This window comes from Peromyscus californicus, unplaced genomic scaffold (assembly GCF_007827085.1).
Source record: "Peromyscus californicus insignis strain IS unplaced genomic scaffold, ASM782708v3 Scaffold_23__1_contigs__length_62951481, whole genome shotgun sequence".
NCBI lineage: Eukaryota > Metazoa > Chordata > Mammalia > Rodentia > Cricetidae > Peromyscus > Peromyscus californicus.
In genome coordinates, this window is record NW_026294534.1 from 1,819,210 (window position 1) to 1,891,298 (window position 72,089).

Genomic DNA, 72,089 nt, shown 5'->3' on the forward strand with positions numbered 1-72,089 from the left:
AGGATTTATTGCCAGATTCACAGATAGATGCTGGGGGAAGGAGACTAAGTCTTTTTTGAAGATGTAGCAAAGGTTAAGGTCCAGTGCTCCAGTAATCGGCCCCATACCAGGCATCACTCACTGTACTTCCTGGGTTATAAAGAAAAGTCTTGAATTTGGGAGAGGGACATGTTGAAGGGATGTGGAGGGGGATTAGAATCATATTTAATAATATATGTATATGAAATTCTCAGCAATTTCGAAAAATTGACTTATTGGCTTTTCTTCATTCATTTTCAGGTACAGGAAATAGGACATCTTACTCATTACGGCCAACTTGATGTAGCGTTTCACCCTGATAGCTGCATCTGCATATTTCAGAATAATGATAAATGATTAACTTTATTTGAATTTTATAATGTATATTTCTCTTTGTGTGTGCATGTATGTATGTTTGCACATGAACATATCTGAGTGGTTATGCATGCACATATGGAGACCAGGAGTCAGTATCAGGTGTCTTTTTCTATTATTTTCCAACTTATTTTTTGAAAAAGGTCCTAATCTCCATGGGTATTTGTGTGTACATATTCTGTGTGCAACCAAGGTTACAGGTGTTTGTGAGTCACCTGATATGTATTCTGGACACTGAACTCTGATCCTCTGTAAGAGCATCATGTGCTCTTAACCACTGACCTATCTCTCCAGCCCCAGGTCTGCTCATTTTTAATCAATAGAAATTTCATAACTATAACTCATATTTTGCAAAGACTAACAGTTTTCAAGTTGATGTAGGCTGATGGTAACTATAATCTTAAAATTCTTTTGATGTTAATATTCAAATATTAACATATTTAATAATTAATGCTATAGTTTGGGTGGACAATAAATAAAATAATTTATTTCCATATATTTTCAGATAATATGGCACCATGTAATTATTATATTTCCCAAGTTTATTATAAATACAATATTTTGAAGCCTTTCCAACTCGGAAGATAAAGATTCTTTGATAACTTAGAGTTGTGACTTCATTATATCTCTGCATTATTGTGTATTGTTATTAAATATTAAATTATCAATTAAAGAAAAGTGCTAAATACAAGATAAATCAAGATATAAACCAGGAAAATTTTCAGAAGAATTCATTTGCCAATTAATAATGTACACATGCATCTAAAATGAATAGAAATTAGCTCATTAGCTGTTCCCCAAACACTTGCAGTAGCATAAGCTAAGCAATTCCCCAGCTTCTCAGTTTCAGGTCTTTGATTTTCCAGAGACATTTATTAAATCTGAAACTAAATGAGGCTTCTAAAGTAACACCAGAGAGGCAAATGGTTTAAATGGCCTACCATGTTAAAATATTTGATAGGATGGGCTCGGTTGCCCCATGCACTTCCATTACAAAGCTGCATATGGTTATCAAGAAGGATGAGCTTGTCAAGTCAGGTGTCATGTGTCTGCCCTGTGTGCTGCTCAGATGTTATTTAGAAAAGCACTTCCATTATTTTTCTTTTCCTCTTTTTGTAATGTGGATGGATGGGAATGTATCACAAACATAAACAATGTTTAAAATTATGTAAAGACAGGAAATGTAGTCTTCAAGTATTTCTTTTTCTGACTGACCATATTTCATGGTTTTTTTTTTTCATGAAAATCAATGATAGGAATCACTTGTTCCTTCTATGTTGAAGTATGTAGATTTAAACATGGCCTCCAACACAAACTGGTGACTTTTCACCGTGGACTTTTGTAGCCACGCTTGTCCTGCTGCCTCATATGCTAATGTTATAAATGAAAATCAGATGATTTGTTCTAGATGGTTTATTTATAAATGTTCATTCAAAATAATAAACAGAAATACATACCAGTGGTACCCATGGGGTACTTGCCGTCAGTGGCCCAATAATATAAACATTCAGCTGACTTAATTTTCTTTTATTTTCTGCATCTTACTCTTGTGTCCTAGAATGACAGAGCAGTACAGGAGCTAGGATAAGAAGAACCTAACCTTATGTTTTTTTTTGCTGATAATTGACACTTTATTTATTCACTGGAAGGGATTTTTATGTTAAATTGCTAAAATGGGGTTCCTATATTAAGCTAAAGGCCTTACAATAGTTATATAGGTCTAGATATTGCATTAAGTGAATTTATTGGGGTGCAGGCTGGTCTGATTAGGTGTCTAGCTTTGGAATGGCATGATAAGGGATGGACTTAATTCAAATAAGCAGTTCATCAGAGTATCTCTAATAAGATGACTGAAGAGAGGATTCCAAAGTTATACTGGTGCGTTCTTGTGTTCATAGACCAGAGTCACTAGACCGGGATGCCTTATGTTTGTTTGGTACATTTGTTTCATTTGGTCTAATTCTACATGCTATTTTTTAAACTTTCTTTACTTCTACTTTCTAAATTCTTTCCTCCTCTTTTATTCCCATATTGTGTGTAATCATATAAATAAAAATTATCACTTGTATCCTAGATTTATTCCTCCTTTCTGTGTCTTGCTATGATATAATTCAGACACAATGTCTATTTCAGTTCCTACCTTCTGACCCTGTTCTGTTTGATCTACTGTAATAGATTCCAAATGTGTTAACCTGTTCCAAGTACTTCCAACTCCAATTGTTGCCAGGATGCACATTTGCCTTTATTTTGCTCACATATTATTATCTCATTTCCTTGAATGAAGCACTGCTATCCTATCTCAAAAGCCCATTCTCCATCTGTCAACAATATATTGTCAATGGATGTAGATATTATGCATCCTGTCTAAGTTTATCAGACTTCAGGCATTTCTACAACCTACCACAATACCTGCTATGTCCCATGCTTCCGTCATATGGCTTCTCCTATTGGCTAATGGTGTTTTTCATCTCCAATCTTGTAAAATCCTTCTGCAAAGGGAAACTCAGAAGCCCTTTCTCAATAAGAAATCTAATCCTTTCTCATTATGTGCCACATAGTATAATAGCTCTATAATGCTGCCCAAATGCTTATCTCTAAACATCAGAATGTATCAGCTTACACAAAAAAAGAAGAATATGGATTAGATGGAATTGTAGAGGCTGGTTAGATGGATTTGATATGTCAAAGCTCTGATTGATTACCCAGTGAGGAGATTTCAATGACATAGTCTTAAAGATCAGAACAGAAAACAGGACACTCATAGAGATGACAGTGTGAGGAGACTGGGGCAGTTATTAAGGGCTTGGAAACTACGGGGAATGAAGCCATAGGTAAGCAGCAGTAAATGCTTGACATCTGAAAGGACAAATAGGTCATCTCCTCAGAGCCCACACCAGCTCAGGCCTTGAATCACTGTGATAGGACTCATTTCAGACTTCTGCCTCAGAGAATTATAAGGCAATAAAGTGTGTGTGTGTGTGTGTGTGTGTGTGTGTGTGTGTGTGTGTGTGTGTGTGTGTGTGTGAACATCTATGTGTGGTGGTATTGTGTTCCCCAAAATATTGTGCACCCTAATAAACTTATCTGGGGTCAGAGAACAGAACAGCCACAATATTAAACATAGATGTTAGGCAGTGGTAGCACATGCCTTTAATCCTAGCATTCCAGAGGCAGAGATCCACCTGGATCTCTGTGAGTTTGAAGCCATACTGGAAACAGCCAGGCATAGTGACTCACACCTTTAATCCCAAGAAGTGAGCCTTTAATTCCAGGAAGTGAGGGCAGAAAGAAGAAAGGTATTTAAGGCATGAAGACCAGAAACTAGAATCTTTTAGCTGGTTAAACTTTTAGGCTTTTGAGCAACAGTTCAGCTGAGATTCATTCTGGATGAGGACTCAGAAGCTTCCAGTCTGAGGAAACAAGTTCACCTGAGGAATTGGTAAGGTGAGGTAGCTGTGGCTTGTTCTGTTTCTCTGATCTTTCAGCGTTCACCCCAATACCTGACTCCAGGTTTGTTTTTATTAATAAGACCTGTTAAGATTCATGCCACATCTACATTTTTGGTAATTGTTCATAGAAGAAAAGGGAGACAGTTTCGTGAAAAAAAATAGCATATTTCTTTCTAAAGTGATGAAAGCATATGCATAAATGACACATTGTGCCACTCACCTTTATATGTGCTTTTAATTGTCTCCTGTTTCCTTTGCCAATCCAATTAAGAAGACATCATTGTGTTCACTTTACAGATAAAACACATATGGCTTAGAAAACTTCCATTGTTTGTCAACTACAGAATCATGTGGTAAAGCTAATAATGGGGCTGTGTAGGAGACACAAAGCAGAAGTTTCCTTAAGTTGTTTGGATTCCAAATGTGAGACTCTTCCATGCAAACCATGCTGCTTCCTAGACTTATTCCAGATTTTCTGCCTAGAGGTTCTTGCTTAGTCCTCAGAAACACTGAGCTAAGCTGAATCCAATGATCTGCTCATGATCACACAGCTGGTTGATCTGAATCCAAAGGCCAGGCTCTTTCCACTGTTCTCAGCTTCCAACGTGCAGGACCAATATCTAAAATCCTGACTTGATATCTACAGCACAGCTGCCCAATTTTGGCAGAACTACACAGAGAATTAGAAAGTGGTGGGTCTGCTTCATGTCATCTTGATTGAAAAGGGTTGAAAGAAATATTGTTGGCCCAAATTCCTCATTTCTCCATTATGAAGCAAAAGCTGGTCTTTAAATTATTGTGAAGGCAGGGAAACTAATTTAATGGTTGCTGGATTTTCCTTTTTATACTAGCTGTGAAACATTCAGTTCAACTGCTAAAATATTTAAGGAGTGTGCAATGCCCTGACCTTTCTTTGGATATGTTTCAGATTCATCAGAGGGTCTTGTCTGTCTTTTCTTTGGCCATTGTTTTCTCCTCAATACTACCTGGTTTCTGAAGGGAAGGAGGTACCCAACAATTTAGAAATTTAATAATATAATAAAGATTTTAAAGGCAGAATAATTATCTACTATCCCACTCCTACTTGTCAGTCTCTAACTTAATTCCATTTAGCTTTTCCAAATACAAGTCAGTTAATCATACACATTAAAATCTATTTAAACTGAAAACATTTCATAAGTTCCAACTAGCAAAGAAAGTCAACAGTAATAATAAGACAAGGTCTAACACTGAGAACATCTTAACTTTGAAAATCCCTATAATACCCATAACGAGCATGAGAGGATTGTAAAGATGAAATCTCACAGCTGTAAATAAGATAGAAGTATTTTTTAATGTGTCACCACTAAATATTGGAATTGTAAATGTCAACAGCTATTTGCTTGCTCTATTCCCTCCTACCATGACTTTAAATTAACTTGAATTATTTTTACCTTGACATAGTCCCTAGATTTCTAAAGAATATACAGAAATATGTAATCAAAATGGATAAACAATGGCTTCATGAGACATCCCAACAAATAAGTCAATGAACAACATTCAATTTTTAATTTTTCTATTATTAATTTGTGTGTGTGTGAGAGAGAGAGAGAGAGACAGAGACAGAGGGGGAGAGGGAGAGGGAGGGAGAGATAGAGTAGGTTAGAGGGACTCAGTTCTCATATGGTGTCATATGGTATTGAACTGAAATTGTAGCGATTGGTGGTAGTCACCTTTAACTGTTGAAGTATCATACCAGCACAGCCTTAAAATTCCTTGAGGAATTCTGAGACACGTAATGCTTTTGTGCCATATTGGGTTGTGTAGGAAGTCACAGTGCCTTGGCTAAGATCATTCTCCCCACTTTCATACAAAGCAAAGCACTGGCTTGTGCTTAGATGGTTCTAAATGTTCTGTAAAGTATTAGTTTTAGGTAGTGCCCTCTGTTGACTCTTATCATGCTGGTAGGAGACTACAGGAGCATGCTCCTGGCTAGACTGCTTTGTAATGAGTAGCAGTACAGAAAAGAGCCAGATCAGAAGAGATGAGACATAAACATTTAGGATCAAACACAAAAAGTCCTTGCATTTATCTGGAACATATTTTCTACTATAGAATTAGAAAAAAAAGTAGAATTCAGCTCCTGATCCACCTACTTTTTGGAATGCTACCCAAACACTGCAAAATAAAATACATTAGTCATTCACAACTTCTGATCTTTCCTAAAAACAAAGTTTCAGAAGTTTCAGTATCAAATACCAAGGAGTAAGGGAAGGAAAAAGATAACCTCATATTAGTATTGTTTGTAACATATTTGTAATCTTATTCATAAAACACAAGGGAAAATCCCTAAGTACTGATATTCTGTGGGAAGTTTACATCTGTTGTGGAATCTATGCTGCCTTGTTGTGAGGTTGCGCTGTATGAAGTTCTGTAGGGCAGAATGTGTTGGCCTTTTCCAGTCTCCTTAGGGAGCAGGGATCACTCACCTTACTTTCTTTTTCTTTTTTTCTTCTCTTAAATGAAGAAAACAAGATAATAAATAAAACGCTCATACATATCTCAACATTTAGTGAGCTATTAAACTGAAATTTTAACCAGACTAGCCAGACTGGATCTTTAAGTTATTATTTTACCTTATTTTATTGTTTCTGAAGGGTTATAGCTGACATTAAAAATAATAAAATGAAATAAAATCCACAAGGTAGAGATTAGTTGTCATGCTCTGGTGTTTATGAATCTTCACATAAACACCATGATAGAAATTTGCATTAATGTCTAATATCTTTAAACTTACATCTGTGTATATGTGTAGATGGTGAGGGAAACAATAGAGCTTCAAATCCTGTGTAATATTCAGCCAGTTTCAATAATTTTTGGCTCATGGTTGCTTTTGTTTCAGCTATAACCACTTCCCACCTCTGTGTTTGCTGAAGCAATTCCCAGACATCTAATTATGCTTGGGGATATAGCTCTCTGGCAGTTTCTTCTGAGATCTACGTGTGAGGTTTCTGGAAATGAGAATAAAGTTTGGTTGAATCTGGAGGCAAGTCAAGACATCTGAAGGACTGGGAAGGTTTGGTGACCAGAAGGTGCTTGGCAAAGTTGAAAATAGCTGTGGGTGAATGAGTTTGATGGAGACTCTGTGGGAAGGGGCTATTTGAACTTCTGCATAAAGTCAGACATTGTGATAAACACATTGTTACTGTGCTAATTAGAGGGTACCTCATTTGTAAGGCACTTAGCTTCAGAAGAGTGTTCAATTCAACCTCTCAGAAACCCTTGCTGTCTGATGATGACGTTCCCACAGCAGATCATTTTTAGTGTGTGTTGGGGAGTTTGGTTGTATATGAATATATGTGTGTATACATGCAACATCACCAAGCAATAGCTTATACTGTCCATCAGAAACAGACTGGGGAAGCCATGCTGAAGCAGTCATCAAGAATTCCCAGTGGAGTTTCCTTCCACTGTTAAATTCCCAACTTCTTATTCCCACAGTAGGCATTTTTATACCATACAATAAACAATAATAATATCTACTGGAAATGGTTCCCATGTATAGTCAGAGACAATGATTGTAACACCCATTGCTGATTGATGCTTTAAGTACTCGAATTATAGGGCATTTACCAGGACAGAGGGTCATGGAGGACACTTGGGGACAAACATACTTGGGTCTGAAATGAAGTGGGGATTCCCAATCCTCCTTACCAGAGAACATCACAAGATTAAGCAGAACTGAAGTTTTCAAGTCTCAAATGCTAAGTGTCAGAACACACTGAGTTGAGTATTGTGTTTTTGGTTAGTGCTGTTTGCACTGGCAGAAATAAAGATGGGAATTCCAATCCTTAAAACTGTTTGACACTCAGAACAAATGAACTTTAACATAAGGACAAATGAACTTTAACATAAGGACAGTTTCACCTTTTACTATTTCTGATTCAGGTGTGAATGTCACATAGCAGAAAAAAATTGACCAAGGAAAGTGAACTGTTACTGAATATGTGTATATAAGCCTGGATATGGTAGTTCCTTGGATCTGGGCATCCCAAAATATTTGCTCAAGCCTCTTTATGAAAATGGAGAGTTGAACATTAAGATGGGCACAAACATTTTCACAGCAGGTTATATACACAAAATTCTGGGAATAAATATTATTTTAAAATAAGACTCAGACATTTAGACATTCATGTATCGATCCCCTTAACAACAACAAAAAACATGGACAAGAAAAGAAATCTGATTTCCATTTAGTTTCATGTGAGAAGTGCTCCTGGGCATCTTCCATGTGAAAGAGTCAGACAATGAAAACAACACAGGAGCTAATTAGGAAACACAATTTAAATCACAGACCTCGAAGAGAAGTACGATGGAAGGACTGAGGCCATCCAACCCTGCCAATAAAGCTCAGTTCCTTTAACAGTGACGTAATTCATATCTCTAGAGCACTTTCACAGATTTATGTCAAATCTACTCCAAGCTACACTTACTACGTTAAAGTTAATGCTGATTTTTAAAGTTAATTCTGATTTTTAAAGGCCCAATCATAAAACTAAGGGAGAATAGTGAACAAAAAGAATGGCATTTCAGTTGAAATTATTATTAGGAAAAGGTTTATCGAAGCATTGTGAATTAAATCTAAACTAAAATCTCCGTTTTTCATAAATATATATGTGTAGACACATTTATATATACATACTTGTATACATAAAACAATTAATGAACAAAGAGGCCTTGAATTTGGAAAAGGTCAAGGAGGATTTTATGGGAGTATTTCAAGGGCAGAAAAGGAAGTAGAAAATTATGTAATTATAATTTCAAAAAATAAAAGAAATATTTTTAAAAAACTCTTAAGATCAATCCATGTGAGTCTGTTTAATGAGTGTTTGGGATTTATTAAGATATAAATTGGGGAAATACACTCATGAATATAGAATCAAGTAAATAGCTGAAGGCATTCTCTGTTCTGTCTGGGAGTGATCATGCCATGAAGAACCCCTTTCCTTTCCCTTTCCTATTAAAAGGTCACATATGCAGGAAAGAAGCACAGCCTCTTACAGGCCATATAGCCCAAAGTCATGGGCAGAGCGAATACCACTACACTTTCCTTTTTTGTCTAAATAAGAAGGACCTAAACCTAATACAAACTATATACAATAAGAATAATCATCAAATATTGTCCATGGGAAATAAAGGGTGATAGCATAAATAAAAATGGAAATACAACCAACAAGAACAATGTGAAGTAAGAAACACGCTAAATGCTCAAGTCACAGGTAAATGACAAATTACAGAGATTACGCCAAAAGCTGTCCTATCCCCAAGAATCTGAATCTAGTACCTAATTTACTCTTAGCTAAGATATGAGAGAGATAGTAACTGCTACAATTGGCACCCAGATGTGGTGGCGAGAGTTCCCACCTGAAACCTGAGAGAGCTTAAGAAGAAATTCTAGAACAGAGCCAAGAGAAGCCTCCTTGTTCACGTCACTCACTGCCGACGTGGTACCCAGATGTGTGCCCCCCAACCCCCACCCCGTGGGCTTTAGTGGTAACACGGCAGGCAGACTCCCTTAGTCTCTCACAGGCTGTGATGCAGAGAGGCTTCTCCCAGCTGCTGCCTGCAGGCTTGGGAGCATAGCTGTGGGCTTGAAAACACAATTCCATGCTACTTAATACTGCCTCCCCGAATTGGGGAAGTAAGCATGACTCATTGGTACCTGTGCCGTGTTGAAAAGTCAAACGGGGCAGAACCAGTAGCCAAGGCTGCACTTTCATTCTTGCCATGCAGTTTAATAGTTTAAAAACTCTCCTGGTCAGAAAATGATTACAGATACACAATAAGACAGATTCAGATGAGAAAAACAAAACAAAACTAAAAACCTCTAAATGAGTTACAGTATGTTTAAAAAGAAGATATTTAATCTTGAGAGAGAAGAAAGAGGATATATATAGCCATAAAAATAAAATTAAGTCTTAAAATAATATATAAAAAGAATAAGCCATGTAAAGATGGAAAATAGAGTCTGGATGATGTATATTAGTGTGTTTTCTTTGAAGTTTTAGACTGTTAATTTGCTAACTACAGAGAGACATTTGATTGTGGGAATTACTAAGTTAAACATATATATGTAAATTTGGGTCTAAGAATATGTTGCTTTGGAAAAGAGGTTCTGCTTTTGTTTCCACAGAAGATGAAAAGCTATGGGTTCCTTCCAGTTTAATATGGTTCCATCAAGGAAGATCTCCTGAGAGGTCTCCAAAGGGAACCATAGCCCAGATAATCCAACATTTAAAACATTTTCAAGGCAATTGGCTGAGAAGATGCAGCCTCACAGACTACTACAGTCAAGATTTAGCAATAATTCTAAAATTTCTCAGGGTACCCATAAGATTGCCAGCACCCCCAATCAGCAGGAAGCAGAATGAAAAGGCGTGCCCAAATTCCCAAAATATTATTTATAAATGCTTGTTTTTATTTAAAGAGTGTTGATTATAAATGGTTAATGGTCATAGTCAATCTCTTTCTAAAGAAAAAATGGGGATATGATATAGAAGTGATAAAAAAAAGGTAGATTATTGAATCTACTTTAATCCAAAAAATAGCTGTTAATCTCAAAATCCTTTACATTGGTACAGATTTTGGTTTATTGATACAAATTTAAAGTTAATTTTGTTATAGTGTATGTATATTTCTACTCTTGTTTAAGGTATTATGTTTATACAACTCATTTAAAATTGTAATGTATAATTAAGAAATACACATTAATAATTAGTTATCTATGATAGTCAAACTTATAGTCATATTAGTTACATTTCTTAGGTATACATAGACATATTTCAATTAGGTAGATAAACTTCGAACACTTCAAAGACCTATAGAATATGAAATCTAAAATGTTTTAAAAAATTAGACTTTTCTGGACAATGAGACATATGTAGCTAGAGTTTTCCTGCCTTGCCCACAGTCAGGACAAATCTCTGTCACCTGCCAGTCCCACAGCTGCTCAGACCCAACCAAGTAAACACAGAGACTTATATTGCTTACAAACTGAATGGCCATGGCAGGCTTCTTGCTAACTGTTCTTATAGCTTAAATTAATCCATTTCTATAAATCTATACCTTGCCACGTGGCTTGTGGCTTACCGGCATCTTCACATGCTGCTAGTCATGGTGGCGGCTGACAGTGTCTCCTTCTGCCTTCCTGTTCTTTCTTTTCTCCTCTCTGTTAGTCCTGCCTATACTTCCTGCCTAGCCACTGGCCAATCAGTGTTTTATTTATTGACCAATCAGAGCAATTTGACATACAGACCATCCCACAGCAGACATGTCTGCTCCTAGCAGCACCAATTTACTTCAAAGGGAAAATGGGCATCAAAGACATTCCAGATGGAATCTATCTTCTTGACAAATCTAGCCATTTTGGCAAGAAACTGCTCTTGCTTGGACTGATTGACAATATGTTGCACAAACTGGACATGCAGGTCCCATCGGAATGTGGCCTGACCACGGAAATTTGCTGAAAACAAGGTGGGATGGTCCTTCAGGTTCCTGCTTTGCAAAAGAAGCTGCCAGACACTCTGCAGGACATAGAAAAAAGTGACTGATGAACTTTGCCAATAGGCAAATCAGTCATTCAAACTTCTTCACTGAAAACTATGCCAGAGACTCTAGACCTTTAGGCTGAAGATGGATGCCCCAACATTGCAGAGGAACTTTAGGTGTCTGTCCAGGCAGCTAGATGTCTCTGTCATTTCTAGAATTTTGGAAGTTGCTTACAATGTACTTCCTATTTACTTAGGTAATATTATATCCTTCTGGGGTCTTTGATGGAGTTGAAGACTAGATAGTTATAATTATAATTTTCCATAGTCATGATAAAAGATAAATTAGATATAAAATTTAGACTCATAAAAATAGAATAGATGATAGAATATTTCCTTTAATTTTGCCAAATACAAACAGACTGAATATTGTAACTGTAATTCTTGCTCGATACCTGTTTTGTTATATGTAATTTTACTATGTTAAAATTAAAACCTTCCTATTTTATTAGACAGAAAAGGGGAAGTACTGTGAGATATCTTTCTGTATGCTGTGGGTTGTCTTTCTGTATGCTGTGAATATGAGTTGCTTTCATTGGTTAATAAATGAAGTTGAATTGACATATGGCAGGGCAGAATGGAGCCCAATGGGAAATCCAAGAGAGATAGAGAAAAAGGGAGAGTCAGAGGAGACACTCCAAGCTGTCCCCAGGAGAAGCAAAATGTGAGAGAACAGGTAATGCCACAAAACCATATGACAAAACATAGATTAACAGGAATGGGTTGAGTTAAGTTGTAAGAGCTAGCTAGCAAGAAGCCTGAGCCATAGACCAAATAGTCTGCAATTAATATTAAGCTTCTGAGTGATTATTGTATAAGCTGCTGTGGGCAAGGCAGGACACAGGAAAACTTCCATTTACAAAAAAACTAACAAGATACATAACTTAAAACTTTCCATCCTAGGAGAGTTAGGTCGAGAGTAATGTCATTCTTTATGATTCATGGCTGAAGATACAAACAGATTTCTAATACCAGTGCTGATGATAGCAGTGGTTCAAGAAGGTACAAAATTGAGAGGGTGTATACAACTTAGCATTACTGAAGATACATAGACTTTTTACCCTTCCTGGAGATACACAGGCTTGATCTATTTTTAAAGTTATGACTCATTTATTTATTAATCATTATATTTAATTTGCTTACATGCTTCATCAATATTAATAAATGTATTTATTTTTTATTCTAAAATTAGGATATACCATAGCCAGTGTCTAGCTCCTATCATATACTGAGGAAACCTCTCATTTCTTAACTGAGCTCTATGAAAGCATGGCATAGTGAGGACTGATCTTATACTCTTAGGTGAAGAATGTTCAATTTCGAGAATGTGCCCAAGGAATGCTCTGCAAACCAAACCCCATGTCAGTTTGGTTTTAACTATTATCTCAAGGGGTTTATTGCATGACCTTGGGGAATTTCCCTGAGACAAATGCTGTGTTTGTTGGGCTCCAGAGAACAGATTTTCACAGAAATGCCTGGAGAGATTCAAAGCTTAACTGAGCCAGTAGCACATGTCATCAGTTGTAGCTTCTGCAGTCAGCTTACAGCAGTAATTGATGGAAGACCCAATAGTGCGTTTTACTTAATGAGTCTAGGTCCAAATATGTGTGTGTGTATGTGTGTGTGGTGTGTGTGTGTATGTGTGTGTGTGTGTGTGTGTGTGTGTGTGTGTGTGTGTGTGTGTATGTGTGTGGTGTATGTATGTATGTATGTATATTATTTTATTTGCTGAAATTGGGTAATTAAGTGTTTCTGTATCATGATCCAAATTCGTCTTATTTTTCTCAAATATATACACTGTTCAAAGTACAGCCAAACATACAAACAAAGGGCATTTTTTGCTCACTAGTAACATCATCACTCTATTTTGCATGCATTGCAAGAGTCTATGTGGAAATGATTTGGTATTTGCTCCATACTGTAGCACGAATCTTAAAAGTTCTTAACAAAATCAAACCTGAAGCCAGGTATTGGGGTGAATGCTGGAAGATCAGAGAAGCAGAACAAGCCACAGCCACCTCACCTTGACAATTCCTCAGCTGATTCTGTTTCCCCAGACTGGAAGCCTCTGAGTCCTCATCCAGAATGAATCTCAGCTGAACTGCTTCTCGGAAGCCTGAAGCTTAACCAGCTCTAGTTCCTGGTCCTCACGCCTTATATACCTTTCTGCTTTCTGCCATCACTTCCTGGAATTAAAGGCGTGAGTCACCATGCCTGGCTGTTTCCATTGTGGCTTTGAACTCACAGAGATCCAGATGGATCTCTGCCTCCCAAGTGATAGGATTAAAGGTGTGTGCCACCATTTTCTGGCCTCTATATCAAGTGGCTGTTCTGTCCTCTGACCCCAGATAAGTTTATTAGGATGCACAATATATTGGGGGACACAATACGTTACCACACCATACAGGTTGGAAATACAAGGTAGCATGGTTTCTTGCTCTGTATTTTTTTTCATCAAATCTTCTGTTTCTTCCTCATATTACAAGTCAGTGTCAAGTAGCCCAAGATGAAGCTCCCAGAGGTACATGGGAAGGGGTTTTCAAGGTAGTCACCTCTAAATTTGTTTTTAATTTTGATTTTAAATGGCATGTTTCTGTGAGCTTATCAAGAGTAAGAATCAGGAACAAATTTAATTCAATCTAAAATCCCACTTTCTATTCACATAGAAGTATTAATTGGGAAAATGTAAAGGTATTGATTAGTGGAATCTGTCTTCCTACTGGGAAGCTATTTTGCTTTAAAAAAAAGTGGCTTTGTTTTGAGACTTTCTCACTTATTCCTAATTCTAAAATTGTCTTCCTTCATTTTTTTCTTATTTCTGTTAAACACATACATCTAAAAAAGGAGGAAGAGTAGGCAATAATCCTAAAACAGATGAATGAAGGCATAAAAGCAAGATGAAACAGAAGAAGCAATAAAATGTCCTCTCTTTGAACAGAGCAAAACTTCCCAGATGCTAAATTAAGTATAATAAACCCTAACTTTAAGGGACAACTTCTCCCTTAAAGTCAATTTGAATTGCATTAACGAAATGACCAGGCAGCCATGGTTACAGTACTGCCCTATGGTCTGCACCCCAAGACTAATCCCCCAGTGAAAACACTGTTGGAGTCAGATATAAAATACAATTGCTCAAGAACAATTTCATTAATAAGGCACAGAAAAGTTCTAAAGCTGTTATAAAGCTTTATGTCAGCTATAAAAATGATCTTTTAGCAAGAATAAGAATTTCTAATGTGAATTCTGAATTAAATCAAATTATAAATGAAATCTGTACATGTCATATTTATTTCATATATCAAATATGAATGATGATGTGACTCAAGTATAATGTTTTATTATTTAAACAAGTACGTTTCTTCCTCTTTGATCCCAACATGCCAAGGTTATTTGTTGCATAAGAGGCTGATGAATAACACTATGGGAAAGGCTGTCCCTGGCTTCCTGAGCAGGCACACAAACTCAGCTGTATAAAGTAGAGACACAGAGTTCTCGAACAGCTGGAGCCCAGAGATAAAATCATGTTTTAAATATTTTATAACCTCAGACAGCAATTAGTATTATCTAGGACAAAAAAAAATAACAATGTAAAAGATGTTTTCTCAAAACTGGAGATTATAGTAGTGTTACAAGCAATGTTCATACCTATGTACAAGTAACATACAGTGTGTGTGTGTGTGTGTGTGTGTGTGTGTGTGTGTGTGTGGTGTTCATACACAACATTTTCTTATTATCTTATATGCAGTTTGCCAGAATATGACGTCTAAAACAATGAATTTGGTTTATCCAAGACTCCTTTACTTAACAGTTTTTTTTTTTTGTGTGTGTGTGTGTGTGTGTGTGTGTGTGTGTGTGTGTGTGTGGTGTTCATACACAACATTTTCTTATTATCTTATATGCAGTTTGCCAGAATATGACGTCTAAAACAATGAATTTGGTTTATCCAAGACTCCTTTACTTAACAGTTTTTTTTTTTTTTTTTTTTTTTTTTTTTTTTTTTTTGTGTGTGTGTGTGTGTGTGTGTGTGTGTGTGTGTGTGTGTGCCATTCCCTGTCCGGTGTGGATTGCATACAATTTCAAATCTGTAAACTAGATCGAGTGGTTAAGCATATGCATAAAATCAGACACAGTGAAAATTTTACACATCATAGTCCAGATTAGAGATTAGAAGTTTGTACTTCACTAATGCATCCCTCTTGTTGTGCTGACTGTCTCAGATTAGAATTACCATGGCCTCTCGTGTGTGGAATCTGCTCCAAAGCTATTGAAGGGTCAGAGTGACTCATCCTTCTGCCCTTGACTCCATCTGTCTCCGGAGTCCTGAAACACCTGGGATAGAGAGCTCAGGGCACTATGAGTGAAAAGGAGCCCAGGGCATTACATCATCTTCTTTCCTTGCTGTTAGATGAAGCAAGACTCAACAACAATCTTCAACACCATGTCTAAAGACCCAGTGTTTTCAGAGAGGTCTCAGGGACTTCATTAACAAAGGAGTGCTTCTTCCTATTTACTTTCAGCAAGAACAGGATAAAGTTACTCTCTAGATATTGGATTCATATTACTTTTGTATAATTTCATATATGGATACCCAAACTATATACTGGATTCACAGAGACACTAAAACTTGAAAATAATAAACACAGGGCTCTCGTGGAAAACATATTCATATTATTTTTAATATTTCTTGCACAATGAATTCAACACTGAGGCCCCTTCCCTTGTAGGATTCTTTGAGGCACTTTTCCTGTAGAAGAATTACATAAACACATACTGACTGAGTGTTTATGATTTACCCAAGAAATATGCCCAAAATTAATTATGATAATCTCCCAGAAAAAGTAAGTATCTCCGATAGACATCTTCACTCTATGACCTTTCCAAATAATTTTCTTCCATTTTATCTTCTTCTTTAGAGTTTGGCAGGCCATTATTTTTATTGTTATTGTTGTTATCATCATTATTAATATTCAAATCACCTGTTTCATTGGTGTCCATTTATGGCATGAACATGAACTCTTAATAGCTGTCTTTAAATATAACATTTCATTTGATCCTGTCAGCTGTTAGCCTATGGCAGTCAGGATGTACCTGGGTTTGACTAGCACTCCACAGTCCTGATTCCCACCTTAGGGAGACGCAGAACAGCATGTGAACCTAGGGGAATGCTTTACTAAATCAACCAAATGTCTAAATCTTACATTTCCATCTTTTTTCATGTTCTCGTCTTTGCTCTGAAATTTACAGTATAGCATGCTCACTCAGTTTCTCTAAGACAAGGAGTCAATTTTATTGCTTGTATAGCATAATGCAATTTGTATATTCAAACATGAATCATGATAGAGGCTTACTGATTATTCTGTAAGTATTGGGTGAATAATCTTGGATTATTTCTAAGTTGCTAGGGTTAGTTCAGTATCTGTGATAGTTTTCATACATCAATAATTTATAATAAAATCCCATAAATCAGACACAAGCTGTCTGCCAGGTAGGAACCAGAGGCAGCATCAGTTTCCATGTCTGTAACTAGTGGTTAATTTGGAGATTTGGCTTGCCTGAGACAAATACCTTTTGTTAAATTTTGCTTTGCACAAATATCAACATTCTAATTATAAAATTAAAGTCTGTGCTTTTAGAAGGTTTGGCTAATTAATAACCAATGATAATAATACTATACTTTAAAAAACAATTTGTGACTGGTGCTAGAATTGTTGTAGATGAGAAATGCACAGTTGTAAAAGAAATATATTTCTGTCTTCAAACAATTTAAATTATGTGTGATACAAATAGAAAACTGGCATGCAAAATTATGAGGGCTGAAGAGGTAGCTTTGTGGTAGCACTACATTTGTCTAACCTGTATGATGTTTTGGATTTGATTCATATCACTGTACTTGCGTGTGTGTGTGTGTGTGTGTGTGTGTGTGTGTGTATGTGCATTTGTGTACTTGTGTATGTATGAATGGGTGTGATTGTATAAGTATGATAGAAAAAATAAAGTTGGTAAATGGGTCCTAGGGAATGGAGTATATGATAAAATTTATCAGACAAACTATTCAGATAATTAGGGTATCAACGAATAAAGAATGATGGCCAGTGAGGTAAAGGGTTATCTTTGGGAAGACATTTTTGAAAACAAGTGTGTCACTTAAAGGCACTCTTGCGTGCTAGCTGTGGGTCTGTAGAATAGCCCAAACAGGAAGTAGATCAGGAGGACAGTGAGAGGAGATCGACTTCAAGGGTGTAGAAAGTCATTGAATTATTTATTTATTTATTTTTTTTTTTGTATGCCAAGAAAGCCGTTAAGCCACTCAAAGACTCTTCAGAGGGAAACATATTTTGTCAATTTTAAAAGAAATTGCTAAGAATTCACTACAGGAAACTTAATTAAATAAGGGAAGAGAATCAGGATAGTATGTGGAAGACATGAATGTTTCCTGACCAAAGCAAGAGGAGAAGGCATGGATGCATGAGTGAGGGAATGAATGACCCAAACAGCAAAGACATTAAACAACCAAGGTGATGGACACCAGAAAGGTAGTAATTGCTAGCACAGCCAAGAGAAGCTTAGACAGTAGCATCAGAGTACGCACTTCTGAGAGAAGCACCTGCAGCTAGTTGCCCTCTTCTTGTCTAATTTTTCTCCATGCTCACACACTCTCTACATTCTGAAGTTCTTGCATTTCTGGTGAAGATTGCAAAAAAAATTGACTCCCAGATGTTACAAGTAACACTTTATATGTGTCATATAGTTTGTGAACACATTGAATACACATGCGCATTAAAACTGTTAGAAAAAACAGGACTAAGAACTTACTTAGTACAACAGACTGAGGAAGGATGAAGCATCCTCACCTGAACCCTTCGCTGGAATGTCCTTATCTGCACCTTTTATCTGCACCCCCTTATCGGAATCCCTTCATCTGAACTGGCAGACAGAAAGCTCCTGACTGTCCTAGTGGTTTCAGCTCAGCCTGGTCTCCACTCATGATGTGGCTTCATCCACTTGTAATTCATCATCTGCTTGTTTGTTTTTCCAAGACTCACTCTTGCACCTTGCCTTTGCAGCTCAACTAAAAACATAAGGCTCAGTTTAATCCTGCAACCCAGCAGTCAGCTCCTGCAGCTCAGCTCTGTGCCTCCAGCAGTTCTTCAACTGGGTTATCTAAGAGCTAAAGTGGCTTTTTAATGCATCTCTATCATCTCTTTGCCTCTGTCTTCCAAAAAGCCTCTTAGCACGCGTGAAACTCCACAGTGAACTTTAAAGCCAGTTTGTCATTCAGTAACTGGCTTTGAGACTGATAGATACACAGATAAAATGAATCACTATGTGATATGTAATGCGTGAGTTAAGAATTAATATTAGAAATTAATATAAAAATAAAAGAACCTTCATTTGCCAATGGTCAGTTACTAAGGTTAATCAGGATAAATTGGAAAATTGCACCCAACAAAATCGATATAGCTTATGATTTATTATTAATAAATTATTATTTTGTAGAGCACACAGGCATGATCTTCTCTGTTCCTAACAGCATATTTGTGAATCTTGAGATCCCAAGTTACTGCAACGTATATAACTTCTTCCTGGCTTTCTTTAAAAGACTCAATATCAGTGTAAGTTTCTGACTTCTAGATGAATACGGTTTGAAAGTTGCTTCAAAATATTTACTGCTCTTGACTGGTCCATCACTAGGGAGGACGACTGAATAGTAAAACCCAGTAAAACCTCTCCAGTCATCACAGAAGCATACCCATCGTAAGAATGAAGCACTTGGAGAAGTTGTGTCAGAACATACAAAAACTTCAGTCTGCTTAAGAAGACCACATGTCTTCGTGCAATTGCTCATTTGTAAAAAACTATGTAGTAAGTTGAGTTTGGGGGTAAAATGCATGAACTAAACCTTCTCAAAGTAGTCAGTGAATTTTAAAGTGTATAAACAGTGCAAAATAGCACAAGGATTTGGAGAATCACAAAGCTGGGGTTAGTAAATATAATTTTGGAAACACACTTGAACCTGAACAATTAACTTTGTGCCCTTTGGAATCAAGACCATGTATCGGTGGCTGGTATTTTCCCTGCTATCCTATGCTTCATGCACTTAAGTGCACTGACTCTTACATAGGAAGATTGAAGTTTCAAAACAGCTTTACTGCTTTGAAATATAAAAATGCAAAACCTTATACACAATAAAGTATACATTTACGTTTTAGCTTAAGTTTCTTTTCCTTTGCTGTGGTAAAATATAATGATAAAGTAACTTAGAAAATGGAATATTCTAACTCACAGTTCAAGAATATAGTCCATCACTTCAGGGAAATCAAGGCAGCAGAGCTGAAAGTGGCTTGATACATCACATCCATAGTTGGAAAGCAGAGAGTAATAAACTCCTGCCAGTGCTGAGCTCCCTCTCTTCACTTTATATGGTTCAGGGTCCTCTGCTCAGGGAATGGCCCTTCACACAGTTAAGACAGATTTTCCTACATTAGTTAATGTAATCAAGATAGTCCCTCAACAGGCATGGGCAAAGGTCCATTTCCCTGGTGATTTTTGACTCTGCTAAAGGGACAATTATGATACAATAACCAGTACTTACTTACTTGATCCCATAATGATGAAAATTCAGAATAAAAACTTTTAGCACAGGTGAGCATACACACACACTTACGTTCACACACATGCCCGTACACGTTAGTTAATCCTTGGTTCTTATTTCAGATTAATATGGAAAAAAGTTTTGTCCAACTCATCATATCTTATTATGTATTTATTGCTGATTTAGAAGTTGGAATATTTATTTTTAATGAAAATTTGCTTCTCTGCATTCACTCCACAATTATTTCTAGTAGAAGCAGTTTTAAGGTTTTATGGCTCAACTGAATGGTGCCTTTAATGAGCATAGCGAAACACTGACCCCTTTGATTAGGCTAAGGCCACCACGGCTGTAAAATTAAACACCGACACCGATGAGCTTCCTTTATGTGGAACAACCTGGGAGCTACTTTAGTACAGGCACATTAAAGTAACCTGAACCCCAAACATCAACAGAGAAGTGAAGGTGTAAAGGAGGATCCGCCTCACCAGATGTAGACTACAAAACTCGTTTATTTCAATGGTACATCCTATAAGTCCTGTTTAGTGATTCCTGAAATGTTATAGTACTTGAGTTGAGAAACTTCAGCCATCTTTCTACACCTACCATCAACATGTTGAATGGTCGTACATCCATTAATCCTCTTAGGTCTTCCCTTCTTTTCTTCATACAATGAGGTCTTTAGTTTAGGTAATTTCTAAGCATTCACTGTTCATATGGTTCATGTATGTCCTCTGATCCGAGGGGTGAGTAGCTTCACTTAGAAAGCTGTGGTAGTTTTCCTTCACTATCCCTCTTCTTGCTCCCAAATAGTCTCAATGAATGCCCTCTTAGCAGTCCTACCATGAAATAGTCCCAGAAAACATTTTGACAAACACAGTCCAGAAAGATGATCTCTTTGTTAGCATGCTTAATAATGAGGCCTCAATGCAAACTGAGACACCGTGCCTTATATAAATTGATGCATTACAGCTCAATACCAAAGATAAAGAATTGAAACAACAGACTGAAAACACTGTGATTACCATCTATTATTTTTTCTGCTTTTTATATCACTTCCACAATGGGCTAACTTCATTTGAACTACAGTTGAACTCCCATTTATAATTATATCTCAGTCCATGTGAAAATTACTGCAATATATGGAATATATATGGATGATAAGACTATAAACCTCATAAATGAAGTAAGATGCATATTTATTTTACAAGTGAAGAAAATTTTCCAGAGTTTTTCACTTTAATTGGACATTCAATAATTACTTATTATAATAAATTATCTTCAGAACTCTCTAAGGGTTTAAAACAAGTCTCTGTGGATGCATTTCAATATACAAACCAATAGAGAACTACGTGTCTATATTTTATGGTAGACTGTGGTTCCCTAGAGTCTCTAAGGATCATGTTGCTTTTTTTATTTATTCCAGTGAGACTTTTTCTGCATTGAATGAACAAGTTACTATTATTGTGTATCCAAACTAAATAGGCAATATTCTGCTCTTATGATCCTAATATAGAAAGATGTTCATCACTTGGAGTGAATTAAAGATTAATTAACTTTGCATCCCCTGAAGGCCACCGATTTGGAAATTCTCCGTAATTGGAAGCTATAAGTTCTGTTTCTGTAAGCCGGAAATCATACTCATAGATAATAAGTGAATATGTCAGACACCCACTCATCTACAACACTGATGCATATTTATGTTTATAAAAGAGCAAATTTTATGCTCAGAAATAAATTGAATCAAACAAATTGCATTTAAAATACTGTACAAGTAATATTATTTGATCATAATGGGAAATTAGATCCTCAAAACTGTGTTTCATCCTATCATAAATTTGCTCAGTGGCATGGCCCTGTCACCTCTCACCTTGCTGTGTGCCCTCTCATTATCGCAATAGAACGTAAAGTCACTGTGCTGCCCCAAGCCCCTGGTAGAACATCCTGACAAGAGTGTGCTTTTTAGGTCTGTCTTTTATGACATTCACAGTGCAAAGATGTCACAAGATCGCTGAAATAGCTCATCCTTGTAACTCTGCATTTGATTTTAGATTATGCTTTTGATAATTTGATTTAATATCATTAATTTATGGGTTTCAAAGCTATGTTACCTGGCCTTTAGCCAACGTTCTCTGTAAATTCAGATAATAATACGCACATCCAGAAAGGACCAGTTCAGCTTTAGAAATACTGATCTTAATTACAGTGTGTGTGCTACATGTAGCAAAAAGCTTGATTGTCCATGGCCACTAGATTTAGGAGCATAATACTCCCAGTTACAAAGGTAAAAATTATAAGAAGTACCTAGATAGATATATGTTCTCAGGGGACACTGGAAAAATTGTAACCAGAATGCTAGTGATCCACAGGCTAGAGAATGACTAAACTCTTTCTCTGTCATGCACAAAGGAATTGAATGTCTAGGAAGAACAGAATACTAAGCCACTGAGAAAGAAGTAAAAGTTTTATCCTTTTGGCCATGGAGTGGCCCTAAAGTTGGGATTCTACTAAATGGACTCAGGGTTGAATGTCTTATAGGGCCTTTACCACCCCCTACCTCATATAGACCTTGTTTATACACTATGCTTTCTTATTTTTAATGATATTATAAATAAGATTCTTCCAAATAGGTCTACAAAGGCAAATCACTTTTACCGTAAGAATAAATAAATGCATAACAATCGCAAGAGATGTATAAAAAGAACATGACAGAAAATTCAGTAATCATTTATGATAAAAGTAACCCAGTATTTACACATTCAAGAAAAGAGTATCAATACAGTAAAAGAAACATGTGGTGGGACCATAGCTAAGACAATATTCAACAGTGGAAATCTGAAAATCTTTCTTTAAGGTCAGGCATAGAAACAGGCTGCCAGCTCACATTTTTATTTTACATAGTTTTGGAAGTCAGGATCTAATAAGTTAGACAAAAACAAACCAAACAAACAAATCAAAGCCATCCAAATAAGGAAAGAGTATGCAAAATAAGTTATAATTAAATCAGATCCAGTGAAGCTGGTGTTATAGAACTCAGCCAGGACTACTGGAAGTGTAGGAAATTCTGTGAAGAGCTGGGCAATCTCTCCAGGCCCTGTGTTTTCATATACGAACAATGAACAGTTTAGTATTTGGGGGTTAATATGCCTATCTTTTTATGTTTGAGATTATAAAATAATTATATCCTTTCTTCCTTCCCCTTTCTCCCTCAAAAGCCTTCCATAAACCCTTCTTTGTTCTTTATTGACTCATTGTCCTTTTTTGCATTAATTGTTGTTACCTGCATGTATGTTTATATATACATATATTGATAAATACAATCTTCTAAGTTTGAATAATGTTATTTTTATATATGTTTTCAGTGTTGACCATTTAGTACTGAATAACACTTTAAGAGACAACTAAAATTACTACAAAGCAGAGGAATGTATTGCAAAGTGTTGTCTTGTATGGCTCTGCTACGCTTCAGAATTAGGAAAAGTTAAGAGCTGTGAGATTGAAATAACACAGAATGTTAAGTCAAAAATGGTTTCCAGCCTAGTATCCAAAGAAGGTTTTGTCATTAGTTGGTTGGAGCAAAAAGCATGCTTTCACAGACAAAAAAAGGACTTTCTTCACGTAGAGAAATTTCTAGAGAAGAGAAATATAAAACAAATAGACACTTTGAAGGTCAGAGGACCAGACAAAAAAACCGATATTCACAGTATATTTTCTGTGATTATATTGAGAAAAGCAGTTAGTTTTTTGTTTCTTTGTTTGCTTGTTTTATTTTGTTTTAAATTATAAGGAAGGGTTTGTAGAGATGAGTCAGCAGTTAAGAGTACCTGTGATTCCAGAGGATCAGAGTTCAGTTCCCCACACCCACAGACACCTGATCATAAACATATACCTCTTGCTGCAGGGGATCCTACAACCTTTTTTGGCCTCATCAGGTATCAATAACCATGTGCCCATACAAATACACATGGCATGCACACAAATATTAAAAAGAAAATTCTGATTAAAGGGAAAAGAATATCAAGAAAAGGGCATAGGGGAAGAAGAAAGGGGCCTCACTATGAGGAGTCAAAACCACCATGTCATGAAATTTGAAGTCATATTTCAGACCCAGGTTCTTTGTTTACTTTACTTAAATCAGTTATGATGGAAACACTGTTAATGGGAGAAATCACTGAAAACCTCCCATCAAATTCATTTGGAAGATTAGAAGGAAGGACGCATGTTGATCTCCTCTAATAAAGTGTCATGATTTGATTTTTGCACATTGCTATGATTGAAATTCAGCCAGTTTGCTGCTATGACCACTCCGGGTTTTCAAGATGTTCACAAATCATTTGAGTAGGAATGGGACACACAGCTGATATCCTTTACCATCAGTCTCTTCCTAGCTCTCACCACAGCTCACCAATAACTGTTAACAAAATAGAATGGACTTTCCTACTTAGTGTGTTTTTAGTGACATAGAGAAAAATCTGCCCAAATATTCTTCTTCAGATGTGGTTCACATAAGCCAAGTGGATGTGTGTCACATTGTTTTCTATCACTTTCTGACGGAAGCACTTGTTCCCATGTGTCTGGTAACTGCTATGTGCTGGCAATACAGACTTGATAAGCCATGTATACTAATTTCAGTTAAAAGAAGCATCTATGTATATTTCTGATATATTTCAGAAGACAAGGTTTGTGTTAAAGAAGTAACTGAGGTGACCTTACAAGCTTCTAGAAACTTTGGTGACTTATAATGTTGATTTGAGTGATGATTAAATTGTTCTGGTGTCTCTTCCATACACTTAGTGTATATGTATGGAGGTGTGTGTGTGTGTGTGTGTGTGTGTGTGTGTGTACCCAAAAAGTCTTATTTGGTAAGTTATGTACTGAACTTAATATGGAATCATATTAACAAACAAGTCTAATAAAAATAATACCATTTGATCAATTGATCAACACCTCTATGACAGGAGCCTACAATTTAGAGAAGTGTAATGAAAGACAATATATTGAGAACTGTGTGTAAATGTATCAGAAATTCAACAATGTTTTTCTATTCTTCATTCTTTTGTCTATAATCCTTTGTTTTGCTTCTAATGAAGGATCAGGTGACATAGATGCTCCCATTTCACCATGTCCTGACACACAATCTTTTACCTTTGTGTTTATGATATTGAGATGTGTATACTACACCTTTTATTTTTCCTGTTACATAGACATTATCATTTCTGATCCACTCACCTAATGATTATATTGCAGAAATATAATAAAACAGAGTGCTATGAAAATAGCTATATACAATATTACAGTTAAGGGCATGGCTTAATGGGAGAGAGCTTCCTTGGTGTATGGGAGGCCCAAGGACCAAATAAAGAAGAAAACCAAATACAATAAATCAGACAAATCACATGAAAGTGTATCTCCTAAGACTAATCACATTATCATTCCTGCAAGACACAGCATAAAACACAGGAATGCTGCAATACTCATAGGGTCTTCCTTAAGACAGTGATCACTATGAATATGTGTATAGCCTTGTTTTAGGTTCAAAGTTTCATTTCTGATGCTATGATGAAAAAAAATCTTTAAAAGGGGACTTAAGGAGGAAGGATTTACTTTATCTCGTATTTCCAAGTTATAGTCCATCATTGTGGGGGAGTCAAAATGCTATGACATTAAGCAACCAATTAGATCCTCAGTCAAAAGTCAATAGCAAATCAATGCATATATGGTGGCATTTATCACACATTCTCTACTCAAACCATTTAGGAGTTTAGGATATCTTGGCTAAGGAATGACTTCCCACCTTAACTCATATAATCAAGATAATTCTCCACAGACAGGTCTACTTCCAACCTGATCTAGATAAGTTTTCACTGAGACTCCTTTCTCAAGAGATTCTAGATTATGGTAAATTGACTGTTAAAATTAACTATGACATGAACTTTTGGTGTCAAAACAACAGCATTGCTTTCATGTAGTGGGAAGCATTTTCACAGGCGTAAAGGGAACTGAGGAGTGGAAAAAAAAGCACCCCTGCAGTCTGCATTGTGAGGCTTCTGAACAATGAGAAAGGGCTTTTGTCTGAATGTGCATTTGTTTTTGTCAGGAAGGATTAAAATCATAGGAGTTGCACATGATGGCAGGTTGTTTGGAAGACTCAGTACTCCTGCCTCTTCATCAGCTGCCTTTGCTGCTTTGTAACTACAAATGAAGCCTTTCCTGCAGATCAGCTCAGGAATGTGCCAATTCTCTGTGTAGTGGCTTGAACTTCTGAACTTCCTGCCTTCACTTCCAAGTGTTGGGAATCCAAACTTGCATCACCATGTCCAGTTTAAATGATCTGGAGATTGAAAGTGCTTTGGGCATCTTAGATAAGCATTCTACCAAGAGAGAAACATTATTAGTCCTAGCACTTTACATGTGCAATTCTGTGACTTTGTGACTTGACTTTCTTTGACTATTAAAATATGAAGCAGGTAATGCTGTGTGAATTTTGATGCTGGACTTCAGGATGAATTGTCTCTATATTTGGTTTGTGAGAACAGTACAGTCAAGTGAGGAAAAACATGTAACAGGTGAAGGAAAAACCCATTTGGATGGCACAGATGCTGCTGCTGAAGTTCCCAAAGGTATCCTGCCTCTCACTGAATCACAAGATTCCTTCCACCACCATGAGTAAGACAAAGAAAGAACTATGTCCAGCATAGTTCTTTGGGTCTTCCTTGGTCTAAAATACCCCACATTGTGTAAAACTATGGGTTTTCTTCAGATTATCTACTTGCCCTGAGATATTCTATTTACAGGGCCCATGTTGGGGATGGAATGATGACTGAGCACCTAGGAGGAAATGGAACAACGTCTTTCTAGCAGCACCTATGTAGCATAGAGAAGTAAATTCCTGGGAGGTAGGAAGGATACCACTCTATAAATTTACTCTGATGAATTGAAAATATTGACACACTGACAGAACCTATCAAACGCAATAGACTAAGGAAAGAATGTACACAACTTACTTGGATCCTGTAAAGAGGTGGAGGACATCTAGCATCGAGGAGGTGGCAATGATACCTATTAATCTGTTATCTGGGAAATGGTGTGTGTGTGTGTGTGTGTGTGTGTGTGTGTGTGTGTGTATGTGTGTGTGTGTGTGTGTGTATGAAGGACCAACAGTCAACGACTCTTGAATGCACTTGGGCAAGTTGGTTCAGTCTTCAGTGTTTAAGTGACATACTCATCTGCTATGTATCCATTCTTCTGTTCGTTCTCTGAGGAACATACACACATCCACCCAGTTCCTTCTTTTGGACTCAGTCTTGTGGTTTGAACTCAGCAGCCAGGCTCTGTTTCATGACTCCCCTCTCATTGATGTTCAGTGGCCTGAGTCACAGCAGCAGCTTCGTCCCTGTAGCTGTTTGGGTTCCATAACTTACCAACAGAAACTCTATTTACAACTTCACCCGTCTACTTCTGACAGCCATTTTCACTCTCTTGCAGCCTCTTTAACTTCATACCCATCCTGTAATCCATATATATAAATGACCATGTTGTGCACATTGTGTGCTATGAGTGAATTTTAGTAATTAAGACAGGAATAAAATAATTTGTGTGTACCTTTGCTGGGTTACTAAGGATAGCACAATTTTCTGGCAAGATCTTACAAAGTGAAATGGCTGTACTTTGCAAATTTATTGTTATTCAATTCTGACATTGTGGAAAGACACAAACATGTTTGTCTATTTTTGTGACATAAATTCTCATGACAGGAAAATAATATTATAAGCCTTAGTTTCTAGAGCCCTTTAAGTTTCATATAATATACGCAAGAGTTTGAGACTATTTGAGACTGGAATAAACTATGTGGATGAATTCCCTAAAATGACCAATATCAACCCAGCCTCAGACCACCTAGGCACATGCATGAAATTAACACAAATCCTACCTGAGCTCCATCCAGACTTAAGATGCCTTAGATTAGAGAACCATATGCAGTTCTCACAGCTTTGTACCAAATTTCATGTAAGCAAATGCAATGATTCTATATATAAAATATTGATTGACATCATTGGACAGATTTTAAGGGGTAATTTTATGGTAGCTGTTCTGGGAGTCATTTGCAGGCAACAGAGGGTGGTAAGGCTATCTCCCACTCTTCTTCCATGCCTAAATCTCTTTTTCCTTCTGTTAGTCAAGTCCTTCATTATATATTATGTGTTGACATAGGCATCTGAATGTCTTAAGGCCGCTGGTTAACACTCTGGAAATACTTTGTTATTTGTTAGTTGCCATTTATTAAGAGAATTGAAAGTCAGGCAAAATTAATAAAGTTACATGGACTGTTTATCATATTGGTACATGTCTGCAATTTTAATACTAGGTAAATAGAGAAAGGATACTCACATTCTAGGCTATCTTTGACTTAGTAAGGTCCAGGAACTCTGGGCTACATACTGATATATCACAGAGAAAAAAAGAAATCTAGTTAAAGGATTTATCAATCATATTCTGAGCAATGTTGAAGGGAGGAGTCTGATGAAATGAGTGGGTAAAGTCGATGAGTTGTGTGTTTTATAATACAATGATGATACAATGAGCATGTTGTATTAGAAACAGACCAGCATGTTTGTGTAGCAGTAAATATATGAGATGTAGACTTTCAATGGTAATAATTTATCATATACCCTCAATTCCCTTTATAACTAGATGAAGAAAACAGAACATATTATTGCATTAATTATCATTATTATTAATTCTTATATTACACATTATATGTTACACAGTAAATTGGTCTATCTATCTATCTATCTATCTATCTATCTATCTATCTATTTATCTATCTTATTTATCTATGTGTCCTACAGAATGGCTGCAAATTATTATTAGAGGCTGCATCAGAAGACAGTGATTTCTAAAGAGGCCTGCCTGAGAGACAAAAATGGGAAGCCAATGGGATGTAAACAAGTATCATTACTTTATTTCCACAACCCTGATGATGATCTACTGGAGGTACATTTTCCTGAGTCAACCTGCAGGGTCACATATTTGAACTCAGTATCAGGGTTGAGTTGAACAGAGAGGGAAAAATACAAGACTTTAAATCCATAGAGGAGAAGTCTAGCACATGATCCAGATGGATAAATAGTCAGATGAATGAACAATAGAACTTGATAAATTAACTGATAATGATCTGACTGCAATTCATGTCGGCCATGCCAACAGTAGGGAGCCAAACTTAGCAAAAGTCCCTGGGACAACTACAAAATCCCTACCTGTCAGTCTCTATGATACATACACCAGGTGGTCAGATGATAGGTTCCTTGTCATCACAGTTTTTAAGACAGCTGCCTTCCAGGTGAATATGTTACAGACTTTCCTCAATCTGGTAAGTTTGATGAATATTTGGGCCTAACTTTGCTGGTATGATTTTAATATTTCTATATATTTACCTGGTTCTGACCAAAATATAATAAATTTATAGGGTAGCACTCTTTTTACTTTTATGAATAAGTCACGTTTACGTTTGTGACTCATGGTATTGTTGAATAGATGGTGGTGTTCAGTGATCACCACAGTACAGAGTCATCTTTTCTCTATGATTGCCCTAAAAATGGAGCAAAATCATGCTTTCTAAATTGACAGTCTACAGGGCAAGTCTATCCTATAAAAACACTGCTTCATAAGATAGATTAATTTAAATTAAGGAACAGTATGATCTCAACAAAATAGAATAAAAATGCTGCTGGAAAACAATGATGCTTATTTAAAAGAATACTGTAGGAGTAGCACAAAAATGCCCATAATTTATGATTTCAAGGATATACGTTCAAATATTTGTGTTATCCAGTAGATTTCTTAGTTATTGCCAAGCATTATCCATAGTCTATCCTGTATAGGGAAGCAGGCACATTACCTTGTTTAATGCCTAACATTTTTGTGCAGCATGCTGAGCATATGCCTCTGGTGACTTTAAAGCAAGTCTTAGATGAGATGACATATGAGAAGAGCCACAGTTTTTCTTCTTCATATTTCTTCCTTACAGGAAATAAGAGCATCTAATTTCCATTCCCACTGAAAGTCTTGATAGTAAACCACAATTCCCTTCAGCATCCTCTAGAGCTGCTTATTATTTACAGCAAGTAACGAAATAGGTAGGAACACTATTGATGACAAATGATAACAATTATGTCCACTCTTCAGCATGGAGATTTACAATATGTATTCAGAGTTGACGTCTGCTCTTGTTGAGGGTGTGTAAAACTGCTTACTTCTACATTTCCCTACAATTGTGATTGTCATTGTTTGGTCACTCTAAGTTGACTGTGTGAATGCTGAATACTCTTTTATCTAGGGGGAAATGATTTCCTGTGCATCATGTTGATTACCATGGAACCAAGAGGTGATCTTGTTGATCTCATTGCAAACTCAAAAAAACTTTATCCTGTGGTACTTTTCAGAGCATATATCTGGCAAGTGAAGTGTTTCATGACTTCCAGAAATAGAAAGAAAATAACACCACTTGATCCTGAGGCTAATCATAGTTAAAATGGCAGAAGCAAAGTAGCACTGATGGATGTGTAAAAATACTCAACATTCTATTTTGCCTCTGCATTCTATTTTATCAAGATTCATTTTAGTCATGCAATAGCAGGATTGTCATGTATAAGGAAATGTGACTAATAAAATATATTATATAGTAGAGGCCCCTTATTGAAATACAGTATAATTAGTATAATATTTATTATACTCCATATATAAATATACAAGATAGTTATTACAGTGTACTGACAAGAAAGCTAAATCTTCTAGAATTTTCCAACCTCCTTATACTAGACTCAAACTGCTTTCTTCACCTCTTAGAACCCAGTCATACTCTTTATAGTGAGAAATTCATGGAGTATGCTTAAAGGGTAAAAGAATTTTTTAGGGGAGAAAAATTACTGACAGAACAGAATTGTTGCAGGTTCTGGAATGCTGGGGCAAAGTTGCATGCTGCTCTGGCCATCTGAGTCAGTTTCCCATCCAAGTTCCACAAAGGAGCAAAGAGAGACTGCCTATGTGCATCTCAGGTCTTAATGGTAGCTCTAGGGGCTTGTTCTTCAAGGTCACAGGCCGGTAGAACAGTTACCTGCTGTATCTCTAGGGGCGGTGCTTCAAGGTCATAGACAAAACAGCTATCCACTACCACTCTTTCCTCTGTTCCTCAGCTTAGCTGATGACTAGTGTGTTCAATTATTGAAACATGAGTTATTCTCATTTTCATATGTCTGCAGAATTTGCCCTTCCAACAAGAATTACTCAGGGTGGAGGAAGTGTTCCTCTATGTTCCACTCCCACTGTGCCTGTGTCTGGCCATTAGAGTGAGTCATCCTGAGACAATAAGAGACGATTACCTTTAGTTATATATCAGTAATGCTCCATTGTAGCCCACTGTAGAACAGCTGCTTGGCCAGCACTGTTCAAGTGCATTGTCTTATGTAAAAAGGTCACATGACCAGGCCTCAGGCCCTGAGTCTGGGGCCTTCATCAGCTCTCAGTGACAAAAAAACTCAGAAGACAGGAAGACTCTACATTTTTCACTAATAACTTATCTTCCAGCAGCAGCTGGTCCAGGCCTTGGGCCTACATCAGATATTACTGTGACTCTGAAACTCTCCATTGAGTTCGGTTTGTTAAACAGCAGGGAATATGACTTCATCCCCACCCATATTCCCTGTTTATCAAGTAAGAGACAATACATTCATTTTGAGCTAATTTGTGATATTGTTTAGTAATAAACACTCTATCAATCTGTTATCTCCCCCTTCACTTTCAGTATTTTTTTCCCTCTTTCTCCCTGCCTCTTGCAAATACATATATGGTGGGTAGACAGCAACTTCTCAGACATTCAACCACTTTGTAGGGAGCAAGTATCACTTGTCTCACTTTTTTTTTTTTTTTTTTTTTTTTTTTTTTTTTTTTTTTTGGTTTTTCGAGACAGGGTTTCTCTGTGTAGCTTTGCGCCTTTCCTGGAAATCGCTTTGGAGACCAGGCTGGCCTCGAACTCACAGAGATCCGCCTGGCTCTGCCTCCCGAGTGCTGGGATTAAAGGCGTGCGCCACCACCGCCCGGCTCACTTGTCTCACTTAAAAGTCACCCCTCTGTTTAAATTAAAGAAGGTTTTGACTGTCCTATGGAGATACTAACACGTTATTAGACAGTGTATTACCGTCTTTCAGAAATCACGTTTGCCTTGTGCTATTTATTACTCAGCATTAAAATAGACAAGAAGACACTCCAGATATATGAGCACTGTGCTGACAGTCATCTACCTTGTAAAGGCCTTTCCACTGCTGTGTGACGTCTACACAAAGAGCAAGAGGTGTCTGAAAGTGTTGGGATGCAGAAAAGCAAGGGAGAAAAGACTGGTGTGCCCACAAACAGAAACAGTTGTGACTTAAAAGTTTTCTGTTCCCAGGTTGAATTGTTTTTCTTTCTACTACCTGGAAGAAGAGGGAGGTGTTTTTGAGTATGTCATTCCTTCATCAGAAACCTCAGAGCAACATCTGTATCACAGTGATAAAATTATGCAGAAGAAATATGCATCTTGGGAATGCTGAAGTATTTCATTTAGGGCTGGCTGAGCTTGAAATGGATTTCAGAAAATGTGGCACCATTCCTTCCTCTGTAATTAGAAATAATTTATACATAGCTATTAAAAATACACAACAAAATCACATCTTTTAATTGCTAACTATTTTATCCAATATACATAAAACATTCAAACCAAGTTCAATTCTGCCTTACCCTTAGCCATCCTCCCAATATGTTCCATAAGTAAAATGAGATAATTACTAAAATGTACCCTCGAGAATATTTTCTGCAACAATTTCATGTCTTGGGCTCTTTGTGTTTTGCTATTGAGGCTCACACCTGCAGATGAAAACATAAGGAAATTACTGTCTTGATATTACCTCTGAATGTTGTGAGCAGTTTAGATCAAAGTTTGACATTCTGAGCTGTTTAATTTTCTCGAGGGAAAGAATTTCCCAAGTGGAAGAGCTTCAAAGTTATATCTCCAGATCTCAAGTCTTTCTGAAACAAATCTAGACCTTGATAAGATTATTTTCAGATACCTCACCACTTGTAGGCAGATAATGAATAAATTGTTTCAATAAGGGCCTTAGGCAAGGATCACAGCCCTAACTCTCTTATGTTCTCTGTGTAGAAATGTTGAAAAAGCACTACTTGTGTGTACTTTATTCACACACACACATACACACACACACAAACGCACACGCGCACACACACACATTTCTGTTACATGTGAAAGATTTTTTGTACAAATTATACAGTTTCTGATTTGCATTCTAGAGTTTGTTTTTAATTAATATTTTTATATCTATATTGAATTATTTGGCAATATTTTTCAAAATGATCATTGTTTCTCAGAATTATTGCTATAAAAACAATATTCTAATAATAGAATATTGTTAGCCATTGGTCACCCATGTTTCTGTTTTAACTCAGATTTAAATATCACCGAGTTGTTTAAAATGAAATGGTTTTAGAACTAAGTAGAAAGTGGTCTTCAGCAAACTTAACAGTAAAGTGAAAATTCATGTAATTTACATAATGTATTTAATTATCAACTAATGAAATAATGTAGTAGAAAATTGTTTTTTTCAATTTATTTTGTTTCTAGCTAATAATTTCATAAGCTAACTTCCTAGTTAAGACATACCAGCATTAAATAAATAATATTTTGAAAGGAATGTTCAGAAATATGTATAGCTTATTTAATATTTGATTATATGAAGTAAATGCTAAAATGGATTACTTAAATAATAAATATGATACAGATCTTTCATTTTAGCATCATGGGACATTGGGACAACAGATTAGGGATGAAGAAGATTAATGAACCTGCCATGTGTGAACTGAAGCATGGAAGTTAAGCAAACCTCACTAGTACGTGGTCCAAAGGTCACTGTGAAATTTTAGTATGTACATTTAGAAGGACTAACTGTTATTTTAATGATAGAATCCAAGGACATAATTTTTGGTGTAGTTCGAAGATTTCCTGTGTCCCAGCCTGCTGGCAGTCAGGGCAAGTCTCTCCCACTTGCATCCCCCAAATAAACACCCAGAGACATATTAATTATAACTGCATGGCCATGGCTCAAGATTTTTGCTAGCTAGCTCTTATATCTTAAATTAGCTCATAACTGTTAATCTGTGTATTACCACATGTTCCGTGGCTTTATCTGCATCCCATTACATGTTGCTCCTTGAGCAGCTGGCTGGCATCTCTTCTCTCCTTCTTCCTGTTTCTCTCTTTGAATTTCCCACCTTCCTCTAAGCTACCTTGCCATAGGCCAAATGGCTTTATTTATCACCAATCAGAGCAACACTTATTCGCAGCATACAGAAAGACATTCCCCTATCACTTCCCCTTTTCTGTCTAAACAAAAGGAAGGTTTTAACTTTAACCTATTAAAATAACATATAACAAAACAGTTATCAAGCAAGAATTACAGTTACAATATCTAGTCTATTTGTATCTTGTAAAATTAAAGAAAAGATTCTATCTTTCCTACATTTATGAGTGTAAGGTTTCATATCTAATTTATCTTTTATCATAATCAAGGAAAACTATAATTATAACTATCTTCTCTTCAGCTACCTCAAAGACCCCAGAAGGATATATTATGTAAGTAAACAGGAAATGCATTGTAAGCAACTTCCAAAAATCTAGAATGACAGAGACAACTGGCTACCTGGACAGTCAGCTAAAGTTTGTCTGCAATGTTGGGGTATCCATCTTCAGCCTATAGACCTAGAGTTTTTCAGTCACTTCTCCTGTGTCCTGAAGAATGTCTGACAGTCCCCTCTGTGAAACAGTAACCTGAAGGACCATCTCGTGTTATTTTGGCGAATTCAGTAATCATTTTCCTCTGGGTCCTGTATGTCCAGTTTATACAGCATATTATCAGCAGTCAATGCAAGGGCACTTTATTGCCCAGTGGCTAACTTTTGCCACAATGAAAGTTAACTCCATATACATTTTCTTCAATGCCCATACCTTCTTTGAAGTAGATTGGTGCTGCCAGGAGAATACATGTCTCATAGTCATAAAAAAAGAAAAAAAATCTATGTTACTAAAACATTTTAAATGACATTCTGTAGTTCTTATAAGTAGGGAAGATGAGGCTAGAACACTATTTAAAACATTTTTATCAACAGAATAAAATACTTGAAAACATACTTGTTTGACTGATGTCTTTATAAGTGGGTTTTAGTACTCACCAAAAAGAGCTAATTCACAATGTTTTAGAGAATTTTTGTGACTGTAACCTTCTTTTAATTTAAGTTAAATATGCTTAAATGTTATCTGGTTAGAATTGTACTTTTGCTTCCTGAAGAGTTCACTTGTTTCATTATTCAGCATTTATTTACTGAGAAAATAAAGGCCCACAAAAAACTAACATTATAAAGACTTTTTAATTTTTTAAAAAATTTTTTTGTTTGTATTTATGTGTGTATGTGTGATTTTTTTGTATGTGTATGTGTGTGTGTGTGTGTGTGTGTGTGTGTGTGTGTGTGTGTGTGTGTGTGTAGTGGTAGGTGGATGCCCATGAAGCCAGAATAGGATGTCTGATCCTCTGGAGCTGGAATTGCAAATATTTGTGAGCCACTTGACATGGGTGCTTGGAGCCAAGTACAAGTCTGCTACAAGAGCAGCAGTCCTTCAACACTATACCATCTTCCTCCCTTGTATAAAGAATTTTATTGAAACTTACCCCCTTTCTATTATACAAAGAAATTTACAATCTGAATAAATTTTCCCAAAATATTTAACAATTGAAAATTATGAAGTAACTTTAAGATGATTTAGGATGTAAATTTATATTAAATCATTTAAGAGTGTTTTTATAGGGATACACAGACCTTTTGATAATTTTCCCCAAAAAATGCAATGTATCCATTTAAAAGCCAGAAATTCAAACTCATTCAAAATATTAGAAAATGTTAAAATGAGCCGGGCAGTGCTGTTGCACACCTTTAGTCCCAGCACTTGGGAGGCAGAACCAGGTGGATCTTTGTGAGTTCCAGGCCAGCCTGGTCTACAGAGTGAGTTCCAGGACAGGCACCAACATTACACAGAGAAACCCTGTCTCAAAATCTGAAAAAAAAAAGAAAATGTTAAAATGTTAGTTTTGACCTTAATGGAGAGACAATATAAATGAAATGGTGATATAAGAAAGTGCAGAATTATCATATACTTAAAAATATCATGTTTAGAAAAATTCCAAAGTTCTATCAAAATTTCTGTCATTATGAGATCAATGAAACCACAAAAGACAATTTTAAGCCAAAACTTTTATGGTTCTGTCTATATATTTAAATAGACATATTGATACATGTGTAGATATGTCATATTACTTAAATAGTAAATGTAACGCATCACTCAAATACAATGTTGTCTTTTGTTGAGTTACATCTGATAAAATGAAACTTAAAAATATTTACCTGAATTAAAGGGATATTTGGAGCCCATAAACAGAGGACTGATTATGGGATTGTATTTAACAACTTTCTGTAAAACCAACTTTCCTTTTAGTTCATTAACCTTGATCACCATTCCAAACAGATGTGATTTGTAGGAATCCACCTCTTTAAAAATTGGATCCCCCAATCTCTAGAAAATTGATGCTGCTTATTAGGTCCCTCAACTGCCCCAAGAGTTCCTCTCCAACTTATCTCCATTGCAACATGATAAATTATATACAACATCTAAATACAAATGTAGAAACCTCAAGCCTTTCTTTTGTTGTTTAATATATAAGTAGAAACTAGTTTTTTTAAAGTAGAATTTTGTCACAAAGTCAAAAGTTATCTGTAAAAACAGAGCAGTTTTATTTACAGTACAGAAGAGGTGTGATGACTATTCTTGGCTGTCAACTTGGCTACATCAAAAATTAACTAAAATCCAAGTGCCTGGTACACCTATGATGAATGTTTGGATTTTTTATTAATTAAATCATTTGAGATGAGAAAATCCACTTTAATCTGCATCTTTTGAGGTGGGAACATACACATTTAATCAGGGCCACACCTTCTGTGGGAAGTCTAAATGAACCATTCAGGAGAAGGAAAAAGTTGCTCCTTGCCTGCTTACCCTCACTCTCTCTAGCAAGTCCATTCCTTAATGGGCATTAGAACCTAGTTCTTCAAGATTCTTGCACATAATGAAAACCAGCCCAGACATCCAATCTGCAGATGGAACAACTACTAGATTCTTGAACTTCTATTGGCAGACAACCATTGTGGGACTAACTAGACCTCAGCCTGTAAGCCATTATAGCAATAGATAAATATAGATAATATAACACATCCTATACATATATAATATATGATATATATATATATATATATATATATATATATATATATATATATATATATATATATATATATATATATATTTAGAATGGCTTGTGGGGTGAGGTCCATCGTGTGTGTGTGTGTGTGTGTGTGTGTGTGTGTGTGTATACACATATACACACATATTCTGTAAGTTCTGTTCCTCTAGATGATCCAGACTATTACAGGAAGGATCCCCTTGATCAGAGTCTGTCCCTGGAGCACTTAGCACCTTCCACTGATCAATCTGGACACAGCTGACCTGACATCCATATCTTGACCTGCTAGTTTCCTTTTCTTTCCAGTCATAGGTCCTTATGTGTTGTCTGTTCTTTACTTTTCACTCTAAAGCATTTTAAAGCATTCTGATTCTGCAAGTTCAGCCTCTCCACTGCTACTAATTTAAAGTTGACTTCCTGGTACATAGATTACAGAAAGACACAGAAAAAGCTAAACATGAAGAAAACAGTAAAAGGGGATATTTTATGGATTAATATATCACGTAAGAAATAGTTAGAATTATGATATGAAAATACTCAGAAGGGCTTGCACATTTGAAAGAGTATTTTAAAAGTTTTTGTGATTATAATGTAATTTATCATTTCCCCCTAAATTAAATTTGTCAATTTTATACATGTATCTAAGGCATTCAGATTTTTCTCACTACTACACTACTACTCTTTTATTTTCTTTACACCTGTGCCAGGCCCTTTCCTCCATACTAGTCCTCTTGCCCACATTCATGTATTTATATTATGATTTGTCTTTCCTTTAATGAAGGAACTTCCTCTGTGCCAACTCCTTCCTTCCCAAATCCACATGGTGTGTTAGCCCTGCTGTAACTCCCTTCCCACACAGCAGGAGGTTGATTTGACACTGAGACCCTTTATTGCCATCACTCTGCTAAGAAGGAAGCTGCTCAAAGCTGTGACATTCACAGATCCACTGATGGACATCCAAGCTGCAGCCTGATGACTCAAACTGTAAATCTCATTCTTACAAGGATGTAACCCAGGTTTCTTCCATGCGTATGTGGGGGTGTCAAAGCTCTTCAACCAGTTCTTGGAAATACATGTTTAATAGCAAAAGAAAAGCCACCATGCTGACCTCGGGCTCCCATTTAACTTCCTAGCTGCCATTTCACTGGTCTCAATGGGACCTGTCAGACAGCTCAAAGGAAAGCCATTCTGCCTGTCAGTTTATAACAGTTTGAAGAAAATAAACTTCTCAGAAACTGAGCCCAACTAGTGATCACTTCTGATTTATTCTTCGCTGTGGCAGGCCATGGCCATGCACTATTACTTTCTTCAATTGTGCCATTCCATCAAGATGCTTAGTCAAAAGAAGAAGTGGTGAAATTGTTCATCAGAACTCTGACCAGTCAAATGTCTTCACAATATATTACAAATACACATTCTTCTCTTGAAATGTTGACCTGGATGTTGCAGAGCTGACTCAATTATCATCCAAATTAGGCACATCATTGATCTACTGGAAAACCCTGACCAGGACACAGTTGTTCAGAAACTAGATCTCATTCATTAATACATGGAATGGAATGAAGTTTGGGCTGAAAACAAAAACAATCAAGTTCACATGACTGGGAATTGGCATAATAATTTTGTGATTATCCTTTTGTCTTTGTGGGGCTCCTTTCTTTGATATTGGTAATAAATTGACTACATTCATCTCATTTGCTTATTTATAATAATAGTTGAGCAACATTAGTAAACATTTCAAGGAAAATTTTTGTTATGAAGAACATAGAAAAAGAATTTTAATTAACATAAATAATATACTTTTATTTATCTAGATATGTCCAGAGATATAACATGAGAAATCCAACTCTCCACATGATGGGTCATGGAATTTTAGCTATGTGCTATGTAAGAGAATTTATTTGGCTACACACACCACAAAAATATGTTGACAGCATCATCATGTATGCAAGTGTATAAGAAGTCAAGTGTAAGTTTTTACAGATGTCATGTAGTTTTGTGGATACATGTGAGGCTTGTGATGTCAGAGATTTCAGATGAGGGCAAGGTGTTGTCACCATAGACTTGATCCAGTAACAGCGTATTTATATCCACAGTGGCATATAATTCAGGCAAAGTTTACAGATGTGCACAAAAGGTGATATTCACTATTGTCTAAGGTTTTGAGACTTCAACGCCTCCATGCATCTTTTGCCCAACTTTTCTTCTGTTTGTTAACATTAATTCTCATGTCTAAGATTGGTTCTGATAGATATTTCAGCTTTGAAGAGTGTACAAGCAGGGTATAGGTAGCACATGTCTTTAATTTCATTACTGGGGAAACAGAGGCAGTCAGATCATTGTGAGTTCAAGTCCAGCCTGGTCTACAAAGTAGGTTCCAGGACATCCAAAGCTGTTACATAAAGAAACCCTGCCTCAAAAAACTAAAGGAGAAAAAAACTAAAGGAAAAAAAGCTTTCAGGTGGGTTTGTCAGAACATAGTAACAATGACTCCTTAGAGCCTTTATCCTTCAGGAGGCTGTGTCTATGATAGACATCATTGGAGTATTTTCACTTATCATTAGAGATGACTTGTTATGGACTTTGTTGGGTGGTATAACATGATTAATAATAAAACATAATGTACTACAACTATACTGATTATATTAGCAGCCTGAACGTTATGACAATACCTTGTTTGAAGACAATGCCAGAAGCAAAGAAACGTGAGTGTTCTTGAGGATGCTCATCCAAGGGACCATCTACATGGCAGCTTGGGGACACAGCTTTCAGAATAATCACTACAGAAGGCACTTTGTCACTTGCACAGATGTCCCTTGTCAGACCCCTTTACCCAGAAGTAGAGAGTGAGTCTGACTGAAGGAGTTTACTGATCATCATTACAAGCCCTTCTAAGGTATGCTGAGCTTGCTGGAACTCTGCCTTGGATAAAAACGTCACTGAACCGAACAGGGAAGGCTAATGAGGTGAAAGAGACATAGGGTATGCTCAAGTATCTAGAGGAAACTTTCAGTGATACATGCAGTTTTAATAAATACATTTTTGTTGAAACATGAGTGAATCTCAAGAAACATGTCAGTAGTAGTCATGGAAATAATACATAATACTTATAATGCAAATTATAGTGTATGTGTATCCATAGAGCATAGCTGGCCTGTGTAGCATTGTTTCCTCCATGTTTTAACACATTTTGTAAGCAATATGATGTTACACTTACTTACAAATAAATCATTTGCTACTATTTTCTTTTCCAACATGTATTACTGATCACCTTGTTATTGCTACAAATAAACCTCATTACAGATAGAACAGAAAGGAGTCTCCTTGTACAGAAACCTGAACCAGTGAAGAAGAAGGAGGCAAAGTTTAACAAACGCCATTGTAGACAATATTGAACGCAAAAACAAATCAGTGGGGCAGATACTCCACATGGTTTCAAAATAACACCAGAATTATTGCATCCAGGAAGCATACTAACATGGTTTAAATGAACTCTCTACTATAAACATAGACTTCAGGAAGTTATAGGAGTGGTTGAAAAAAAAAGGTAAGAATATTTTGAAAATGAAAGTATACATAGATTTAGTGTTATTAAAAGTATTTCTATGGTTTCTCTTTTTATTCTTATATTACATGGAGATATATAATTCATTTTGGAATAAAGAAGGTTACTGTTACCATATATAGCCTTTTAATGGGCACTTCATAGTTGTCACAGATGATAATGTTGAAGAAAATGAAAGGCATGATTTCATTGGCTACAAACAAGTGACAGGCCATGGATTGGAAAGGAAGTCGTGAATATTTGGCTACACACAGAAAGCATCTGAGAGGCCCCAGTAACAAACACAGCTTCAGCCACTCATCACCTATAGGATTTGGGTTCCTTTTTCTCTCTTTTTTTTTTCATTTTTCTTTATTAAGAAATTTTCTACTCACTCCACATGCTATCCACAGACCCCCCCCTTCCTCCCTCCTCCCACCCACCAGCCCTCTTTCCCAAGCCACCCCGCATGCCCACATTCCCCAAATCGAGGTCTCCCGTGGAGAGTCAGCAGAGCCCAGCACACTGAGCCTAGGCAGGTCCAAGCCCCTTCCCACTGCACCAAGGCTGTGCAATGTGTCACACCACAGGCACCAGATTCCGGAAGCCTACCCATAGACCAGGGACAGATCCCGATCCCCTTGCCTGGGTGCCGCCCAAACAGTTCGAGCCAAACAACCATTTTCCGTATCCAGAAGGCCTAGTCCAGTCCCATGGGGGCTCCACAGCCACCAGTCCACAGTTCATGGGTTTCCACTAGTGTGGTCAGTCATCTCTGCACGTCCTCCCTTCATGATCTCGACGTCCCTTGCCTGCAGTAAAGCTCCTCTCTCTCATCAATTGGATTCCCGGAGCTCAGCCTGGTGCCTGGCCGTGGATCTCTGTATCTGCCTCCATCTATCACTGGACAAAGGCTCTATGATGACAGTTAGGTTGTTTGCTAGGCTGGTCACCAGAGTAGGCCGGTCCAGGCACCTTCTGGACCACTGCCAGTAGACCAAGGTGGGGTCAACCGAAATTTGCAGGCAAATGGATGGATCTAGAAAATATCATCTTGAGTGAGGTAACCCAGACTCAGAAGGACAAACATAGTTATGTACTCACTCATAAGTGGATACTAAATGGGAAGGAAGGGATGGCCAGACTGCAACCCACAACTCCAGAGAGACTAGCTAACAGGAAAAGACCCTAGGAAGGACACATGGATGACCCTGTGAAGGAGAAGTGGATGAGATCTACATGAGTGAACTCGGGGGGATGGCAGAGGGCAAGGAGTGGGGGATGAGAACATAGGGAAATGGGAGGGTCAAGCTGGAACAGGAACAGAGAGGGAGGGCAGGGAGGAAGATACCATGATAGATGAGGACATCATGGGAATAGGAAGAGGCAGGGTGCTTTTTCTCTTTTTTCAAGAGTTTCAACCTGGACTTTCTTTCAGGTCAGAATTTTCCAGTGAATACTTCACTTTTAAATACAAAGTTAACTTCCCACATTAGCAGAAGGTTTTATTGATATGCCAATAGAAAAAATTATCAAAGACAAAACTTTATAGTTTATGATAGTCAACAAACTACCACTATAAACCTTGAAGCTGAGAGCTGGTAGGTAACAACAGCCAAAGATCTGCTTCTGTTTCTCTGATGTCCCGATGGATCCAGCATCATGGCACAGTGTAGACAGATGGTTCCTTCCCTGACTGCCTGGTCCCAAATAAACACACAGAAACTTATATGAATTATAAATGTTTGGCCAATAGTTCAGACTTATTATTAAGTAGCTCTTACATTTGAAGTTAACCCATATCCTTATTTATGCTCTGCCACATGGCTGTACCTTTACTAGCATGGCATGTTCATCTCCCTGCTCCCTCTGTGTCTGCTGGCAACTCCTGACTCCCCCATCATTAGTCTGGTCGCCTTGCCTATACTTCCTGACTGTCTACTGGCCAATCAGTGTTTATTAAACCAATTCGAGTGACAAATTTTTACAGTGTACAAGAGGATTATTTCCCAGAAGCACAGTCTAGTAACACAGTCACATGTGAAACCTTGAATAAAGAGAGTATAACTTACTTCACCATTTGAAAACACACTTTATAATATTTGACATTAGTATTTACAAAGCTATTATAGCTAATATTTTAAAATACCAATATTTTTCAAAGTGAAAAATCTATTTGTGTTTGTATTTTGTTATCTTTTATATAAAAGAAATAGAAAAACAAAAACACATACATCATTTTATGGTATACTCTTCTGGGTTCTTATTATAAACTTTTAAATATTTCACACAAATGTTAACATATACACATTTGTATTTATACCCTAATTATTCAAGTTCTTTGGGGTTAATTTTTAAGTTAAATAATTAATATATTTATCTAGTTGTTCTTTGTATGAGTGTGTATACTTGTTGGCACATGCGTGAGTGTAGCAGCCAAAGGACATCCTTCAGTAGTGGGTTTTCTCCTTCTACCATGTGTCAAACTCTAGTTCTCAGGGTTGGTAACAAGTATTCTTACCTGTTGAGATACCTCATCGGCATCTATTTATTTATTATTTATTTATTTACTTACTTATTGCTATTGAAAAAGGTCTGTAGGTCTGGCTTTGTGGTTGTGATCCTTCTGCCTAAGATCTGGGTTTAATTTAAAGTCTTCTTTGTGCTCTTAATAATGATGGTAATAATTCATTTAAATGTCCTTACTCCAACTTTTCTGGATAACCTTAATGATTATGTTAAATGCATGAAAACATTTCATAAAAACAGTGTCATACGTAAAATGTATTTTCTCCAATTAGAAAAAAATTCACCATGGTATTACTGACATAAATATAATTATCTTACATAAAACATATTTAGTTGTTATAAGCTCAGTCATAGCCATTCATCATACTGCCAAACTTATGTTGCAAAAATCTAGATAACGTTTCTATTCATTGTGGAAAATAAAAAATTAATAAGTCAATAAATATAAACAAAATAAAAGGAAAACTACAAGTGTGGTACACCCTTCATATCTGATTAAACAGAGAAAATAATAATTAAAAATCTATGTGTCTTTAGCACATATCAGATAGTATGCAGGTTAATTATACTCACTATACCATCACTCCGATGACCACATACAGTGGAGTCAATGTCAAGGGAGCTGTCTCCTCTTTCATATCATGATAGTCACTAGAGTATTCTAAAGTGACATTAGCTTGTGGTAAATTCAGGTTAAGATGCATACAAATTATAATTCAATGTTGTAAGGAGATGTCAGTAAAATGATATATTATTTGTCATTATAACACAGCATATTATTTAAATTATATGGAGCTTACTGAAGCTCCACACTGGATCTTTTAATCAGCTACGGACTTCTTATCCTAAAATATACTTTAACATGTGCTGCAGAAATTCCAAGTGTTATTAAACATACCAGAATAAGTGTGCAACACCAGGCACATAATTTGAAGACTTAATCACATGGTTCACCTTTATATTTTCCTCATGTAATAGTTTTCCTTAATCATCAATATATATTTAGCTATTCCATTGTTACTTTTGTTAAGAAAACTCTTTGCTTTCAGATAAAGTATCAGTCACTTACCAAATGCCAGATCACATTTGCACAGGTGAAGTTTTAACATCTATGTTTGAATATCTATATAGTGTACCAGAAGGTGTTTGGAAACTACTCACATTTAAAGGTTGTATAAGTATCTTATTTAATTAAATTGTCCTTTCTACATTTGTTCTTTGTGTTACTTAAACAAATATCTGGGATAGTCAGTTTTAAAAGATGAGGAACTGGACTGCTGAGATGGCAATTCACTAAGTTAAATCTGTTTCTAGTAAGCACATGGACCTGAGTTTGAATCCCCAGCATCAATAAAAATTTTAAAAGCAGTCAAGGTCCCTGTTATCTCAGAGCACTCCAGGGTAGAGACAGAAGGGTCACAAGGGCTTACTGGCTTTCAGTTTAGCTTCAGGTTCTGGGAGAGACTCTGTCTCAAGGGAATAAGACGGTGAATGATAGATAAATCAGGACATCAGGTTTCCTTGTCTACTTTCACAATGTGGGAGTATGGCCCCCCCCACAAATATATGCATATAAAACACACACACACACACACACACACACACACACACACACACACACACACACACACACACAAACGAAGACATACTTGAGAAGTTTATTTTTCTTCAGTTTTGGAGTTTTCAATTCAGTGCATAATCAGGTGGCACTCTTGCTCTGGGAAAGCCATTCATCATGGTCAGCATATGCAGCTGAAGAAAGTACTCCACTCATGGAAGCAGGAAGTCAAAAAGAGAGAAAAAGGAAAGGAAGGAAGTCTCCAATATCCCTTCCAGGACATTCAATTAAGAATCATCTATAAAGGGTTTCAGTTTATTTGTTTGATCTGTGGGCAGGTCTGTGAGAGATTGACTTTATTGATTGTTGTTAAAAAGGGTCCAGCCCACTGTGGGCAACACCATCCCCTGGTAAAGCAGCCTTGGACTATATAAGAAAGTTAGCTAAGCATGATAATAAGAGTGAGCCAATAACCAAGCTCCCTCTAAGGTTTCTGCTTCAAGTTCCTGATCTGACTTCCTTCAATGATGATCTGCGATACTGAAGTGCAGACAAATTTTTAAATGGTCTTATTAAATAAAGACAAGGAACCAAATATAGAGGTGAAAGCCTTAGAGAGATCAGGGAAATAGGGAAAGCCATCAGCCAACATTACCTCACCAACTCTGCAGCTTCCAAATGCCACTACTTCCTGTCTACCCACATCTATATGCCTTGCTGTTCTGCCATCTGATCTGCTCTCTCTGTTCAGCTACATCACTTCCTTTTCCTACCCAGCTCTGTCACTTCTTGTCTGTCTGTACAGACCTCCATGATGAACTAGTTTTGGATTTTAAGGCATGTGCCACAACACCTGACTCTGTTTCCAGTGTGGCCTTGAACATACAGAGATCCTGCCTGCCAAGCGATAGGATTAAAGGCTTGTGCTACCGTTGCCCAACTTCTTTGTTTACTTAAAATGACTTGCTATTTCCTCTGATGCCCAAGTAAGCTTTATTGATTAAAGCACAAATAAAACATCACCACATTTCAGCACCAATAAAATATCACCACACTGAAGGATACACCAAAGAATTCCTTTCTTCTCCTAAGTTTGGGTCAATGCTGAATCACAGTAACAGAATGACTCTAGGTCACTATGCCTCTCATCTTAGTTTCCACTGGCTCCCAATTACACCATGACAACCCAGAGCAGGCAAGTGGACATTCACATTACCCCATTTTCTTTCTCCCACGTACATGTCACCAGGAGCTGCTGCTTTAGAGAGGAGGCACACAGTGGCTGAGTCATCGTTTATTCAGTTAGCTGACACACTGAGTTGCTGTCTCTGGCACAGGTATTCCTTCTCGGATGGGTGTTTTCCAAGTGTCTTTTGGCTTCATCGCATGAACACATCTGATGTTTGCATCTTTCTACCAAGATTCTCCTGGAAGCTGTCTGCCTGAATTATCAATTCAGATGTGAGTGTCTGCTTATACAGTCCTTGTAAAATTGAAACTGTGACCATCGGGACATTTGAATCATCGTCACATTATGGAAAAAAATAAAACTAAAAGTAGTTTTTAAAATATTAGAAAATCGAAGTCTCCTCAACACTTTTATTTTAAACAGGATGTTGACATTCTACATTCCGCTGTTTGCCAGTCACATGTGCTCTTGTTATTCACCAGCCAAACTCGGCAGAGTGTCCGCGTTCACTGCAAACCGAGTCATGATTCAAGTTTGCCAAAACGTTCTAATTTGTTTCTCCCAACCTATGTCTAATTTTAAGGAACCATGGAAAGATTTAAGATCTAAACTGAAGTTGTGTCTAAATTTGTTGTTTAAGATAAAAGCCTCCATTAAGCCTACTGCATGTGAATTGTCACAACCAGAGCGACCAAATGGTGACATTTCCCTGAAAACAGGAGAAAAACTTTTTCCAACTTGTGCTCAGCATACGTACAGAAAAAATTAAAACTGAAAGAAAATTATGCAGGAAAATATTAGAATAGAAAATAAGAATTCCACAGAGCAAGGCAAATAACTGCTCATAAAGCGCATGCTAATATTTTTAACTACTCACAGATTCTCAGGACTAATTTTCATCACTTTCAGGTTGTACTTTCTTTTAGAAAAAAAAATTGCAAAAGGTTCTCCAAGAAAGTTGTTGTGATGTAAGGAATGTATTTTGCTGCTTAAATGTACATGACTTTAATATTTATGTAGTTGGGTTTTTTCACTACATCTTCCATAAAAATATTGAAGAAAAATCATACACACAATAATTGTCACACAAAAAATGTTAAACAGAATAAATCAAGCTAGCATAGAAAAAAATTACTTATTACTCTTCTAAAAGTAAATAAGTACAAAAAGTTATCATGACTAGCTAATAACAATGATAACAATAAAATAAATATACATTATAAGTGTCGTTCAGTTATGTAACTTGGAAATAAAAATTACGAGTTAATCATATTTAGTTTAAAATACCTAAATAAGGCTTTGGTACATATAAAAGACAATGTAAAATTCCACAGTTAGTACTCAGAAGAGTCTTTTCTTTTTTTTACTCATTTTTAATGTTTTGAAAATAGATTTTTTTCTCAGACAATGTCTTGACTATAATTTCTCCTCCCTCTACTCACCCCAGTCCCTCCCCATCTTCCCTCCTCTCCAGACCCTCTCCTTCTCTGTCTCTCATTAGAAAAGAACAGATTCTTGTACATAATGACCAAACAAAATATAATACAAGAAAAGAAAAACCATCACCTTGGGGCTAGACGAGGCCACCTAACTGAAGGGAAAGAGCTTTGGAAGCAGGCCCAAGAATCAGGGAACCACTTGTTTACATACTTAGGAGCTCCATGAAAATACAAGCTGAAAGCTATAATATCTACACAGAGGACCTCATGCAATCCCAGGCAGGCTCCATTTTTTGCTGTTTCAGTCTCTATATGAATTCATATGAGCCATGTTTAGTTGATTTACATGGCCTTGTTTTCCTCCACCCCCTCTGGCTATTACACTCTATCTGCTTCCTATTCCCATCTGGAGCTGTGTGCTCCAGTGCTTCTCTCTCTGCATAACATCTGACTGCGGGTAGAAATATTGTATTAACTGAACAATTGATAGTATCAGAAAGATTAATTCAAATGCAATTGTGATGGCCATTGGTGATTCAAATGTAACCTTTGAGTGATTTTAATAGAACATTCCAAGCCAAGGATAGTTGTCAGAGTAATGTACATTAGATGGTTTTCAATGTCTGTTAATTTTGTAAATGTATGGGTGTATATGTGTATGTTAACCATATAGGTTACTAGTAAATATGATCAGAAATCATAGATTCTGAGATTCTAAGCCCACTCAAAAGCACTTGAACTGGTGGAGTGGCATAAATGTACTAACAGCCACAATTTGCTCACATCTTTCATTTCTTCATTTTATCTTCATATCACCATATCAAGTAATGAAGTGTCTAATTACTTGTGTGGAGCCTAATGAGTAGATACCATTTTCTTGTAATTCTTTTCATGATAAAAAAGAATCAGTCTTACTAAATTTAAGACTCCTGCCCTAAACAAGTCAGTAAATTGAAGCCTGTGAAGAGAGCCAAGGTTAACATTTTAGTGTGGTTGTACATCAGTATGAACAGAGAATGAGAAGTGGTTTTCTCCTCTTTTATGTTTCCTTTACAGGATAGAGCATCCACTTGAGAATAGTTCTATAAAACAAATGGTATTACACATAAAAATATTTGTTTTACCTACTCCTTTAAAAATGATTGTTTGAATAATGTAGTTGTATGTGTACAGGTGTCTGAACAAGTGTCTCATCCATTCTTGTGGGCAGAGAGGCTAAAGTCAATGTTGGATATCTATTCTAGTTTTCACCAAGTTATTCTTATATTTTTGGTTGTAAACCTAGCTTTTAACAGTCAAGCATCTTTTCAGCCCTCACCAACTTATTCTTTACAGAGACTGTCACTGAATCTATAGTTTGTGGTATCTGCTTTGCTTATTGGCCATCAAGGCCCTGAGATCTGTCTGTCTTTGTTTCACAGTACTGGGGTTACTGATGCCTCTGTGATGTCTGCTGTTAGGTGAGTTTGGGGATTAAAACCAAGTCTTCATGCTTGCATTGTATCACTTTGTCCAATAAGCCAGTTCACTATATCCTCATGTTGCACCATTCTTAGAAAAGAGTTAAAATTTTATGTCATTAATTACTGAGAAGTTAATATTTTAGATCATTAAGGTCAACATTCAGATTTTATATTACAAAGACTTTATTTCTCAAAACTCAAAGGAAAAGATAACTAAATGCATAGCTAGTAACCATTGGTTCCATTAAAATCTTTCCTTACATATTTTAATAAATAGAGTTGTATTAATTCCAAGTTCAATATATTTATATAATGATAGGTTGTTTCTTTTTACAGAAATATAGAATTTCACATTATCAAAAGAAATCATGTATGTTATCAAAAAAAATCTAAAATAACCTATAACTGTTGTGTTAATGGCTCATGGGCTCAGACATCTTTAAAACAGAAGATTGTGACAATAACCCTTGCCACAAATGCTTCTGTATTATATCTGATTATTGTTTCAAGATCTCCATTAAGAATCAGCCGGGTGGTGGTGGCGCACGCCTTTAATCCCAGCACTCGGGAGGCAGAGGCAGGCGGATCTCTGTGAGTTCGAGGCCAGCCTGGTCTACAGAGCGAGATCCAGGAAAGGCGCAAAGCTACACAGAGAAACCCTGTCTCAAAAAAAAAAAAAAAACAAAAAAAAACAAACAAAAAAAACAAACAAACAAACAAACAAAAAGAATGAGAAAGCACATGATCTGAATCATAGATGAGTACTGGCCTCAAGCTTCAAGAGACACTATAGATGGCTGAGGTGAGAATTAATGCTGATGTGTTCTAAACTTAGATGTTTTTAATTACCCTTTCAAAGATTCCAAAAATGACAAATTCTTTCTAATCATTAGCTATAATTAATTGATCTAACAATAGCGATTTCAAAAGCCAATAGAACCTTCACTCTATGATATTGAGACCTAACTTGTTTGCATAATGTATTAAAATTTATCTATAAAGATATAGACATACATTAGCTTTTATTCTACAGCAAATGAAAAGTAAAATGACATAATTAACACTTTCCTTGCAGGTGATAAAAGTATTCTTAATAACAGTCCAATTTTAATCGAAGCATTTGTAATAATTTCTACTTTGACAAAAGTACACTAGGGAAAATTGGATATTGTCCTGAACTAAGGGCTCTGCTCAGTGTTGATTGTTCTCAGTGAAATCACCATGTTAATTGCTTGAATATCTTCGTCACAGCCTCCTGATTCCTAGATTGTCTCCCCTGGATATTACTATTAAGCCAGTGACATTAAACATAAAATAGAAATCATCTAAGTAGATGAATACTATTTTCCCTAGAAGTATATGTCCCAATAAACTTGTAAATAATGAGCTAAATAATGTAAATGTAGGCTTGGGTTCTATCAAAGTGTATGAATGGCTTTGTTTAGTATTTAAGGTATCTCACTTTACCTAATATGCTATTTTTCACCAATAATTGTTTTTATCTGTTTCAAGAGAAAAATTTTCTTTAATCTTAAAGTCTTATTTTCTCACAGAGAAAATTATTTGAAGGTTATTTTTTCTCTTCAAGCAGACATAGTTTGAAGGGTAAAATTATAAAAATGGAGAGGCAGGGTGAAGCAATGTAACAATATCATCTATGTATTCCACTAAGCTTCTGGAAAACTGTCGTTTTTCAATTGTTATTACTAACATTCTTAAACATTTATTTTAGGTCATCTACGTGTTTCATTTAGAGCGACTTAGTTTTCTTAGTTTTTATACCACAACATCCATTCTAAAGTTTTCCTATTTTAATCTGTTCTTGTTCAGTAATTTTAAGTTTGCTTCTTGTCTTGAATTAAAAGACGGAGGAGATGGATGGTGGCAATATTTAGTCTCATTCCCTTCTTTTATCTCTCCTTTTTAACAAAGTATCCCCTTAATTACCATCAATCTCTACCACCTTATTCACTTTGAACATGGAGGAAAGAATGTTATTCATTATGGTAGAAAATTCAATTGTGAGGCATTGAGAGTTTCTAAAGCACATAAAGCCTTTTGCACTACACAAATGTGAAATATTAAAGTATATCAGTAAATATATGATATGGTATGCTGAGAGAATGTCTTTCCTTATTAATGCTATTAATCACAAGGGTTCATTGACTTGACTTCTGGTCACTTAATATCAACCTTTCAATTTCCACCTCACTGAGTGAAATGACTCAGAGCCAGAATGACAAATGTTGCATGCTCTTTCATATACAGATCCTAGTTTCCAATGTTTAGATTTGCATGCTTAACTTGGACTACCTATAGAAGAAAGGAAACCAGAGAGAGACATTAGGTGGATAGGGAAATTTTTAAAGAAGTGGTATTTTAGAACACACATAGCAGGAAAGGGGAATGGAGAATAATTGAATTAGGGAGATTCAATTGGGCTTTTACAACATTTACTGTCTTTCCTTCCTTCTCTCATTGTTTTCTTACTGCTTTTGAGATAAGTTCTATGCGGCTCAGCATGACCTAGAACTCAGCATTAGGCCAGGAGGAGAAGCAGAAGCAGAGAAGGAGGAAGCAAAGAAGGAAGAGGATAAGAGGAGAACAAAGAAGAAAAATCCTTAAGTCAGGTGGGTAGTGAAGTGAGCAGAGGTCTGGGAGGAATCAATGAGGTGGCATGGATATGATCAAAATTCATTACATGGAATTCTCAAATTTAAATAGTAAAATAAAGCCTCACTTATGATATGAAACTATTCTATACTGAGATAAAGAGGTAAACAGAAAAGAGGGAGGTGAGAGTGTGAAAACACATGGAAATAGGGTGCCTCATGGGCAGAGAGCCTGGGTGTACAGGAGGGAGGGGGAACAGACTAGTGTGAGATGGAGAATCGTAAACACACTTCAAAGGGAGATGTTTCACAAAGTTACAGAAAGAAAACAGAAACTTTTTAAGTACTACAGTCTATTCAGGAAATAAATACATCACTACTAAATGTATAAAATTATTTTCTTTGCTGTTACATTTCATTTCTCCATCATCAGTTTCATAGATTAAAACATCAGTGCTTCAAGATTTCCATGGAAATAGCATGATTTTGCTTTCAGTGTCCTGTGCACTGCATATTGAATCATGATGCCATTTACTCTTTGAGCTGCAAGGACTGTAGAATAAAGTAACCCAGTTAGCTCATGTTAGGGAGTTACAGACTGAGCTCACATGAAAAGGGCAGGAGCTGAGCTAGAAGGGTAATCTGATTGGATTCAATCAAAAGTCATTTCAAAACTGATTCCAGGTATTTTGTCTTTTATATAATCTTTCATAGGTCTTCTGGGAATGATCTCTCTCATTTTTTTTACACATTTATTTTCTGGTTAACAACTGAGGATTGCTGCTCATGCACTGTACCCATCTTATTCTATTTTCTACCAAAAGGATACAGATAATTTCATACAATGAGGCTTTTCAAAAAGAGGTTATTATGTACACAGAGAAGATAATAGAATCTTCTAGGTCAGAGAAGGGAGTTTGTCTGTTAGGTTACTTGTTCTTTCTTTCCCATGATTTCTATTTTCTCTCCCTTGGATTATCTTGCTGATTATTTGACTGCTGTGATTAGACAGCAATTTCAGTAATCACATTGTTCATATTCCCACACAGTGTCTTCTGGAATGCTAACCTGTCAACTACTAAATACTTTCAGAGAGGACATTACACTTTAATTTTATTTTGGACTACACTTGCCTTCTTACTCCATTATTAGCTCAACTCAATTGATTTAATGACTGAACTTTCTGCTCATCTTTACTTCTTGCAATCTTTGACTTCTTAAGCACCTTCCATCTTTGGTTGCGGTCAGGTCCAAATGAAACTCCATTTCCCCAAATTCTGTCAGTTAGACAAAAGCCAGGATCCCTCAGGGACTTATGAAGCCAATTCACCTATTCCTAAGGAAGCCATTTCCTTTATCACTCATGAAAAGGACTTGTGGTGCCTGTTAGCACACCCACATGCATGCTGGCCTCCAGGCTCATTCAGTATCACTTGCACCAGTTCCACATGTCAGAGTTCTTGGTAGCATCCTGACTTTTCTCAGCTCTTCCCCCGACCCCCACCCTAAACTTCCTCTAGCTCAGGAGTTTCCCTCTCCCCAGCTGATTATCCTTATAGCCCTGCTATTACAATTGTACTTTCTCTCTTGGTCATTCTCTTTGTCTCCATCTCTCGCTCTCCCCCTCCTTCTCCATTTCTCTGCTCTGCTCATGCTTCTGTCACAGTCACGTCCAGTCTGCTGGCCATATTCAGTCTCTTTCTGTTTTAGACTCTTCCAAATGCTTCTGGCTGTTCTCCCCCTCATACCTACAATAAAAACCTTCCGTTAAACCATACCATGAAACTGTCGTGTCATTAGTTTATACAGTTGTCACTTACACTTCTAAGGTAATTAAGCCTTCAAGCTACCTGAAAGAAAGAAAATAAGGTCCTTTGAGCTTATTTGATGAGTAAAGAAATACTGGAATCTGGTTGCTAATTCCTTCTATGAGGACTAGGTAGAGACAGGAGAAAAATACTATTTTTCCCTCTGTGAATATTGCTTAGGGGAACAGAGTTATACTTACAAGAATTTACCAAAGTAGAAACATTATTTTTGCCTATCCTCCAAGATGGATACAAAAGAGTAGCTTTTGTGCCTTTATGTCACGAGCCATAGGATCTCATCCAAAAGATTGTGTGTTTGTGGCATCAGAGCTATTCACCAAAGCTGATGCAATTTCAACAATTCCGCTTGTTTGCAAATTTGCTTAATGCCTGTTACTCCAGCTCCAGGGTATCCAGTTTACTTCTTTATTCTCTATGGGCACCTGGACTTGTGTGAACATACCGATTCCCCCAGACACATAATCATTTAATTTAAAGTGAAATAAAATAAAAAGTTTAAAAGTAACCACAGCAAAAGCATATATTGTGTATAACATACATATCTGAAACAGAAAGGTATATACATGTTAGCAATTAAATGATGAAAAAGAGGTATTATAAGATCATTAGTAAAGAAGGTCTGACTAGGGAGATTGGTACAGTCTGGCAATCCTAGTGACTGAGAAGCTCCGGCAGGTGGATTGCATCTCAAGGCCTGACTGGGCCGCAAAGTTCAAGGCCAGTCTTAGGAACATAATTACATCTAAAAAGAGGACTGGGAGTATAGCTTAGCAGTAGAGTGTTTTCTTAGCATGTGTGAGACCCTAGGTTCAACCTCCAGAATTGCAAAGAAAAAAGAAAAATTTTGGAATTAATACAGAAAAAAATGTATAAATAAATACTGTAATACAGAACAACATTTGGTAATTAACAAAATAGCATACTAATAAATATTGTTCTTATCAATTCGAAAGGACCTACGGTGATACTGTATCTTGTTTGTGTCCTGACTTTATCTTAACTATTAGGTTTTGATGAAGAGTGTGGCTTAAAACTGCTTTGCATTCTGTGAGGAACAGTGCCTCGAGCTTGTATTATATTCTCTTTTGAGTCTTAACTACAGGTCCTCTTCCCTTAGTGCCATCCAGAACTGTGAATAAATAGAGGGCATGGCACTGTCCCTATCCAGACGTGTGACCACTCAGCAGACATTTGGAGCTTGGCTGGGTCTGGGATCACCTAATTATATTCAGTAGTTCCCAGCAACAGTCAAGAAACACTTCCTGCAAATTCACATAGATATTCTCCTTGATAGCACAACTAAGCACTTTCAAAAATGAAACGCCTTTGAACAATTTCTTCCCTTCCTGTTCATATAAGCTCCATTGAAAACATAAAACAGCAAACTTACACACAAAGCAAACTTGATTCTCAGTTTATCCAAGACAGTAATTTCTTCAGTAAGAGAAGTTTAAAATACTATATACACAGCCCTTAACAGCTGGATGAGAGGCAAAAAGTTGGTCCTCTTTTCCTCCTCCTAGATTTTCTGTAAGATTTCAACATGCTTATAAATACTCCTTTATCAGAGCAGATTATTTTTTTCCAAAAACCCCTATCTCTATCACTGCTTCTTCTTGAAATGGTAAAAAGCAAAACACACATCTTTGGCTTTCCAAACTTCAAAATATCCTAATAAAAGTCAGACATGGAGCCATTGAAATACCCCCTGCTCATATGTGCAGCCTGCCTGTTTCTAGCTATGTGCACATTCATGTGGTTTCGTAGGACTTGTGATTAAGAAGAAACAGAGCAAATTTGAACAAGAAAGAAATAACATTAAGAAACTATGTTAGAGCCAGGTGATGACTGCACATGTGGTGCTAGGTGTGGGCTTGTCTAGCGTGGGCTGAAAGCTTGGATCTGTGTTTTTAGGACATCAAAGGCAAGGAAACAAAAATATATGATTCATACTGTCCAATAGAGGAGAGACAGACAGGGAACTCTGTTGAAGTAAAGCTATTGTTGATAATAATTTTCTTTTCTATAAAAGAAAAATTACCCCTGTTTTTTCTTATGGAGCAAAATATGAATATAAATGCAGACGTGAATATGTATGTGTGTGGTAACAAATGTCCAAAAATGTTTGTCATAAAAATGAATTAGAATATAAAATGGAGTAGCTACTGTGGATGACAGTTCTTTTTTAAAAAATCAGCATATTATTACCATATAAGCCAGCCACTCTACTTCTGGAAGAGTATTATTCCCAGAAAAGTAAAAGCATACTCACAGAGATTTACATAGTGTTCCCTATGAACAAAGGATGAAGGGCATAAGTCAAACCATGCACATCTATGGGTGAAAAGCACAATTTGTCACTTAATAAGAAATATCACTTAGCCATCAAAAGTGAAGACAATTCTGACACATGCTAATTGTCAGTTATATTGGTTGGACTATGCCAGTCACAAACAATCAGTTATTGTGTGAGATAGTTACAGCACCCTGATTCAGAGAAAGGCTGGAATGATTGTTTAAAGGGCTGAAATGAGAGGTAGGGAAAGTTTCTTCCTAAGTGTCCCATTTTTTTGAAAGAATGAAAATCTCTTGCAGGTAGATGGTGGTGGTGGTGGTGGTGGTGGTGGTGGTGGTGGTGGTGGTGGTGGTGGTGGTGGTGGTTACACGATGGTGTGAAGGTTCATTGCCACAGAGCTGTATGCTCTGAGTGATTCACATGATAGAGGGTGTTGTAACACTCTTCGTTATAACATCTCTGGGTTTAAGCTCACAAGCAGTGTTCTGAGTGTTGTTCCCTGGGAGCATTTTATACAGGCCATGACAACATAAGCTGATTATACAGCTGTCAGATGACTGACTTAGAAAATGAGGCAATATAGAGTTGTGGCAGTCATAGTTTTCAAGACTGTGCATGAAGGGGTGTGTGTGTGTGTGTGTGTGTGTGTGTGTGTGTGTGTGTGTGTGTGTGTGTGTGTGTTGTCACTGTGTGTTGTAACAGCACCAGAGAGCTTGAATTTGAACTCTTTACCAGGGATCTTTACCTTATGAAAGTCCTCGAGTTCCTCTAATCACAGATAAAAAAAAATTTTCCTTTATAAGACTGAATGATAATTTTGCCCTCTAGATATCATATTATGGTGTCTTAAGATCTTTGGCATCCAAATGATCAATATAAGACATGAGTGAGGTCTATGTAGTCCTTAGTGAGTTAGCATAAAGACCACATGGAGACCCTCACTCATATAACACCATTTTTGAGTAATTATGTCTTTCCTTCCTAACTGGTTTGCTGAATCCTAGTCCCCTTACCTTACATGAGGGCATCACACAGAGCATAGTCTGTCTAGAAGGAACTGTTTACCAGAATTCTTCATGTTTGCCTTAGCCAAGTGCATATTGTTCCTTAGCTTTGATAAGACCTACCACTATACAACAATGTGCTTAAAATGGTGAAAACACTTTTTTAAGTAAGACTCCCTATACAAAGCCATCCTGTCCCAAACAAGTTGTTGTTCTACTATGTAAACTCTCATTCCACAAATAGAGATAAATTATGGACACAGTCAAAGAATTAACATTACAATAACCTTTCTATATGTATGTGTTTGACAATCTCTGTGTGTTCCAAGGTTTTCTAACATAGAATTTAAAGCACCACATGGCATAATACATGTCTGTTACCCTTAAAAACCTGAAATTCTTACGTACAGGTGTGTTACTTGTGTCCCTGGATAACCATACTACAACCCACAGCTGCAGAGAGGCTATGTAACAAGGAGGAACCAAAGAGGGATGCATGTATTTTCCTGGGAATGGGAAATAGAAGAGATCTCCTGGGTAAACTGGGGGTAGGTGGGGATGGAAACAAAGGATTGTGTTGGGGTTGAGATAGAAGGGGAGAGTAATAAAAGAGATGTCTTGTTGGGGGAATATTTTTGGGGTCAAGTAGAAACCTAGTGTAAGGGAAACTCCCTTGAATCTACAAGGATGACCCCAGCTAATACTAACAGTAGTGGATAGATATCCATTTCCTATCATCAGATTGGTGACTACCCTAATTGTCATCAGGGAGCCTTCATTCAGTAATTGATGGAAGCAAATATAGAAATCCACAGCTAAGTACTGGGCCAAGCTTAAGGAATCCTATTGAAGAAAGTGAAGAAGGGTTGTGCAAGTCAGGGGGTCAAGGTCATCACAAGGAAACCCACAGAAACAACTAAACTGGCCTCATAGGAGATCACTGACTCTGGACCAAGAGCAAAGGAGCCCGCATGGGACTGACCTAGGCCCTCTGCATAAGTTTGATAATTGTATAGCTTGGTCTACTTGTGTAACTCTTAGAAGTAAGGTGGGGGGCTGTCCCTAATGCTTTGACATTAAATGTCTTCTTGTTACAAGCTACTCCTAGGAACAGCTTGTGAGTTTCCCTTCAGGTCTTTGAATATGACCTGTATAATGATCACTTGGAGATCCAAATGGATTCTAATTTCCTTACCACACTAGAGCACAATTTAAGTTTCACCTACAGGAGGTAAATAGTCTAACAAGGAGATGCTATGGCTATTCTTTTGATTCCAAACCTAGGGAAGTAGATAAGATGTAATGAGGGGGTTCTGGGTGAGTAAGAACCAACATCCAGACTCTATCAACAGAAGAGTAGATGCTTTCTGACAAATTGTGGTCAGATGGTGAGCTGTACAGACCACTATAGCACTTTGTTATCCACAAATATGCACCATTCATGAGTTCTCTGCTTTAGTGTGAAGCCTTTCCATTAACAAATGCCTTGTCTTTGAGATTTAGAAGAGGACGATGAGCTCCTTTATTTGTTTAATACTGAGTAATGGAATGAGAAGCATTCCCCAATGTAATGTAACAATATCATTTCACACAAACAAGAATGATTAGTCATAGTGGACAATTAAGCAATGTCAATATTTGTATTGGTGTCAATGACTTCCCTCTGTGGGTACATCAAATTACTGGGAGTGCCACATCCCTAACACTTGATCTTTGCTTGTAATTATTGATTTGTTTGTAACAAGTATGGCTAGACACTTTATTAAAACTGAGTAATATAATAGCCTTTTGTTCTTCCCAGTTGTTGCTATACTCCCCTGCTTTCCATTGGTAAAGTGACCATGTTCCTGAAGATAATAGTACAGTAAAAATTGTCCTAAGTTTCTGTACATAAGTTGCAAGGTAAATTTGTTCTTCATCTTTTTTGCCCACTTGAAATGCTTGAAAATGGCTAGTGAGGTCTCAAAACCTGAGATTTCCCATCGACAGAGTTCTTCCTTCTCACTAGTGCTAAGGGACAGCTCCATCCAGTGTTAGACCTTTCATGGACCAGTTTTTATGCAGTCAATTCTACCATTGTTCTTGAATGTATAATGTCCTCTTCTCTCTATGCTTTTTTTTTCATAAGAGTAAATTCCATAGAGATAGAACAAAATGTTTGTGATGTTTTTCCACTGGCACAAGAATCAATGAATTGAGAGGGAAGCTCAGTAGGCAGTTTGCCTGACCAAGTATGATTTCATTTTGTTCCTTCAGATTTAGCAAGAGCTGAACCATAGGTCAGACTGAGTTGTGTGTCCTACTACTTATGTATCTTAATGTGCAAAGGTGACTGCATGCTTCTATTGACCTTTTGTCATACCTATTCTGGATCCCTGTCTGCCACCTATAATATATGCTTAGTTGGAAGATTAGATTTCTCTTCACACTTTTTGCTGCACCATGTATGTCGGGGCCACGAATCAAGCTAGATTTTTCATCCGTGGACATGGCAGTAAACGTGCTTTTGTTAAATGACTTGTGAACTTCAGCTAAATTTCTAATATCCCCCCTTATGGGGTGTAATTACCATGCTCCACTATTTCCAACATCCTGAATTTACACACTATCCTCAAGATGTTCAGATGTTTTAGCAGAAAATATATTTATTTATAATTCTCAGGGTCTTCTGGGGTAAGCTTGAAATGTAGTAGTAACTGTCAGAATGGGTAACAGGTTTCATACTTTCTGGAAGAAATTAAAAATGGAGATTCTACCCAATATTTCATTGTATCAGCAGTTTAAGGACAATTAAGGACTGCTTCTATATCAGAATGTCTTTTCTGCTGGTCCCAGCTTTTGAACCCTGTCCTAGATTTGAAAGTGGATTACCTGTTCACAACCTCCAGAAGGACCCATCCTTTAAAAGGAACCCATGTCATTTGAGTATCCTTGTTCTTGTCTTTTGAGAGTGAGGCAGGTGGAAATGTTCCTTAATAAGACCATATTTTGCCCAATTTTTAAATGTTGTGAATAAAGAAGTTCAAAATCAAATCTGTGGGACAGCTCAGAAGATAAAGAAATTAGCTTCATAAACCTAGAGAGTGCGTTCTATCCCTGAAACCCATGGAAAGTTGAAAGGAGGGAACTTCCCCCATGAAGTTGTTTTCTGACAACATTTGACTACAAATGCACCATGACACACAAGCCCACCCACACCATATTTAGCGTAATAATAATAACCATATAAAACAAAATTGAAATTCAGTATCAATTACCCTCTTCATTTATGCTGAAGAATTTACTTATAAAGCTGCCAATGAATCACAGGATTTTATGACAGCTATACTCTTGCTGCCCTTGAATTAGCTCCTTGAAGGCATCATTTTGATTAGTTCAGAGAACCCCAGCTTTTGAGGTATACTCTTGATGACACATCTTGTTCCATTTGGGGTATGTCCAGGCACAGACCTGAAAATTGCTCTTTGGCCTCAGGCAAGTTCTCTGAGAAATTGCACTCATTCTTTTGCATCTCCATAGGTAGAGTACATCCAGCTTCATCATACATGTAAAAGCACATCATTAATGTCCTAGCCCAAGTCTTCTAAATGTCAAGAATGTTAGTCATTGCTCCCACTATCACCAAGGTATTGACATAAGAAAGATTTGTTTACCTCATCCTGCAGATGTCACCCAACAACAGGGCTATTGATCCTACTCACTGAACTATCTCTGCCAGGAGACCATGGCTGCTGCCTGTCTTAACAGGTCATGCAGATCATAGACCACATTTTTGGTGGATACCACTTCTGATTTCCTTCTTAATGTTGGGCTTGATGTTGAGTTCCAGTAGGTAGGGCAGACACCTAAATAATTTTGTTTGTAGTTTTTGAACCCAAGTGCACCAGGGCTGGCTGTGGCTCTGGAAGCTGTCTTTCTCTAAGCTGGAGATATCGTGAGGATGAAGGCAGAAATTAGAGTGCTGCTTCTGTAAGGGGAGACACATCGTTTGCTAATTAATAACCAGAAATAGAGACATTAGCAAGGTTTCTGCAGTGGATGTTAGAAGGAGTCAACTCTACTCACGACTTGACCTTCACTTCTAGTCTCCAGTACTCTTGACAATAAATTAGTTGTTTAACCACCCACAGTGAGCTACTTTGTTTGGACAGTCTGGCCAACTAGTGCCATCCCCATGTGGTATGAGCTGGGCCATACAATTTTTACACAGGAAGGTTATCTGAGAACTATCACGCTCTCACAAACAGATCACAGGTTGAACTGAACGCTAATTTATGTATATACAGTCTGCCTTTTATTAGTATTTCCCAATAAATATATCCTATGACTCTTGTAGAAAAATGCATGTTTCCTAGTAAATTAAGGAAACAATATTTAGGCTTCACTGATAACTGTTTACCCAGTAAAACCAAACAATAAAAGCATAGTTATTACATCTTCTCAGAGAAGATTTATGGAATCCTACAAAATTTGTTTATTGCTGAAGCAATATGAAATTCGTATATGTTCAGCAATTAGATTTCTCCATGCTTCTTACCATGATGGATTTACATTTTTATGCTGTTGACATGATATAAATTTCTTTATGAAGAATAATATATAAACTTTAGGTTGTTTAAAATAAGTATGCTCCTTAAATCTCTGAGTCTCCATGCCCCTAGTTGGCAATCTTCTACATTTTGCAAAATATTCAGTATTGTGAGGTCTTGTAATTTTCCTGTATTCAAAAGGTACTCAATCACTGCAGAACCACAATATGTCTATTAATTCATATCCATGTGTGACATATGTATCTAAGTATGAGGATGTATTTGAAGGAATTAACAATTGCAGTATGAAATCAGTAATTACTGGGAAAAGTATAAATAATTATTAGTTTAAATAACCAATTAAAATATATAGTTATTTAGATATATATGTGTACATACTATAAATACAATGGTTTATAGCAAATTATTTCAAATGACCCCATAGCTACATCCTTTATTTATGCTTTCAGGTTCTATCTGTTTTGTTTATTGTATATATTAATGTAATGAAAGAACATCCACAGAAGTTTTTAAAGAGAGTCCTCTCTTAAGGTGCAGTCAGTGAGGTCTAGACAAACATTCTGCCCTCCTATAAACAACCAAGACTACTTAATCTCTTCCTGAGACTGAGTGCTCTTTCTGTGTACAGACATGTCCCTGCTGTCACAGGGAACATGGTGGGACACAGAAGGATCCCATGGGCATATCCAAGGTCAAAGGGCACATTTAGAACATGAAAAACTTGACTATGTTGGAAAAGAACATTACAGATGACTGTAAACCACTATATGGGTGCAGAGAATTAAATTTGTGTCCTGTGGAAGAACAAATGTTGCTCTTAACCTTTTAGCTATCTCCAGCCATGGCTAAGACTTTTATCTTTTGATGATTGGCTTTTCTCTTACACGTGATTGAAATGCAGCTATGCTATATTCTATAGATATTTTAATGATTTGTATAATCCAATATTCAACAATACATTTATTTCTAGAAATACAGTATGTTTAATTCATTTATTTAAAAAGTTTAACTAGGTCTGGCCCATAAGGAACTTCTTTTGAGTTTTGTTTGAATATCCTAATAAAATAATGTTTGTTTCTAAATCTCTACATAAACACAAAAATTAAGTCATGGGAATATTACTAAAAAGTAAAAGAAGAAACAGATCTCATAATGTCAAATATATATCATCCTGGAAGTATTCATATAAACATATACCAATGAATGTACACAGACAGTAGTACAAGTGATGGATGAAAGTATATCATAATAAATATCATTCAATTTATGATATGGACAAATGTTTTAAATTACAAAGCATTATGTTAATTTGTCCTAAAAACTGAAAGAATCAAGGAAGAATTATCAAGTTATATTTCTTAAACATGGTAGTATTTTCTATGTTAAAGAAATGATTTCTTGTAGACTTTAAACATGTCACTATATGCTCTTTTTATTTAAAAATTTTTTGTGAGACAGGGACATGAGATAAAAATGGGTTCCTCTGTAGTCCAAGCTGGACTCAAACTCATGGTAATCCTTCTGTTTTAGCCTCCAGAATGCTTGGATATTAAGTATGGTCCACCAAACCAGCTATTATGTCCTTACTTATGATTATTTTTAACATTAGATACTTTCCCATAGAAATGGATAGTAATTTATACCTTCACAACTCTGAACATCCTATTTTTGTTCAATTACATGAGATTTTGTCTTTTCAAGTTCTGCGACAATGTTATGCATTTAGACACAGTAGTCCTGAAGTTTATTTTGTACTGCTTTTGTTTATAAATGGATTCAGTATTTAAGAGGATTAATGTTAGCAGGATTCCTCAGCTATTGAAATTTTACTTATTAGTTTTTGACCACTTTTAGTCGACAAGAAATCTTTTAGTTGTTGCCAACTTTATTCATACTGACAAGATGTAGCTGTGCCTCTGTGAAAAACAATCTTGGGAGAACAAAAAGTTCTTGCTGAAAGTCTGGATAGACAAAACTCCATTGAACCAACATCCATGGCTGTCTGATTCTGAGTTTTCTCTTCTCTATGACTTAGCATCACTGACTCCTGTACCTGAGTAGTGAGGAGAAAACACATAAAGAGGTTCCACTCTAGTTTTAAAAACATGTCTAAGTGGTATAAGCAGTTGTATGTGTGGCGTGGTTTGAATCCCCAGTCTAAACAGGGTTTACAAACATCAGACGGGAAAGCTGGCATTAAGTTAGGCATAGGGGGAAGAGATGACACATGAATGATGAGACTGTAATCGTAAGCAAATGTTTCTAGAAGCAAAAGGAGGCAGACTTAGATTTGTGCAGTTAAGATGTGACTAGCTTATGGCAGACCATAAAAGCCATACAGAAGCTCCAAAACCATGGCCAAATGGCTCAAGGAACTGTCATTGACATACTGAAAAAGTCCAGAAAATGGATTTGTGACATCAATGTAGACCTGTGAGATGAGAATGACTACCTAAGGTCAAAATATACCTGGGCAGGGTGTGATGATCTTTTTCACAGGGCTTTTCTAAAAGGTGGAAACTGAAACATGACACTTTTAATGTCATTTTATTAGGGTTAATGAATTTTAATTAATGTTAAAGTGATTTATACCTTGGAGGTTATATACAAATGTGATAATCAAATAAAACAAAGGAGGACACAAAAAGCATATAAAACTTGTTAAATTTCAGGGTAGACTAATATTTTCTATTAGAATATTATTTTTCCTTTCATGAGTCTTTATATAGCCTCCCAGGCTGATTTTATGGTTATTCTTATCTGTGGCTGAGTTGTTTACATTGCTTTTCCTTTTTTCAGCAGCACTTCCTGTCAAATTCCCGGTCCCTATATAAATAGATTCAAAACGAGCTCCTGACACCACTGTCATTAAATCACTTGGGAACTTGTTCAAACTACAGATAATTTGTCAGTTTGCCTAAGACCTCGCAAGTTTGATGTTCTGGTAACAGGAGCAATCTGGTGGTGTTTTAAATCTTTTTTTTTTTTTTTTTTTACTGAATTTCATTTTGCTCTTTTAATGTCTACTGGTAATAGTAAAATCATTTTACCCAACTATTAACCAATAGCTTATTTTTGCTCTGCTAGTTGACATTTTTTTTTAAGTTTTCAAGTTGGCTTAATAGGATAATAGATTTCATTATGTCATTCAGAACAGAACTGAAGGTCCATACTCTAAGAACAGACTTCAGAATTAGGAAGACAACTACAGCATTCTCTTTGATATTCTACCCAGTGGTTATGAAAAATGCAGTGGTCTGCCCAACCAATTCAGAAGCAAGGTGCCTCTATAGGCAAGAGGTGTACTTCACTGTCAGTTACCTTCACAGTGCATGATTCCACATGCTTCTTAAATCACTGAATTTAACTTTTAGCCAATTCTAATGCATTTCACTTGAAGTGGCTGTTTCATTATATTGTACTATGTATAATTGTTTTGACTAGTTTCAATTTATTCATATTCAAATGTCAGTACATACAACTTGCTACTTGCTTTAAGATTAAACAGGATTCATCTTTATATGTCTTTTAACATATCTCAGAAAGGGGTTGCTTTCTCTAATCAGCATTATGAAAACAACACCTTTTGTATCCCTGTAGTTTGTCTTTGTGGGATTGCCAGCTCACCAGTAATGACACTGAGACTTATTAATTATGAAAGTTGGCCTTTAGCTTAGCCTTATTTCCAACTACCTCTTATACCTTAAATTAACCAGTTTCTATTAATCTACATTCTACCATTATTCTACATTCTGTACATCCTGCTTCCTCAGTGTCTTGCTGATATCTCCTGTGTGTCTAGATTCTAATCCTCTGAGTTTTTCTTTCTGACATGAAGTCCTGCCCAGACTCTCCTGCCTAGCTATTGGCCATTCAGTTTTTTATTAAACCAATCACAATGGTACATCTTCACACAGTGCAAACAAATATCCCACAACGTGTCCCATTTTCACAAACTGAAAAGCAGGGGATCTGAGAAGCAGGTTTCTCTCCCATGGTGTTTTGTTAAGCCTCTTGTACTAGCATCTATAAAAATTATATATTTCCAGAACACTGGGAAGGATAACCCTTTTTTATGAGCACAAGATTCCAGTTTTACCCAGAAGTTCCCATTTTTGAAGCTTCTGTAAACTCATTATTTTAGGTTTTGCTATTTCATCTCTTCACCAGAAGCTACATCTACTATTCTCAAAATAGAAGTAGAAACCAATGGACATTTTAGTTTCAGGCTCAAATACACTTAATGTACTTTAATATTATGTATTGTAGTGTAAGTTAAAATGATGTCTTGAAACATCGTGCCTCTCATGTGTGCACTTTTTCTTGCTGTCAACTCATCAATGAAAAGCTTCCTAAACAACTGGAAGTGTCTCTGGTACTTCTGTACACATCTCTAGTGTGGGACCGCAATCTGAACTCTAGAGAACACAATTGTGCTTCTTCATGGGGTTCCCTTTGGTCTAGCAGCAGCATTTTGAGCAAGTAACCTTTAGCGAGGTTGAGTGTTGTGCTGCTGTGTTTGAGCGGGCACTTTTTAGGAGGAACAAGGCTGCATGGGGGTGTGATAGCTGCTGAAGTTCTTGATGTTCTGGTTGGTGACGTTCTCTCTGTGAGTCACTGTATCTACACTGAAAGGTATAAAGTGAAGAATCTCAAATTCACTCTGACCCTCAGTAATTTCTCACAGACAATCACTATGTTTATATCATGAGAATGCTAGCATGACTTTTACCAAGTTGCTCTGATCAGTTTTCAGGGAAGCCAAAATTTCCCAGATGTAACACAATTCTTAAAAGGTCTTATTAATAAAAAAAAAAACCTGGAACTAGATATTGGGGTGAAAGATGAAAGATCAGAGAAACAGAACAAGCCACAGCCAACTTCACCTCACCAACTCCTCAGCCGATCCTGTTTCCGCAGACTGAAAGTCTCTAAGTCCTCACCCGAACAGATCTCAGCTGAATTGCTGCTAAAAGCCTCCAGTTCCTGGTCCTCGTGCCTTATATAACTTTCTGTGCCCTGCCATATTACTTTCTCTCTCTGCCCAGTTACATCACTTTCCTTTTTTTCTGCTCAGCTCCATCACTTCCTGTCTGTCTGTACAGATCTCCAGACCTCTATTAACTACTGCTAGGAATAAAGGCATATTTCACCATGCCTGGCGCTGTTCCCAGTGTGGCCTTGAACTCACAGAAATCCAGATGAATCTCTGCCTTCCAAATGCTAGGATTAAGGGCATGTGCTATCACTGCTTGACCTGTGTGTTTAATATAGTGGCTGACTTTTCCCTCTGATCCTCAGACAAGCTTTATTGGGGTACACAATAAAATATCACCACTCTCAGATACTCCAATAATCCATAATAAAGTCACTTTTGCATTGACACAGGCTCTTCTGCTGTGGGATGGTCTGTATGTCAAATGTGTTGCTCTGCTTCGTCAATAAATAAAACATTGTTTGGCCAGTAGCCAGGTAGGAAGTATAGGCAGGACTAACAGAGAGGAGAATTGAGAGTACAGGAAGGCAGAGAGAGGGTATATGTTTGCATATGCTTGTTTACATTTGTATGGAGACCAGATAATTAAGTTGGATGCCTTCTGTCACTTCCTTTTGATCTGTTTTTGGGACAGAATCTCTCAGGGAAGCTATAGCTCACCATTTCATCTAGACTGACTATCCAGCAAGCCCAAGGAGCCTCCTGTCTCTGCTTCCTAGGGCTGTATTATAGGCACTCACTTTCACACAGAGTTTTTTTTTTTTCATAGCAGCCAGAGATCTGAACTCAAGTCCTTGTACTTTTCCAGACGATACTATCTTGATAAAGCTCATTTTCCACCCTCTCCATGTCTTATTTTAATTTTCAGAAAGCATCTCCTACTTGTCATATACACATCGGCACTGATTTTTTTGTGTGTAGATATACAAGTTGTATTTCCATAACAAATGCACAACTTTGTCTTTGAAGGTGTTGATAAGCATAAAGTGAAGTAAAACAATTTGCCTAAGTAATGTGAGAGCTAAGTAATATGAGAGCTCTCGTGTGTCTAGTTATATTTTATTCTGAATATATAAGCCTATTACAATTAAAATATGAACCTGTCTCTAACCTGTGAGATGATGCTTTGTATATACACACTATATATAGCCCCAAGAGCACCATATAAGATATTCTTTTTTGTATCTCCAGTGGTCTCCTTGTGACATGTGATTTACATTGTTTCCTCACATCTGAAATAGCACATATTTACATGTGTACTGACAGCAAACCAAATGTATTCATTGATCTTACAGTCAGAACAATAGCAGTCTCCGTTTTCACACAGGTGAAATCAGAAGATACATACTTGTCAGGGTGAAGGTACTGTTCTTTTACTCATAATGACACGGAACCAGTAAAAACTGTAACTGAATGCACTTTTCATTTCAGAACATAAACGACCAGTACAAGGTCTTCATTAACTAGGTTTATTGAAAAGTTGCCAGGTTTTTTATATTTTGCTGCATGAAAACTTGGTTATATTCTACAATCAAAACAAAATATAAAAATGGGGGGATGGTTAGGTTAATAAGGATTAACTCCTTTGACATATTTTAGGAGAAACACTTGAATTCACAAACCTCAGTGGATACACTCATTAACCTCCTCCCTAGGACCATGCTATATTCCTAAATAAGTCATTTACAAATTAGTGATATAGATATAGATATCACTATATATCACAAATTAATGGTATATATGTAGTACATATATACATATATGTACTTTAAATATAAAACACTTATACAAAATGTTTTAAGTAGAAACTATATTTCTATGTTCTCTCATTGTCATTAAAACATGGTCTGAGACTCTGTTCATTCAATCAAAATAATTAAAATATACTCACTGTACTTAAACATTAAATATTTCCTACAACTATTCCTCACAAAAATGGAATCTTGATATTTGATTAACATTCTTCATTTGTGGAGAACTTCCTGCATTTTAATTAAAGACTCAGGCAAGCAGTGTTTAAATATGGTGCCCTTATTGTAATGTGCTCTATCATTGTTCAATACACTTGATCTTTAACAGGTCAGCCAGTATCTGTTAGTATCACAGGAAAGGACCTCTGCTCGTCAAGAGTAGGTGTGTTCCCTATGACGAGAAAACTCACAGGGCCTTTAGAGTACCAGACAAGGGATGGAAAACATCCACATGCAAATCTAAGCAAATCCACTCATTAAGCACAATTTCAAAATGTAAACATAAATATTAAATGATTTTAAAATATAAAAGAAATTAGTCAAGTCATGTTTATACCAACTTATCAATTACATACTTTAATGATAATATTTTTTATTTAAATTTGGATTGGTTCATATAATCCAAGAAGCATTTGGGGATATCCATTTTTCTCAATTAATTAATTAATTAATTTTGCATTCAGACCCAAGTTTCCCATCCCTCCTCTCCCTACAGTCACTCCCTCCATCCTCCCTCTGTTCCCACCCCCTGTGGGGCATTTACCCACCACCCCCACAGTTCCTCAGAATTTTCTTGAGTGCGAGCAGCAGGAAATATTAGATAGAAGGATTTATTGTGGAGAATCTTGCGGAGATAAACAGATAGAAAATAAAGGATAGCCTCGAGAGGGCCTGGAACCTATTCCAATGGGCCCCGACTGTCTCTGCCCAAGGGTTTTTATAGAGACGCCAAGGGGTGGAGCAAAAGACCTCCTCCCCCAGCACAGCCAAGTGCAGACCATCTCAGACACCTGCACTCAGGCCCGTGGTCCTAATCATCCTCTATGCGGACCTGCTGGGTAAAGCCGCAAGGAACCCGAGAACAGGCTCCCACAACCTCCAAGGCACTTCTCCTCTGTTTCTGTTTAGTCAAGGGTAGGTCTCTCATGAGTGTCAACAAAACATGGCATATCAAGTTGCAGTAAGACTAAGTACCTCCTTGTGTATTAAAGCTGGGCAAGGTGACCCAGTGTGAGGAGTAGGGTTCCAAAAGCTAGTAAACAATCAGAGACAGCTCCTATTCTCATGTTAGGAGGCCCACAAGAAGACCAAGCTACACAGCTGTCACATACATACGGAGTGCCCAGTCAGTTACATGAAGGCTTTCTGATTGTTGGTTCAATCTGTGAGTCCCTATTAGCTCAGGTTAGTTGATTCCGAGGGTTTTCTTGTATGACCCCTCTAGCTCCTACCATCCTTTCTCCACTTGTGGATAATTAGGGAATAATTTGAAGGCACAGACTCCAGATACATACTGTTTCTGATCATTCTGTACTTTTGGAATACAACATTGAGAGAAGGGGTCTAACATTCTTTGCATGCAGTAACAGTTACATGTCATTTTTCTTCTTGAAAGCTTCATACAATTCAACTTCCTTCAATATATTTACTTATTAGCCATGTGTGAGTTAAGAAAGATATTAAAATAATCCCTTAGTCCATGTCCTAACTATGAGCAATGTCTTGTCTCTGAGCTTCGCATAAACTCTTTCTACTTAAGCTGCACCTGAGTGTTTAACTTTACATCTCTCATTCACATGGTGCCTTAAATTTAGCTTAATTATTTAAGGACTCACAAGGCCCATCCTCAAAGTTATACACAATGAAACAATTGTTGAGAGAAGGAGATTTGCAGCAGGCAGCTTTTGCAAGGAGCTTGAAGAAAGTAGCTTTTGTGAGTCCTCATGAGGTGTGGTGGGCTTTTTTTCTTTTTTATGATGATACAGCTGCTATTGAGTCATCCATTCTCCTATGATTAATTCCAGTAAAGTCTTTTGTTCATTAGACTATATAGGAGTGAAGTTATTTAGTTCATCTTTTGTTGGGAGTCTACCTAGGGTAAACAGATATTTGCTTACATCTCAGGAAATGCCATGTAGCATGTGCGCTCTCTCATGAAGACTTGATACTGGTCATCTGCTCTACTTCATGCAGCAGCATGGCACTTACTATCCTTATGATGCAGAATATTCTGTCGCCCTTCACATTTCATCTCAAATACCTGCTTCTCTAACTTCTGATGTGTGGGCTGAGAGTCATGCACATTTTTCTGTTGCCAACTTATCTGATGTTGGGGTTTTTGAAGGAAGACACTGGACAGGGTCCCAGTGCCTTACAAGGAGAAACCAGCTCCCTGGGTGGATTTTATGATACTAGCTGCCATGCAGAAGACCTGAGGTAAATGATAAGAATCTCATAAATTCTCATCATATCCACACTCCTGTCCCATGCAGGCCAGCATTCTGAACTATTGTTTTCACACCAGCTGGTTGTATGTTGCTGTGAGAACCAGTCTCCTGTTACAGGTTTTGAATCTCCAACTTGAGACGTTCAGCCTAGTTGGGTTTTTCAATGTTCTAAGTTTCTTTTTTTTACCACAGGGTAGGTTTTTGTACCCTCTAGAGCTCTATACTATTCCTCCTGTATGCTATAACATTATTATTTAACTGTTTCCTATTAAAATTTTCTTATTCAAAGGGACATGAATGACATTACTATTTCCTGCCTAGATGTGATAGAGGATGAAAAAAATCAGACACAAAAATATGAGTCACTGTTTGCAATATGCTCAATCTGAGGGAATGAAGGATTGAATTCCAAGACACAGGGAATGTAATTAGATGTTCTTAATTTACCTACCTGCTTTCTCAACAAGATTGTCTGCTGGTTGACAAGAAGAGGAAATACGAATGTTATCTAGAGGAAAATTTTGAAATTAAGAGTTTGGAACTCAGAGTTTATGAAGCCCCACTGGGCAGCTATAGGACTATGCTAGAGAGTGAAGGAGAAACTTAGAGATCTGAATAAAGTCTACCTGGAATGTCCATCAAAATGCTCATCACCATACTCATGCATGGAAAGTGCCATATACTGAACAAGCATCCATTAAGAAGAATGGAACAAAATTCTGTGCAAGTTCACACTAAAGCAGACAAAATGACACATAAAGAACCACACTATAAAATCTCCATCTAATTCTCAGTAATGTATTCCCATTTTATTGTACTAAACCATTGCTTACAGAATGACTCAAGAAATCATAAACCAAGACTCTAAAGGGTCAGCTTGTTTCCATGTAACTTAACTGCACTCTAGGCACAAGTGTAAAAGACTACTAGGTGCTGTGGGATGTTCTGTATGTTAAATGTGTTGCTCTGATTGGTTAATAAATAAAACACTGATTGGCCAGTAGCCAGGCAGGAAGTATAGGTGGGACAAGGAGAGAGAAGGATTCTGGGAAGTAGAAGGCTGAGGCAGAGAGATGCTGCCAGTCACCATGATGAGAAGCAGATGTTAAGATACAGGTAAGCCACGAGCCACATGGCAACTTATAGATTAAGGTTGATTTAAGATATAAGAACTGTTAGCAAGAAGCCTGCCACGGCCATACAGTTTATAAATAATATAAGTCTCTGTGTGTTTACTTGGTTGGGTCTGAGCAGCTGCAGGACTGGCGGGTGAGAGAGATTTGTCCTGACAGTGGGCCAGGCAGGACCAGGAAAACTCTAGTTACAACTAGGGCCTGTTTGGATTCTAGGAAACAAAGATATTTAATATGTAGCATAAACAAAGCTCAAGATGTCAGGCTTCCAGTCAAATAAGATGAGACACACAAAGAAACAAAAAGACCGTAGATGAATTTCTATACAGTCTTATTAAATA